The following is a 71,713-nucleotide window of genomic DNA, read 5'->3' as shown; positions in this document are numbered from 1 at the left end:
GTTTAGCACAAGAAAAGCAAAAGGAATTGAAGAGAGCGCTCACCAAAGCGTATGCGTATCTCAAGTGGATAACAAAAGCCATGGCCTAGCGGTGGGTTGCTTGCTTGTTTCAGAAGCACGTAACAGAGACTGGGGGTCACAGGGACGGCGCATCTCCTGCACTGCACCGGCCACCGGGTCACTGCTAGCTTGACGGGAGAGAGCGTTTAGGTTAGGGTTTGTTGTTGGGATCCTCCATCCGGTTACCTCAGCCCTAAAGCGTGGTTAATTAATTAATCAATCAAACGAGAGGTCGCTGGCAGGCATAGACGAGAGTTGGGAGGCAGTGACAGGAGGCTACTCCATGTTGCTTGAGGACGAAAAAGAGCAGTCTGAGTGGCCATCGGCATCAGACAGAGAGGGAGTGGGGCGGGCTGGGAAGAGAATGGGATCTGCTATCTAGCTAGTGGCTCGTCTCTTGTTCTTAGCTATATAGGTCCACCATCCATTATGCATGGTATTTCATTATCTCTTATATATGCCCAGAATTATATTATTATTGGCATACGTAGTACAACATCATGCACGGCCCAGCACAGCCAGCCACTAGCTCTTTCTCGTCGGGTTTCAGGACAAAAAACAGCTGTTGGAGAATGAACCAGAGTACTACTACTACGTACGTCCATCCTGAAAAAAAACCCAACGACAAGGACTAGCTAGCTAGCTAGGGTGCATTTGAACAGTAAATTAAGGCGCAAATGATCCATCTTCTTTAAGTTCTCCTAATTAATTAACCCTTCTCCGAAAGAATGACTGGATTTGACATGAACAGACAATGGGTTTAATTTGTGCTAAAGAAATTAACCTCGGAATAAGCTAGCTAGTAGGCGATGGACAACGTCCCTGCATTGCTCTCAGCAAATTGCAATTACCACTGTAATAAGACTTTCTGATTCGTTATTTGGATCGAGTGAGCTAACTGCTAACAGATCCCCGTCCTGATCTACTCTGTCGATCTGTGCGTAGCACCTTGGTGGCAGTGAGTGATGGGATGGGTTTGTTGTTGTTATCCTATGCGTAGCGCAGCTGCAATGATAGATGTCCATGCGCCGACGATGCCGTTTGCTAGACAGGCAGCATACTGCAATGATAGTATCCAGGGCTTATGGTTAGTAGCTAGAGGGAGGAGGATCGGACTTCAACCTCAAATTAACCATCAGAAAAATCAGTAGAGGTTGGAAGGAACGGTGGTTGTTGTTGTTTACTCAGGTTTCCGTCAAGGTGACTGATGCGTGTGCACTTCAAGCGCATGCAGATCTACTACTACCAGTACCAGCTCAACCAACGCGCCGGTCTAGTCTTTCCTCCTGCCCCGCCCATCGTATGTATGTCAATGGGGATCATCATGAGCTTGGACGGAGAGAGAGAGAGAGAGAGAGAGGATCCGAAGGCGAGCACGGACAGGGCACCGCATTAGCAGCTCGAAACCAAACCTTCAGGAGGGAGGAACACCGACAGCGGATTTTGGCACCACGAGGACAAGGAGAGTCCACCTAATGCTACATACGTCTAGGTGACATCCCGGCGCCCAGTAGTGTGTGTGTGTTCGTGAATCCTTTTATTTAAAAAATAAAAATAAAATTGGGTTAGCTAAAAGAGCGCCATCTTTCAGCGCTTGTGCTTCCTTCCCATCTGTGCCACCTAATTTCTTTGACGGACGACGCACAAGCACAGTCCCGTACGTCAACCCCCGGTGGTTGCCGGCCCGGCACTGCCCCGAGCTGCTCCTGCTCGTACGTGTACACAGGTTAGAAATTAACGTGTTACCTGCAGCCACGTGCAACAACGCACTGCACTGCACTGCATATTGTAATTTGTCCATGAACAATGATCGGTGTTCTTGTTCTTGGCTACACATCTAGAACGGGCGCAGCCGGCACCGCACATGCGACGTCGCGGCTGAGATGTGTCCTCGCCTCGTCCATGCCGTCTGGTCGCCGTCCTCACATGTCATATTGGATCCAATATCGTGGGCGGGTGGGATTGCTTGCTCCTGCTGCAGAGCGCGGCATGTGAGCAGCCCGTATGCCACGGAAGCTGCTGTGGGGTGCCTACAATGGCAGCAATCATACGAGCGGTTGGGCTGACTGGCTGGAGGAGCCGGTGAACGGCGGCGGTTGGGTCCATCCGGAAGAGAAGAAGCCCACGAGCGCGGAGGCCACACCACAATAGTATCCCCCTCTAGTACTAATTCGCCGATGGCTGAATTTTCCCTTATCGACGGACAAGCTCCATAAATCATGTACGATGCTTACAACATTTTAATGCAGAATTAATATAACAAAATTGTATAGATATATTTGTGTTACATGCAGAACTAAGGTTCTAGAAATGTCGCCACAATTCTTGGGAGTACTGGGATATCAGTGTCTAGAAAGAAAAGAAAAGAAAACAAGGACTTAGAACTGTGTCAGAAACACAGAAATACTTATGGCTGTACATTACAAGAAAAGAAATAGGAATATCTTTAGTTTAGCTTGGCCAAGTATATGAGCGAGGTAAAATTGGATGTTTTTTTCCATCGGTACCATACCTAGTCATAGACTCATAGTAAAGCAAACAGCCATAATAGATGCATAGAGCATGTATGTAAGTACCCATCAAGGACCATGTGATTGAACAGGATAAATAAATCACTCGAATCAAGGGTTCATTAATAGCCTAAAGCTGAAGAAAATCATCGTCAATGAAGAACACAGATGTGCATGTTAAGCATTTCTAGACTTACAATGGGATGGCAAACCCCATTTCGGAAATTGGGGGAGGGGGAAGAGACTAATAATGTCTTTGGATTGGATAGCTGCAACAATCAGAGTGAGAAAATGGGCAGAGTGCAACGGGCATTGCTACCAAAATGAATCCTCAATGTCAATGGGATCACATCAGGCGTTACTGATTTTCAACGCCGCATTACTGTAGGGCGGACCATCACTTGCGTGGCCGTCCTCTTTTTCCTCTGCCCGAGGTTCCTCCGGCTTTCTGAGCAGAACTCTCGGTTTTCTTGGGGCGGCCTCTGCCCCTTCCAGATGGCTTTGCCTCAGGGGTCGCCTTTTTGCCTCCCCTGCCTCTCCCTCTATTAGCGGGTTTACGGCCACGCCTGCCCTTTGACTCTTCTACACCACCATTTTCATCGTCTCCGCTTTCATCCTCATCATCATCATCATCCTCTTCGGATTCAGATTCAGAAACATCCTTCGTTTTCTTGCGCTTGTTGGCACGTGAGTTGGTGCTGGCAGATGCCTTCTTGGTTACTTGCACCTCCACTTTCTCTACTGCACTCAAGAATTCAAAAATCATCCATAAGATATGTGAATCAGCAAAATCTAGAGTCTAGTTATAGCTGCGGACCAAATTTTCTATATAAAACACATTTTCATTGTTTTTATGGTTAAGATCTCTAGTGCTTCTTATTATGCATCCGAAATCTGAGGACGCACAACACAGTTCAGCAAAAATAGATAACCAGCAAGACTTCATGTTCGTTTTTGTAGTCATTTTGGATCTGGGACAGGCCTTCATCATGAAAAGGTTCAACCAGCCCAGTACAAATGTACTTAGACGCAGGGTGCATGTTCAGTTCAGGCCTAATAAATCAAGCGATTTCATTTGCATGCAGGAAAAAAGCATGGAAGATTTAAGTGTCTGCTTGCAGAATCAAACCATGTCATTCGGAAACAAAAACACAAGGGAATACAAACCTTCAGCACCGGTGTCACCATCATAAATTTCCAGCTGAGCAACAAAAGAAAAGTGTTAGAATATAACGATTAACACATGTCCACCAAACTGTCAGAACGAAAGGCTAAAACAGCACACGATATTGCAAGGCAATAAATAAAACAGGTGGTAGATATTAACGTGTAAATATAAATCCAAGCAAACGAGCAAGTGTCTGGATAAGTTCTTTGTTCAATTGTGACCTAGTTGTATCCCCTTAATCCCTTATCTATCATTTCACCAGTTGCCTTTGTCTGGATGTATCACTAAACATCATTATTCAATTGCAGTGCAGAAAATAAATCTACTACAAGATTGAGATACATAGGGCCTGTTTGGAATAGCTCCAGCTCCAAGACCAATACAGGATTTGGAGTTTGTAGGATGAAATAAACGGGTATAAACATTTGTTTAATATACCCCAACCTCCAACCCCAAGAATTTATAGAGCTACAGAAAACCAGCTCAAAAAAATCAGGGAGAGCTGTGCCATGCCAACATCAGAAACAAAAAAAAACTGTAATGCGGACAGCTGGTAATTTATCAGACCCATTCCTTTCCTTTAACCGAACATTAAAAAATTTGAAGCATTCATGCATCAAAGTGCAATTAAGTTACCTGACCAAGTCGATCACCAACATTTGCTCTGTCCACAACAATCAGAGACAGTCCAAATCCACAGCCGACACTGGAGAAAGTGTTCTCAAGCTAATATAGACCGCAACCTTCAAAGGGAGAGAATGCAAACAGGCACGTATAGTTTAATGTAGTTACCTTGTAACATGCATGCCCTCAAGAATGTCCACCTTTTTGGGATTTGCTGATGATCTATATTACAAATATATGGTACAACAACAGTCAGCGAGAGTCTAATATGTACTGTCTGATGAACATATTCTAATATTTTTATATATACATACTTCTGCCCGTTAGGCCCATAACCAAGCTCTCCATTCTGGGCGACACCCCAGCTTATGCAAGAATCATCAGCACCAACAATGTGGTGCATGTTACCAGAAGCCATGCAGCGAATGTTCCAACCACTGAAGAAAAAAATTTGAGTTAAGCAGGAAAGCAAACATAACAATGCTACATCATGAAGTTAAACAAATAACTAAAAAACACATCATATTAACAAGAACAAACAATGACAATAAAGTATGGTAGATTGTAGTATTCTGCGTTATTGTGACAAGTGTGTGAGGAACCTTAAATCCATCACAGGTTTCGGGTACATCCAATCATCGCCTGTATTCTTCATCTTTCCCCACATGTACAACTGTCCACCACCTAGAAATCAAACCGTCAAGATATTAATACAATGATGTCAATTGTGGGTTTTGTGATACAATCAGGAGGTTCTTAGCAACTCAAACTATACCAATAATTCTTTTGTCAATGAATTGTGGGATTATGTGAAATGAAAATCGTTTGATTATAAACCAGGTTACTTGAAGGCCAATGTCAGATGCCTTGTAGTGAAATTGACGCCTAAAAACCAGACCAAAACAAAAACAACATAACTGAACAAACAAATACATGTATGCCTTGCATAGTTCAAAGAGTTATTCATTCTATGTAGTGATAAAGCTTAAAGTTATTTGACTAATTGACTGTCACCAAATTCAATAGATTGGCAATAAATAGCTTAGCTGACAAACAATCTGTTAAGAATTAACTTCTAAAGAAATGGAAGAGGGCTAACTTGCAGATGCTATAATGTGTTTGTGTTGAAGCTGTTTAAAAAAGAGCAAACAAAACATATTTGGTAAGATACTTTTTAGTAAGGTTCTATCTCCCTATTTTCTCGAGTATTTTTTAATACAACATCAATAACAACAAAGCTTTTCAGTCTAATAAAGCAGGTTCAGGTATACTAGAGTTGAAGCCCAACATGAGAAACCACACCACCGAAAAGGGAACACACACACAGAGAGAGAGAAAGAGAGAGAGAGAGACTGACATATATAGAAACCAGCCTCATATATACATACACACACATTTGGGGATCTACAGATTTTATCATGTACGTGGATAGCTACCTGTCAGCGCCCCTGGGTATGGGTACACCATGCCCTACAACATAACCAACCAGAGCAGAGTACGAGAACCCCACCATTACGGTGGGTCATATCAGGAAGACGCAACTACGACCAAAAGAACTTGTGGTTGAGACCACCGCAACGTGGCCGTGTGGGGGTCCCAACCATGTATGGCTCAACCAGTTGTGACACGTGTCGCTGGCGACCCTCGTCCCTGACGGGGTCCGGAAGCACCACATGCCCAAGGGCTCCCACCGGAGCCCACGACCCTCCGAGAGGCCTGCTGCCTCCACCCTCTCTGCCGACCACACTAGGGTCCAGGCGTGCAACGTGCCCCAGGGACCCCTAGCGGACTCCGGGCACGCCAAGTGACTGGGCCACCCACAACGCGATTGGTCAAGGAGTTGAAGTCAAAGGGCAGTTGTGTGGTGCCTGTTCAACAGGATAGGCATGGTCGTGCCCACATTATGTGCCACGCTAGTTGTCAGGCTGGAACATCCTAGGTGTGGCGGTAGTGCACCATTGTGGCACATGCATGGACGACGACCACCACGTCTGGTGACGACTTCATCCACGGAGTATGGGTGACTTTGAGTCTTTGACCACCCACGACGTGCAGACGACGGATGGACGGTTACACTTCCAATAGTAACAGCATGAGTGGTTTGGCTGCCAGGGCAACACCACGCAACTTGTAACCCCCTCCTGGGACCCCTTCTAAAGGGGCAACATACACACGTCCGGCCAAACAATGGACAAATAACACACAACACTTAGCCATTCCTGGGTTCCAAGCAATACAACCAGCAACCAAAGGGCATAGGGTATTAGTGTATTACACTCCAGCGGCTCCCAACCTCTCTAAATCCAGCGTCCCTCGTGCATCCTACACTCTCCCACGCCGTGTTCTCTCCGTTAACCCGGAGTATACCAAGCCCCTGTGGAGGTCCTGAACTCACGGTGATCGCCTAAACCCCTGTCGAACCTAGGGGGGTGCATCCTGTATCCTCACTGACGATTCATCGTCACTACCCAAAACCTTATTTTTGCTTATCTAGAAAGCAACATCTAAATGGGCTGCAACACAGTTTAAAAGCAGCAGAGCAAATAAAACCTAACTCTTCAGCCACATCTAGATCTCTTCGTCTGTAGCATTCAGTGTCAATTATCAAAGTAACTGTAAGGGGCTTACAGGTAGTATGCACAAAAAATGCTTCCATGCTTTGCCTTAAATGAAGTAATGTGATGTCTAATGCGATAGCAGCAGCATCAAGATTCATGAGGTAACCAAGTATTGAGAAAGTTCCACTAGTGATTTCTGTAAGATGAGCACTTACATTCATATAGGTAAAAACTCAGGTTTAAGAAAATGCATGCACCGTCTAAAATACAGGGAAGATACCAACAGATGATACCAAAAAAATGTTAAGGTTACCAGTTCATCCATGAAAACAAGCAAAATACCACAGAAACATATTATCCCCAGTCTAAGCATAAGCTTAAATTAAATGAATACAAGAATGGCATTTGCACTAGAGCTAGCTGTACCATACCAGCAGTGCATGCAGAACTCACAGAACCAGCTGAGACAATGGCATTAGGAGGCAGAACATTGTGCTTCTGGAAGACTTCTACAAGGCGAGGTTGCCATTCATCCTTCTGTTCTCTATGCCCCAACCTAAGTAACAAGCAAGCCTTGCCTTATGCACCTCCTTGGGTTTGGACTATAACATGGTTACAGTAGGACGCATGCCAATAATATCATACCTTCCATATCCACCGAAGCCCCAGCTGTCAAAAAATAAAACATCAGTAAGAGAAAATAGAAGACATTAAGCCTGAAAACACAGGTCCTGCACATATGCAGTCTTTGTAAACCATACATAGAGGCACTCACACCTATTAGCTATTAGTTTTGAAATTGTGTAAAACAAATAGAGAATTAAACACATACGTGTAAACAAAGCCATTGGAATCAACTGCAACTGCAACATACAAGTAAAGAAACAGGGTTCACATCAGCGTTAGTCATGATGGAAAACATAAAGAAGGCATGAGAAAAACCTGTATGGTTAGTTCCGCATGCAACTTTGACAACAGTTTTCCCAGAAAATGCAGCTATTGCTCTTGGACGGGGCTGGGGTTCATAGGTCAGTTTCACAGACGATTCTTTAGCATTGTACTGAAATAGCATAAATCAAATCAGTTGGATACATAAAAATAAGAGAAAAGCCAACATGTGTTTTAAGAATTAAGAGTAACAACCAACCTCATTATCAGTTCCATGCCCGAGTTGACCATATTGGGGAAGACCTGCTGTACTGAATAACAAAGAATAAAATACTGCCTCAAAAAAAACTGATGAACAACACATCCACTAACACAGCCGAAGCAGATACTAATAAAAACGGTTGAAGATTTGTAGTTTTAGATCTCCAGCAAAGACATACAGTATAGAAGAGCCTTCCACAGATGACAACCAGGCAGTAAAATCAGCCCCACATGCAACGTTGGTTGCTTCCGCAACGATACAGGACACTGGCGATGACTCAATCTCTGCAGCAATTGAAGAATCACAGTAAAATAGCAACATGTAAGATCGAAGAGGGGAAAGATCTCCACAAGATTCGACCAATTATTGATCCTGGAAAATGATAATACCACTATGCTGAAAGTTAAGTTTATCAATTGCCCCACAGACACTAGGGGCAAAAGGAGTGTACGAAATGCCATTCCCAACATGTAATCAAAGATAATTCAAGTTCACATCAGATGCTACATCAAAATACTAGCGGTTTCATCCAGCATAAGGGGAAAAAAGAAACTATTAAAATATCAAAATGTTTGCAGAGTGTATCATGATTGTTTAAACTTGAAAAACGTAACAATATGTTAGCACTTAGCACCAAAATGATGTGTGTTGGCACCTCTGTGACTACTCACAGGCAATAAGAAGTGAAAGGTACCAACCATTCCTTAAGGAACCCGTCCCTAACTGTCCATGCTTGTTATGACCGAAAGATAAGGATTTGCCATCATCAGTTACAACCACTGTATGGTTTCTTCCAACACATGCTTTGATGATTTTGTATCTGCAGGTTTAACAAGTGTATGTTAATATCTTTGAACACAAAGAATGTTCAACGGCTTCAAAACAATCATATTAGTAATACTATCTAATTAGCTCGCGAGTTTACCAATACTATAGCCAGCTATTAATAATAAAACTGCAGGTAAAGAGTTTTCTGTTGTAGGCAAATAAACTATCTTACTTTGATAGTTGAGAAACAACAGTCGGCAGGTTACGCAGAAGAGTATCTCCATGCCCTAGCTGTCCCTTCTGCTAGAAGGTTTCAGTGTTAAGCAATAAATACAATAAGTGTAACTGACTATACAGATTTATACCTCGTTGCGACCCCATGTATAACATTTGCCTCCAGCATCTAAAGCAACACAGTGGCAAGCAGCTGGGAAAAATGTTAAACCAAGTCATTAGCAAAGGCTGAGAAGTATATTGAACAACTGTTGAATTCAAATTCCGATAACTGAAAGCAAATACAGAACGTAGTAAAGCATGTAGCATTCAATATACGATTACAATAGTACCTCGATTTATTCACCAATCAAATCAAGCAAGAGGTGATTTTTAGAATAAAAGAACAGTGTATTGGATGGTTTCCATCTCAATCAATCTCCGTTCCACGCCTTTACAATTACAACCCCCAGCCCCCTATCACTCGCATGCTGCAATTAGTGAGGACTTTGTCGGAGTGTGTAAGCCATATCAGCCTCTCACGTCGGCATGTCACTGCCAAGCCATCATCTGCATGCCGCCAACGAGCACTCCTGACCTCCTCGATGCCTCTGCTCCACCCGTCCACGTGCACAGAGGGAGAGGGGCAAAGAGTGGCGGGTTGGCTGCATTGGAGGCAAAGCGACAAGAGGTAACGGCAATGTACTCCGACATTTAGGTCTCCCACCACTCCCCTTCGTTTCTTTTTGTCCAAGCCGACCGCCCCATTTGTATTCGTTCAATCACCCATCCCCCTCGCCCTGCAGGTGCCATTTTTTGGGGGCAAGTAACCCAGCCCAGCTCATTCCATCTGTATCTATTTAACACCCCAACCGCCAAAAAATGCAGCTATTTCAATTACATATTTTGGTGAAATTACATGATAAAGGGTAGGGGTGCTGAAGAAGTTACAATTATGTAGTCTTTGCATATTGTTTCGAACTAATCTTCTCAACATTGGTGCAACTAAGGCTGTACTGGATAGTTATACCCAAAATGGTACCACAAAGACCTATTTTTTATCCCCCAAAAAAATCCTTTACAGACTTGCAATCCAGACAGATCGAATGATCCAATCCCTAAACGAATCTAAAGTCCAGACAAGGACCACAGACCAACTGGACCTGCTTTCGTTTGATTGCATATATGATCATAAACTAATCTAAACCTTTGTAAGCATCAACGGGTTCCAGCACCTCCCGTGCTGCCAAAAAAAAATGACGCGCACATCATCTCAAATGCGGGCAAGGAAGACGGGACTCACTGCATCCAGAGGCAACGAAGCGGATATCAACGCCCACGAGCGGCCGCAGCCGAGTCGGCGACACCAGGTTGCCCTGCGCCCCGCCCACCACCTTCCGACCCATGGCGTCGAAGCTCGTCCCGCCGCAGTACAGCAGCTCCCAGCCGGAGCCGCTGTCCTTCGCCTCCGTCTTCTCGTCGCCCTCGGTGGCGGCAGCGGCAGCGGCGTCCTTCTCGGGCTCGGTGCTGGCCGACATTATCGCCAACGGCAGTGGCGGCGGCGGCGGCGCAGGATTTCGATCGGGAACCCTAGATTTGGTACGAGGAGGAGGAGCCGGGGGGAGCAAGCAAAGGTGGGATTTGAAACAAGCGACACTCAAGATTGAACTTTTCACAAGCAGGTGTGCGCTATGTGGATATATAGTACTGCACTGGGTTCGGCTAGTGGAGCCGGCTATTAAAAGACGACCTGGAGATATTTCAAAGGTGCCACGTCTACGAGAATGACTTGTGGGGCAGTGCTAGTAGGTGGACCGCTTGTCAACGACTGGTTCTCTACGACGGCGGGCGGCGGTAGTGCGGCTACCGTTAATTTCACATGGCCATGGCCCATGGTGGTACGGTTTTTTTTTTCCTTTTTCAGGGGTCTCTTACAATTTTGTTTCTATAGTTTTTTTTATTCGTCATCATGATATATGTGCTAGTCATTTTTTCTAAATTTAACTGTAATTATAAAAAATCAACGCGATCGACCATGTCTTTTTGTGTCCATCAACGAAATCAATCTGCAATTTGTCCGATCGACAATTTTAGGCCATGTTTGGTTTCAATTAGTCTTAGGACTAAATTTTAGTCCCTACTTGTTTGGTTATAAGGACTAAATAGATTCTAAAGTCATTAAATATATTGTCCAAAGACTCAAATGCTCTTGGAATACACTTATGTGGGCTTTTAGTCTCTTTTAGCACCTATGTGAAGGACTAAAAACTAAATCATTTTAGTCTATATTTTAGTCCTAGTGTTTGGCAAAAAAGGGACTAAATGGGACTAAAAACTAGAGACTAATATTTAGTCCCTCTAACCAAACACCCCCTTATTTTCAATCAGCTGGTGTATGACTTTTATGTTGATTTATTTAAAATCAATATAACTTTATTTTAGTTACAAAAACGCTAGTAACCCTTACCTTATGTGAAACTCTCATGTTTTAAATCCTAGTTCTGTGTTTTTCACGTCCACATGTTCATACAAATATATAGAATAGTTTTACAACCGTTGTAGCTTATGTTTATACCTTTTCTGTGCATATGTTGCACGGTTCAAATATTAAATTTGTGCTTCTTATGAGAATCATAGGCTTCGACTCCTTTTCACATCCGTTCAACGCATTGGCATGTTAAGCTACAGCCTTGGATGATACGGATCACATATGCGTCATAAAAAAAATAAAAACTCGTGATTTGTGCAAATAGAAATTGTCAAATCAGATGGTATAACAAACATTAGTCAACAAGAGTACGATGTGACATTCTCGTTCAAAGCTATGAAGACGTCTAACCCCAACCCGATGCAAACATTTGATCACACTCATTTGAAAGCTTCAGTGACTTCCTCTTCCCCTAGCCATCTATCTTTCGTTTCAATAATTGTTGGTGCCTTCGCCATGGCTTCAAGGAGGTTGTTTCCTCCTATTGGCGTAGCAGGTCCCCTCTCCACCGACCCTTTGTTGCGCCTCAAGAGGTTACGGAGGGCCGCTAGGTCCTAGAGCAGAACCCTGTGTACAATGGATTAGTGCGGGAATGATTGTTCGATTGTCATATGGTTCTGATAGTCGCCTAGAGGGGGGGTGAATAGGGCGAAACTGAAATTTACAAAAATAATCACAACTACAAGCCGGTGTTAGCGTTAGTAATAATAAATGAGTCCGCAAGAGAGGGCGCAAAACAAATCGCAAGCAAATAAAGAGAGTGACACGTGGATTTGTTTTACCGAGGTTCGGTTCTTGCAAACCTACTCCCCGTTGAGGAGGCCACAAAGGCCGGGTCTCTTTCAACCCTTCCCTCTCTCAAACGGTCCCTCGGACCGAGTGAGCTTTCCTTCTTCTCAATCAACCGGGAACAAAACTTCCCCGCAAGGGCCACCACACAATCGGTGCCTCTTGCCTCGGTTACAATTGAGTGTTGATCACAAGAGCAAAAGAGAAAGAAAGAATGCGATCCAAGCGCAAGAGCTCAAAAGAACACGACAAATCTCTCTCGCTAGTCACTAAAGGCTTGAGTGGAATTGGAGAGGATTTGATCTCTTTGTATGTGTCTAGAATTGAGTGCCTAGCTCTTGTAAGTGGTTAGAAGTTGGAAAACTTGGATGGCAATGAATGTGGGGTGGTTGGGGTATTTATAGCCCCAACCACCAAAAGTGACCGTTGGCTGGAGGCGTCTGCTCGATGGCGCACCGGACAGTCCGGTGCACACCGGACAGTCCGGTGCCCCTGCCACGTCATCACTGCCGTTGGATTCTAGCCGTTGGAGCTTCTGACTTGTGGGCCCGCCTGGGTGTCCGGTGCACACCGGACATGTACTGTTTGATGTCCGGTGCACCGGCATGGGCGATTCTGACTTCTGCGCGCGCTGCGCGCGCATTTAATGCACCGCAGGGAGCCGTTGGCGCCGCAGGGAGCCGTTGCTCCGCTGGCACACCGGACAGTCCGGTGTACACCGGACAGTCCGGTGAATTATAGCGGAGCGGCTGCCGCGCGAACCCGAGGCTGGCGAGATCAGGGGACCGAGCTTTTTTGGAGCACCGGACATGTCCGGTGCACACCGGACAGTCCGGTGAATTATAGCGCGCCGGCTCCGAGAATTCCCGAGGGTGAAGAGTTTGAGTCTGAGTCCCCTGGTGCACCGGACAGGTACTATTCACTGTCCGGTGGCACACCGGACAGTCCGGTGCGCCAGACCAGGGGTGCCCTCGGTTGCCCCTTTGCTCCTTTATTGAATCCAACACTTGGTCTTTTTATTGGCTGAGTGTGAACCTTTTACACCTGTATAATCTATACACTTGGGCAAACTAGTTAGTCCAAAGATTTGTGTTGGGCAATTCAACCACCAAAAATATATAGGAACTAGGTGTAAGCCTAATTCCCTTTCAATCTCCCCCTTTTTGGTGATTGATGCCAACACAAACCAAAGCAAATATAGAAGTGCATAATTGAACTAGTTTGCATAATGTAAGTGTAAAGGTTGCTTGGAATTGAGCCAATAAAACTACTTGCAAGATATGCATGGAATGTTTCTTTCTTATATAACATTTTGGACCACGTTTGCACCACATGTTTTGTTTCTGCAAATTCTTTTTGTAAATCCATTTCAAAGATCTTTTGCAAATAGTCAAAGGTACATGAATAAGAGTTTGCAAAGCATTTTCAAGATTTGAAATTGTCTCCCCCTATTTCAAATGCCTTTCCTTTGACTAAACAAAACTCCCCCTAAAAGAGATCCACCTCTTAGTGTTCAAGAGGGTTTTGATATACCATTTTTGAAATACTACTTTCTCCCCCTTTTGAACACAATAGAATACCAAATGATAAAGACTTTTGGAAAGCACTAAGTTTTTGAATTTGGTGGTGGTGGTGCGGTCCTTTTGCTTTGGGCTCATTTCTCCCCCTTTTTGGCATGAATCGCCAAAAACGGAATCATTAGAGCCCTTGAAGTGCAATCTTCCCCTTTGGTCATAAATAAGTGAGTTAAGATTATACCAAAGACGAAGTCCTTTTGCGTTTGAGCTTTTACTCTCTCCCCCAAGGATGAAGTCCTTTTCCTTGATGCTCATTTCTCCCCCAAAGAAGAGAGAGTTGCTCGGAGTGGTGGCGAAGTATGAGTTACGGAGTGGAAGCCTTTGTCTTCGCCGAAGACTCCAATTTCCTTTCAATATACCTATGACTTGGTTTGAAATCGACTTGAAAACACATTAGTCATAGCATATAAAGGAGATATGATCAAAGGTATTCAAAAGTGCTATGTGTGCAAGCTTAGCAAAAGAAATTTCTAGAATCAAGAATATTGAGCTCATGCCTAAGTCTGGTAAAAGATTGTTCATCAAGTGGCTTGGTAAAGATATCGGCTAATTGATCTTTAGTATTAATGTAAGAAATCTCGATATCCCCCTTTTGTTGGTGATCCCTAAGAAAATGATACCGAATGGCTATGTGCTTAGTGCGGCTATGCTCGACGGGATTGTCGGCCATTTTGATTGCACTCTCATTATCACATAGCAAAGGGACTTTGGTTAATTTGTAACCGTAGTCCCGCAGGGTTTGCCTCATCCAAAGCAATTGCGCGCAACAATGTCCTGCGGCAATGTACTCGGCTTCGGCGGTGGAAAGAGCGACCGAATTTTGCTTCTTTGAAGCCCAAGACACCAAGGATCTTCCCAAGAACTGGCAAGTCCCCGATGTGCTCTTCCTATTGATTTTGCACCCCGCCCAATCGGCATCCGAATAACCAATTAAATCAAATGTGGATCCCCTAGGGTACCAAAGCCCAAACTTAGGAGTATAAGCCAAATATCTCAAGATTCGTTTTACGGCCGTAAGGTGTGATTCCTTAGGGTCGGATTGGAATCTTGCACACATGCAAACGGAAAGCATAATGTCCGGTCGAGATGCACATAAATAAAGCAATGAACCAATCATTGACCGGTATACCTTTTGATCCACGGACTTACCTCCCGTGTCGAGGTCGAGATGTCCATTAGTTCCCATGGGTGTCTTGATGGGTTTGGCATCCTTCATCCCAAACTTAGCAAGAATGTCTTGAGTGTACTTCGTTTGGCTAATGAAGGTGCCCTCTCGGAGTTGCTTGACTTGGAATCCTAGAAAATACTTCAACTCCCCCATCATCGACATCTCGAATTTCTGTGTCATGATCCTACTAAACTCTTCACATGTAGACTCGTTAGTAGACCCAAAAATAATATCATCAACATAAATTTGGCATACAAACAAGTCATTTTCAAGAGTTTTAGTAAAGAGTGTAGGATCGGCCTTGCCAACTTTGAAGCCATTAGCAATAAGGAAATCTCTTAGGCATTCATACCATGCTCTTGGGGCTTGCTTGAGCCCATAAAGCGCCTTAGAGAGCCTATAGACATGGTTAGGGTACTCACTGTCTTCAAAGCCGGGAGGTTGCTCAACATAGACCTCTTCCTTGATTGGTCCGTTGAGGAAGGCACTTTTCACGTCCATTTGATAGAGCTTAAAGCCATGGTAAGTAGCATAGGCCAATAATATGCGAATTGACTCAAGCCTAGCTACGGGTGCATAGGTTTCACCAAAATCCAAACCTTCGACTTGTGAATACCCTTTGGCCACGAGTCGAGCTTTGTTCCTTGTCACCACACCATGCTCATCTTGCTTGTTGCGGAAGACCCATTTGGTTCCTACAACATTTTGGTTAGGACGTGGAACTAAATGCCATACCTCGTTCCTCGTGAAATTGTTGAGCTCCTCTTGCATCGCCACCACCCAATCCGAATCTTGGAGAGCTTCCTCTACCCTGTGTGGCTCAATGGAGGAAACAAAAGAGTAATGTTCACAAAAATGAGCAACCCGAGATCGAGTAGTTACCCCCTTATGAATGTCGCCGAGGATGGTGTCGACGGGGTGATCTCGTTGGATTGCTTGGTGGACTCTTGGGTGTGGCGGTCTTGGTTCTTCCTCATCCTCCTTTTCTTGATCATTTGTATCTCCCCCTTGATCATTGCTATCATCTTGAGGTGGCTCGTCTTCTTGATTTTGCTCTTCATCATTTTGAGCCTCATCCTCATTTTGAGTTGGTGGAGATGCTTGCATGGAGGAGGATGGTTGATCTTGTGTACTTGGAGGCTCTTCGGATTCCTTAGGACACACATCCCCGATGGACATGTTCCTTAGCGCGATACATGGAGCCTGTTCTTCACCTATCTCATCAAGATCAACTTGCTCCACTTGAGAGCCGTTAGTTTCATCAAACACAACGTCACAGGAGACTTCAACTAGTCCAGTGGACTTGTTAAAGACCCTATATGCCCTTGTGTTTGAGTCATAACCAAGTAAAAAGCCTTCTACAGTTTTAGGAGCAAATTTTGATTTTCTACCTCTTTTAATAAGAATGAAGCATTTGCTACCAAAAACTCTAAAATATGAAATATTGGGCTTTTTACCGGTTAGGAGTTCATATGATGTCTTCTTGAGGATTCGGTGAAGATATAACCGGTTGATGGCGTAGCAGGCGGTGTTGACCGCTTCGGCCCAAAACCGGTCCGGTGTCTTGTACTCATCAAGCATGGTTCTTGCCATGTCCAATAGAGTTCGATTCTTCCTCTCCACTACACCATTTTGTTGTGGCGTGTAGGGAGAAGAGAACTCATGCTTGATGCCCTCCTCCTCAAGAAAGCTTTCAATTTGAGAGTTCTTGAACTCCGTCCCATTGTCGCTTCTTATTTTCTTGATCCTTAAGCCGAACTCATTTTGAGCCCGTCTCAAGAATCCTTTTAAAGTCTCTTGGGTTTGAGATTTTTCCTGTAAAAAGAATACCCAAGTGAAGCGAGAATAATCATCCACAATTACAAGGCAATACTTACTACCGCCGATGCTTATGTAAGCGATCGGGCCGAATAAGTCCATGTGTAGTAGCTCCAGCGGCCTGTCGGTAGTCATGACATTTTTGTGTGGATGATGGGCTCCAACTTGCTTCCCAGCTTGGCATGTGCTACAAATCCTGTCTTTCTCAAAATGAATATTGGTTAGTCCCAAAATGTGTTCTCCCTTTAGAAGCTTGTGAAGATTCTTCATTCCAACATGGGCTAGTCGGCGGTGCCAAAGCCAACCCAAGTTAGTCTTAGCAACTAAGCAAGTGTCGAGTTCAGCTCTTTCAAAATCTACCAAGTATAGCTGACCCTCTAGCACTCCCTTAAAAGCTATTGAATCGTCACTTCTTCTAAAGACAGTAACACCAGTATCAGTAAAAAGACAGTTGTAGCCCATTTTACATAATTGGGATACGGAAAGCAAATTGTAATCTAAAGAATCTACAAGAAAAACATTGGAAATAGTATGGTCAGGTGATATAGCAATTTTACCCAAACCTTTGACCAAACCTTGATTTCCATCCCCGAATGTGATAGCTCGTTGGGGATCTTGGTTTTTCTCATATGAGGAGAACATCCTTTTCTCCCCTGTCATATGGTTTGTGCACCCACTGTCGAGTATCCAACTTGAGCCCCCGGATGCATAAACCTACAAAACAAATTTAGTTCTTGACTTTAGGTACCCAAACTGTTTTGGGTCCTTTGGCATTAGATACAAGAACTTTGGGTACCCAAACACAAGTCTTGGAACCCTTGTGCTTGCCCCCAACAAATTTGGCAACTACCTTGCCGGATTTGCTAGTAAGCACATAAGATGCATCAAAAGTTTTAAATGAAATGGCATGATCATTTGATGCATTAGGAGTTTTCTTTCTAGGCAACTTGGCACGGGTTGGTTGCCTAGAGCTAGATGTCTCACCCTTATACATAAAAGCATGGTTAGGGCCAGAGTGAGACTTCCTAGAATGAATCTTCCTAATTTTGCTCTCAGGATAGCCTGCAGGGTATAAAATGTAACCCTCGTTATCCTGAGGCATGGGAGCTTTGCCCTTAACAAAGTTAGACAAGTTCTTAGGAGGGGCATTAAGTTTGACATTGTCTCCCCTTTGGAAGCCAATGCCATCCTTGATGCCAGGGCGTCTCCCATTATAAAGCATGCTACGAGCAAATTTAAATTTCTCATTTTCTAAGTTGTGCTCGGCAATTTTAGCATCTAGTTTAGCTATATGATCATTTTGTTTTTTAATTAAGGCTAGGTGATCATGGATAGCATCAACATTAATATCTCTACATCTAGTGCAAATAGAAACATGCTCAACATTAGATGTAGAGGGTTTGCAAGATTTAAGTTCTACAACCTTAGCATGCAACATTTCATTCTTAGTTCTAAGGTCGGAAATAGTAGCATTGCAAACATTAAAATCTTTAGCCTTAGCAATTAAATTTTCATTCTCTAATCTAAGGCTAGCAAGAGATGCATTCAATTCATCAATCTTAGCAAGCAAGTCAACGTTATCATCTCTAAGATTGGTAATTGAACCATTACAAACATGTGAATCAACCTTAGCATTTAAAGTAGCATTTTCATTTCTAAGGTTGTCAATCATCTCACGACAAGTGCTTAGCTCACTAGACAGTTTTTCACATTTTTCAACTTGTAGAGCGTAAGCATTTTTAACCTTAACATGTTTCTTATTCTCCTTGATTAGGAAGTCCTCTTGGGAGTCCAAGAGATCATCCTTTTCATGGATGGCACTAATTAGTTCATTTAATTTTTCCTTTTGTTCCATGTTAAGGTTAGCAAAAAGAATGCGCAAGTTATCCTCCTCATTTTTATCATCATCCTCATCACTAGATGTTTCATATTTAGTGGAGGACCTTGATTTTACCTTCTTTTTGCCATCCTTGGCCATGAGACACTTGTGGCCGACGTTGGGGAAGAGAAGGCCTTTGGTGACGGCGATGTTGGCGGCGTCCTCGTCGTCGGAGGAGTCGCTTGAGCTTTCGTCGGAGTCCCACTCCCGACAAACATGGGCATCGCCGCCCTTCTTCTTGTAATACTTCTTCTTCTCCTTTCTTCTTCCCTTCTTGTCGTCGCCCCTGTCACTGTCACTAGACATAGGACATTTTGCAATAAAGTGACCGGGCTTACCACACTTGTAGCAAACCTTCTTGGAACGAGGTTTGTAGTCCTTCCCCTTCCGTTGCTTGAGGATTTGCCTAAAGCTTTTGATGATTAGGGCCATCTCCTCATTGTCGAGCTTGGAGGCGTCAATTGGTTGTCTACTTGGTGTAGACTCCTCCTTCTTCTCCTCCGTTGCCTTAAAGGCCACCGGTTGCGCCTCGGAGGTGGAAGGCTCGTCAAGCTCGTTGATCTTCTTGGAGCCCTTAATCATGCATTCAAAACTCACAAAATTCCCGATAACTTCCTCGGGGGTCATTAGTGGATATCTAGGATTCCCACGAATTAATTGTACTTGAGTGGGGTTAAGGAAAATAAGAGCTCTTAGAATAACCTTAACTACTTCGTGGTCATCCCATTTTGTGCTCCCGAGGTTGCGCACTTGGTTCACCAAGGTCTTGAGCCGGTTGTACATGTCTTGTGGCTCCTCCCCTTGGCGAAGACGGAAGCGACCGAGCTCCCCCTCGATCGTTTCCCGCTTGGTGATCTTGGTGAGTTCATCACCCTCGTGCGCCGTCTTGAGTAGGTCCCAAATCTCCTTGGCGTTCTTCAATCCTTGCACTTTGTTGTATTCCTCCTTGCTTAGGGAGGCAAGGAGGATGGTTGCGGCTTGGGAGTTGAAGTGCTCGATTTGGGCCACTTCATCCGTGTCATAGTCCTCATCCCCTATTGATGGTACCTGTACACCATACTCAACAACATCCCATATTCTTTTGTGGAGAGAGGTTAGATGAAATCGCATCAAATTACTCCACATAGCATAATCTTCACCATTAAAAGTTGGTGGTTTGCCTAATGGGACGGAAAGTAAAGGTGTATGTTTAGGAATGCGAGGGTAGCGTAGGGGGATCTTACTATACTTCTTGCGCTCTTGGCGCTTAGAAGTGACGGAGGGCGCATCGGAGTCGGAGGTAGAAGTTGATGAAGTGTCGGTCTCGTAGTAGACCACCTTCCTCATCCTCTTGTGCTTATTGCCTTTCCGATGCGGCTTGTGGGAAGAAGATTTTTCCTTCTTCTCTTTGTGGTGAGAAGAAGATTTCTTCTCCTTCCCTTTGTTGGAGGAGCTCTTCTTCTTCTCCCTCCTTTTGGTGCGGGACTCTTCCGATGAAGTGCTCCCGTAGCTTGTAGTGGGCTTTTCGCCGGTCTCCATCTCCTTCTTGGCGTGATCTCCCGACATCACTTCGAGCGGTTAGGCTCTAATGAAGCACCGGGCTCTGATACCAATTGATAGTCGCCTAGAGGGGGGTGAATAGGGCGAAACTGAAATTTACAAAAATAATCACAACTACAAGCCGGTGTTAGCGTTAGTAATAATAAATGAGTCCGCAAGAGAGGGCGCAAAACAAATCGCAAGCAAATAAAGAGAGTGACACGTGGATTTGTTTTACCGAGGTTCGGTTCTTGCAAACCTACTCCCCGTTGAGGAGGCCACAAAGGCCGGGTCTCTTTCAACCCTTCCCTCTCTCAAACGGTCCCTCGGACCGAGTGAGCTTTCCTTCTTCTCAATCAACCGGGAACAAAACTTCCCCGCAAGGGCCACCACACAATCGGTGCCTCTTGCCTCGGTTACAATTGAGTGTTGATCACAAGAGCAAAAGAGAAAGAAAGAATGCGATCCAAGCGCAAGAGCTCAAAAGAACACGGCAAATCTCTCTCGCTAGTCACTAAAGGCTTGAGTGGAATTGGAGAGGATTTGATCTCTTTGTATGTGTCTAGAATTGAGTGCCTAGCTCTTGTAAGTGGTTAGAAGTTGGAAAACTTGGATGGCAATGAATGTGGGGTGGTTGGGGTATTTATAGCCCCAACCACCAAAAGTGACCGTTGGCTGGAGGCGTCTGCTCGATGGCGCACCGGACAGTCCGGTGCACACCGGACAGTCCGGTGCCCCTGCCACGTCATCACTGCCGTTGGATTCTAGCCGTTGGAGCTTCTGACTTGTGGGCCCGCCTGGGTGTCCGGTGCACACCGGACATGTACTGTTTGATGTCCGGTGCACCGGCATGGGCGATTCTGACTTCTGCGCGCGCTGCGCGCGCATTTAATGCACCGCAGGGAGCCGTTGGCGCCGCAGGGAGCCGTTGCTCCGCTGGCACACCGGACAGTCCGGTGTACACCGGACAGTCCGGTGAATTATAGCGGAGCGGCTGCCGCGCGAACCCGAGGCTGGCGAGATCAGGGGACCGAGCTTTTTTGGAGCACCGGACATGTCCGGTGCACATCGGACAGTCCGGTGAATTATAGCGCGCCGGCTCCGAGAATTCCCGAGGGTGAAGAGTTTGAGTCTGAGTCCCCTGGTGCACCGGACAGGTACTGTTCACTGTCCGGTGGCACACCGGACAGTCCGGTGCGCCAGACCAGGGGTGCCCTCGGTTGCCCCTTTGCTCCTTTATTGAATCCAACACTTGGTCTTTTTATTGGCTGAGTGTGAACCTTTTACACCTGTATAATCTATACACTTGGGCAAACTAGTTAGTCCAAAGATTTGTGTTGGGCAATTCAACCACCAAAAATATATAGGAACTAGGTGTAAGCCTAATTCCCTTTCAGGTTCATTAATCAGGTTGAATAAACTAGGCCTCTTTTTGCCCCTGAGAGAGCCTCCGTCTTGTAGTTAAGTGCCTTCTCTCCTAGGTCGTCGTTGAGAGATCTCTTTATTGGCGTCAGCGTGCTAAGGTCACGATGGCTTTGGAAGGGGACGAGAAAAGTCTTTCTTTCACTCCCGGGCCTCTGTTTGAATGTGTGCGAACAATATTGAGGCTCTTCATGTCGACGATCAAGACGTGAGTGACCACACCTCCAAAGCTACTATCATCTATAATTGTACTCCTCAGTGTTCAGCATCTCCTCCCCCCGTCTGGAATTTTAACCTGTTAGAACTCTACCCGGACCCCCACTAGTCATCTTGCTAACCTCGATTCTCCCTTCACTCTGGATGAACTCACTGAAAGTCGCCTAGAGGGGGGTGAATAGGGCGAAACTGAAATTCTCAAAAATAATCACAACTACAAGCCGGGTTAGCGTTAGAAATATAATTGAGTCCGCGAGAGAGGGTGCAAAACAAATCGCAAGCGAATAAAGAGGTGAGACACGCGGATTTGTTTTACCGAGGTTCGGTTCTCTCAAACCTACTCCCCGTTGAGGAGGCCACAAAGGCCGGGTCTCTTTCAACCCTTCCCTCTCTCAAACGGTCCCTCGGACCGAGTGAGCTTCTCTTCTCAAATCACTTGGGAATCAAAACTTCCCGCAAGGACCACCACACAATTGGTGTCTCTTGCCTCAATTACAAGTGAGTGTTTTGATCACAAGAAAGAATGCGAAAGAAAAGAAGCGATCCAAGCGCAAGAGCTCAAATGAACACTACAAATCACTCTCTCTAGTCACTAGGGCTTTGAATGAAGTTGGGAGAGGATTTGATCTCTTTTGGTGTGCCTTGCAATGAAAGCTAGCTCTTGTAAGGTGGTTGGAAGGTGAAAACTTGGATGCAATGAATGGTGGGGTGGTTGGGGTATTTATAGCCCCAACCACCAAAAGTGGCCGTTGGGAGGCTATCTGTTCGATGGCGCACCGGACAGTCCGGTGCACACCGGACAGTCCGGTGCCCCCTGCCACGTCATCACTGCCGTTGGATTCTGACCGTTGGAGCTTCTGACTTGTGGGCCCACCTGGGTGTCCGGTGCACACCGGACATGCACTGTTCCTTGTCCGGTGTGCCAGTATGGGCGCGCCTGACTTCTGTGCGCGCAGAGCGCGCATTAAATGCGCGGCAGAGAGCCGTTGGCGCGGAGATAGTCGTTGCACTGGAGTCGCACCGGACAGTCCGGTGCACACCGGACAGTCCGGTGAATTTTAGCGGACTAGCCGTTGGAGTTTCCCGAAGCTGGCGAGTTCCTGAGGCCGCTTCTCCATGGCGCACCGGACACTGTCCGGTGTACACCGGACAGTCCGGTGAATTATAGCGCGAGTGCCTCTGGAAATTCCCGAAGGTGGCGAGTTTGAGTCTGAGTCCCCCTGGTGCACCGGACATGTCCGGTGGTACACCGGACAGTCCGGTGCGCCAGACCAGGGGTGCCTTCGGTTGCCCCTTTGCTCCTTTGTTGAATCCAAAACTTGGTCTTTTTATTGGCTGAGTGTGAACCTTTTACACCTGTATAATCTATACACTTGGGCAAACTAGTTAGTCCAATTATTTGTGTTGGGCAATTCAACCACCAAAATTATTTAGGAACTAGGTGTAAGCCTAATTCCCTTTCAATCTCCCCCTTTTTGGTGATTGATGCCAACACAAACCAAAGCAAGTATAGAGATGCATAATTGAACTAGTTTGTACAATGTAAGTGCAAAGGTCGCTTGGAATTGAGCCAATATAAATACTTACTAGATATGCATGGATTGTTTCTTTCTTATATAACATTTTGGACCACGCTTGCACCACATGTTTTGTTTTTGCAAATTCTTTTGTAAATCTTTTTCAAAGTTCTTTTGCAAATAGTCAAGGGTAAATGAGTAAGATTTTGCAAGGCATTTTCAAGATTTGAATTTTTCTCCCCCTGTTTCAAATGCTTTTCCTTTGACTAAACAAAACTCCCCTTAATGAGATCCTCCTCTTAGTGTTCAAGAGGGTTTTGATATATCATTTTTGAAATACTACTTTCTCCCCCTTTTGAACACAATAGGATACCAATTGATAAATACTCTTGGAAAACACTAAGTTTTTTTGAAATTGGTGGTGGTGCGGTCCTTTTGCTTTGGGCGTGCGGTCCTTTTGCTTTGGGCTCTTACTTTCTCCCCCTTTGGCATTAATCGCCAAAAACGGAATCATTAGAGCCCTCGAAGCAATGTCTTCCTCTTTGGTCATAAACAAATGAGTTAAGATTATACCAAAGATGAAGTCCTTTTGTTCTCTCCCCCAAAGATGGAGAGTGGCTTGGAGCGACGACGAAGGATGAGTTACGGAGTGGAAGCCTTTGTCTTCGCCGAAGACTCCAATTTCCTTTCAATATACCTATGACTTGGTTTGAAATAGACTTGAAAACACATTAGTCATAGCATATAAAAGAGATATGATCAAAAGTATATAAATGAGCTATGTGTGCAATCTAGCAAAAGAAGTTGCGTGAATCAAGAATATTGAGCTCATGCCTAAGTTTGGTAAAAGTTTGTTCATCAAGAGGCTTGGTAAAGATATTTGATCTTTAGTGTTGATGTAAGAAATCTCGATATCCCCCTTTTGTTGGTGATCCCTAAGAAAATGATACCGAATAGCTATGTGCTTAGTGCGGCTATGCTCGACGGGATTGTCGGCCATTTTGATTGCACTCTCATTATCACATAGCAAAGGAACTTTGGTTAATTTGTAACCGTAGTCCCGCAGGGTTTGCCTCATCCAAAGTAATTGCGCGCAACAATGGCCTACGGCAATATACTCGGCTTCGGCGGTTGAAAGAGCGACCGAATTTTGCTTCTTTGAAGCCCAAGACACCAAGGATCTTCCCAAGAACTGGCAAGTCCCCGATGTGCTCTTCCTATTAATCTTACACCCCGCCCAATCAGCATCCGAATAACCAATTAAATCAAAAGTGGATCCCCGAGGGTACCAAAGCCCAAACTTAGGAGTATAAGCCAAATATCTCAAGATTCGTTTTACGGCCGTAAGGTGGGATTCCTTAGGGTCGGATTGGAATCTTGCACACATGCAAACGGAAAGCATAATGTCCGGTCGAGACGCACATAAATAAAGCAATGAACCAATCATCGACCGGTATACCTTTTGATCCACGGACTTACCTCCCGTGTCGAGGTCGAGATGCCCATTGGTTCCCATGGGTGTCTTGATGGGCTTGGCATCCTTCATCCCAAACTTGCTTAGAATATCTTGAGTATACTTCGTTTGGCTAAGGAAGGTGCCCTCTTGAAGTTGCTTCACTTGAAATCCCAAGAAATACTTCAACTCCCCCATCATTGACATCTCGAATTTCTGTGTCATGATCCTACTAAATTCCTCACAAGTAGATTCGTTAGTAGACCCAAATATGATATCATCAACATAAATTTGGCATACAAACAAATCATTGTCAAGAGTTTTAGTGAATAGAGTAGGATCCGCCTTGCCGACTTTGAAGCCATTAGCGATAAGGAAATCTCTAAGGCATTCATACCATGCTCTTGGGGCTTGCTTGAGCCCATAAAGCGCCTTAGAGAGCTTATAGACATGGTTAGGGTACTTACTATCTTCAAAGCCGGGAGGTTGCTCAACATAGACCTCTTCCTTGATTGGTCCATTGAGGAAAGCACTTTTCACGTCCATTTGATAAAGCTTAAAGCCATGGTAAGTAGCATAGGCTAATAATATGCGAATTGACTCAAGCCTAGCTACGGGTGCATAGGTTTCACCGAAATCCAAACCTTCGACTTGGGAGTATCCTTTGGCCACAAGTCGAGCTTTGTTCCTTGTCACCACACCATGCTCGTCTTGCTTGTTGCGGAAGACCCATTTGGTTCCTACAACATTTTGGTTAGGACGTGGAACTAAATGCCATACCTCATTCCTAGTGAAGTTGTTGAGCTCCTCTTGCATCGCCACCACCCAATCCGAATCTTGAAGCGCTTCCTCCACCTTGTGTGGCTCAATAGAGGAAACAAAGGAGTAATGTTCACAAAAATGTGCAACACGAGATCGAGTGGTTACCCCCTTATGAATGTCGCCGAGAATGGTGTCGACGGGGTGATCTCGTTGGATTGCTTGGTGGACTCTCGGGTGTGGCGGCCTTTGCTCTTCATCCTCCTTGTCTTGATCATTTGCATCTCCCCCTTGATCATTGCCGTCATCCTGAGGTGGCTCATTTGCTTGATCTTCTACTTCATCAACTTGAGCTTCATCCTCATTTTGAGTTGGTGGAGATGCTTGAGTGGAGGATGATGGTTGATCCTGTGCATGTGGAGGCTCTTCGGATTCCTTAGGACACACATCTCCAATAGACATGTTCCTTAGAGCTATGCATGGAGCCTGTTCTTCACCTATCTCATCAAGATCAACTTGCTCTACTTGAGAGCCGTTAGTCTCATCAAACACAACGTCACATGAGACTTCAACTAGTCCAGTGGACTTGTTAAAGACTCTATATGCCCTTGTGTTTGAGTCATAACCAAGTAAAAAACCTTCTACAGTCTTAGGAGCAAATTTAGATTTTCTAACTCTTTTAACCAGAATAAAACATTTGCTACCAAAGACTCCAAAATAAGAAATATTGGGCTTTTTACCGGTTAGGAGTTCATAGGATGTCTTCTTGAGGATTCGGTGAAGATATAACCGGTTGATGGCGTAGCAAGCGGTGTTGACCGCCTCGGCCCAAAACCGATCCGAAGTCTTGTACTCATCAAGCATGGTCCTTGCCATGTCCAAAAGAGTTCGATTCTTCCTCTCCACTACACCATTTTGTTGAGGGGTGTAGGGAGAAGAGAACTCATGCTTGATTCCCTCCTCCTCAAGGAAGCCTTCAATTTGAGAGTTCTTGAACTCCGTCCCATTGTCGCTTCTAATTTTCTTGATTCTTAAGCCGAACTCATTTTGAGCCCGTCTCAAGAATCCCTTTAAGGTTTCTTGCGTATGAGATTTTTCCTGCAAAAAGAACACCCAAGTGAAGCGAGAATAATCATCCACAATAACTAGACAGTACTTACTCCCGCCGATGCTTATGTAAGCAATCGGGCCGAATAGGTCCATGTGTAGGAGCTCCAGTGGCCTGTCGGTCGTCATGATGTTTTTGTGTGGATGATGGGTACCAACTTGCTTCCCTGCCTGGCATGCGCTACAAATCCTGTCTTTCTCAAAATGAACATTTGTTAATCCTAAAATGTGTTCTCCCTTTAGAAGCTTATGAAGATTCTTCATTCCAACATGGGCTAGTCGGCGGTGCCAGAGCCAACCCATGTTAGTCTTAGCGATTAAGCAAGTGTCGAGTTCAGCTCTATCAAAATCTACCAAGTATAGCTGACCCTCCAACACACCCTTAAATGCTATTGAATCATCACTTCTTCTAAAGACAGTGACACCTACATCAGTAAATAGACAGTTGTAGCCCATTTGACATAATTGTGAAACGGAAAGCAAATTGTAATCTAAAGAATCTACAAGAAAAACATTGGAAATAGTATGGTCAGGTGATATAGCAATTTTACCCAATCCTTTGACCAAACCTTGTTTTCCATCCCCGAATGTGATAGCTCGTTGGGGATCTTGGTTTTTCTCGAAGGAGGAGAACATCTTCTTCTCCCCTGTCATGTGGTTTGTGCACCCGCTGTCGAGTATCCAACTTGAACCCCGGGATGCATAAACCTACAAAACAAGTTTAGTTCTTGACTTTAGGTACCCAAACGGTTTTGGGTCCTTTGGCATTAGAAACAAGAACTTTGGGTACCCAAACACAAGTCTTGGAGCCCTTGTGTTTGCCCCCAACAAACTTGGCAACGACCTTGCCGGATTTGTTAGTCAAAACATAGGATGCATCAAAAGTTTTAAATGAAATGTTATGATCATTTGATGCACTAGGAGTTTTCTTTCTAGGCAACTTAGCATGGGTTGGTTGCCTAGAGCTAGATGTCTCACCCTTATACATAAAAACATGATTAGGGCCAGAGTGAGACTTCCTAGAATGAATTCTCCTAATTTTGCTCTCGGGATAACCGGCAGGGTATAAAATGTAACCCTCGTTATCCTGAGGCATGGGAGCCTTGCCCTTAACAAAATTAGACAATCTTTTAGGAAGGGCATTAATTTTGACATTGTCTCCCCTTTGGAAGCCAATGCCATCCTTGATGCCCGGGCGTCTCCCATTATAAAGCATGCTACGAGCAAATTTAAATTTCTCATTTTCTAAGTTGTGCTCGGCAATTTTAGCATCTAGTTTTGCTATATGATCATTTTGTTGTTTAATTAAAGCCATATGATCATGAATAGCATTAATATCAACATCTCTACATCTAGTACAAATAGATACATGCTCAACAATAGATGTAGAGGGTTTGCAAGAATTAAGTTCAACAATCTTAGCATGAAGAATATCATTTTTATCTCTAAGATCGGAAACTGTAACTTTGCAAACATCATAATCTTTAGCCTTAGCATTTAAATTTTTATTTTCTACTCTAAGGCTAGCAAGAGAAATATTCAATTCTTCAATCCTAGCAAGCAAATCGTCATTATTATCTTTAGGATTGGAAGTTGAAACAATGCAAACATGAGAATCAACCTTAGCATTTAAACTAGCATTTTCATTCCTAAGGTTGTCAATCATCTCACGACAAGTGCTTAGCTCACTAGATAATTTTTCACATTTTTCTACTTCTAGAGCATAAGCCTTTTTAACCTTAACATGTCTCTTGTTTTCTTTAATTAGACAATCCTCTTGGGAGTCCAAAAGGTCATCCTTTTCATGAATAGCACTAATCAGTTCATTTAATTTTTCTTTTTGCTCCATGTTAAGATTGGCAAAGAGAGCACGCAAATTATCCTCCTCATCACTATTATTATCATCACTAGAAGACTCATATTTAGTGGAGGAGTTAGATTTGACCTTCTTCCGTTTGCCGTCCTTTGCCATGAGACACTTGTGGCCGACGTTGGGGAAGAGAAGTCCCTTGGTGACGGCGATGTTGGCGGCGTCCTCGTCGTCGGAGGAGTCGCTTGAGCTTTCGTCGGAATCCCACTCCCGACAAACATGGACATCGCCGCCCTTCTTCTTGTAGTACTTCTTTTTCTCCTTTCTTCTCCCCTTCTTGTCGTCGCCTCGGTCACTGTCACTTGATATAGGACATTTAGCAATAAAATGACCGGGCTTACCACATTTGTAGCAAACCTTCTTGGAGCGGGACTTGTAATCCTTCCCCCTCCTTTGCTTGAGGATTTGGCGGAAGCTCTTGATGACGAGCGCCATTTCCTCATTGTCGAGCTTGGAGGCGTCTATTGGTTGTCGACTTGGTGTAGACTCCTCCTTCTTCTCCTCCGTTGCCTTGAATGCAACGGGTTGAGCTTCGGATGTGGTGGCATCATCAAGCTCGTTGATCTTCCTCGAGCCTTCGATCATGCACTCAAAACTCACAAAATTCCCGATAACTTCCTCGGGGGTCATTTTAGTATATCTAGGATTACCACGGATCAATTGAACTTGAGTAGGATTAAGGAAAATAAGAGATCTTAGAATAACCTTAACCATCTCGTGGTCATCCCACTTTACGCTCCCGAGGTTGCGCACTTGATTCACCAAGGTCTTGAGCCGGTTGTACATGTGTTGTGGCTCCTCCCCTTTGCGAAGCCGGAACCAACCGAGCTCCCCATCGATCGTTTCCCGCTTGGTGATCTTAGTGAGCTCGTCTCCCTCGTGCGCGGTTTTGAGCACATCCCAAATCTCCTTGGCGCTCTTCAACCCTTGTACTTTGTTATACTCCTCTCTACTTAGAGAGGCGAGGAGTATTGTTGTTGCTTGAGAGTTGAAGTGCTCGATTTGGGCCACCTCATCCTCATCATAGTTCTCATCCCCTACCGACGGTACCTGTGCACCAAACTCAACAACATCCCATATACTTTTGTGGAGCGAGGTTAGATGAAATCGCATTAAATCGCTCCACCTAGCGTAATCTTCACCATCAAAAGTTGGTGGTTTGCCTAATGGGACGGAAAGTAAAGGTGTATGTTTGAAATGCGAGGGTAACGTAGGGGGATCTTACTATACTTCTTGCGCTCTTGGCGCTTAGAAGTGACGGAGGGCGCATCGGAGTCGGAGGTCGATGTTGATGAAGTGTCGGTCTCGTAGTAGACCACTTTCCTCATCCTCTTGTGCTTGTCGCTTTTCCGATGCGGCTTGTGGGAAGAAGATTTTTCTTTCTTATCTTTGTGGTGAGAAGAGGAAGACTTTTTCTCCTTCCGTTTGGAGGAGTCCTTCTTCTTCTCCTTCCTCTTGGTGCGGGACTCTTCCGATGATGTGCACCCGTGGCTTGTAGTGGGCTTTTCGCCGGTCTCCATCTCCTTCTTGGCGTGATCTCCCGACATCACTTCGAGCGGTTAGGCTCTAATGAAGCACCGGGCTTTGATACCAATTGAAAGTCGCCTAGAGGGGGGGTGAATAGGGCGAAACTGAAATTCTCAAAAATAATCACAACTACAAGCCGGGTTAGCGTTAGAAATATAATTGAGTCCGCGAGAGAGGGTGCAAAACAAATCGCAAGCGAATAAAGAGGTGAGACACGCGGATTTGTTTTACCGAGGTTCGGTTCTCTCAAACCTACTCCCCGTTGAGGAGGCCACAAAGGCCGGGTCTCTTTCAACCCTTCCCTCTCTCAAACGGTCCCTCGGACCGAGTGAGCTTCTCTTCTCAAATCACTTGGGAATCAAAACTTCCCGCAAGGACCACCACACAATTGGTGTCTCTTGCCTCAGTTACAAGTGAGTGTTTTGATCACAAGAAAGAATGCGAAAGAAAAGAAGCGATCCAAGCGCAAGAGCTCAAATGAACACTACAAATCACTCTCTCTAGTCACTAGGGCTTTGAATGAAGTTGGGAGAGGATTTGATCTCTTTTGGTGTGCCTTGCAATGAAAGCTAGCTCTTGTAAGGTGGTTGGAAGGTGAAAACTTGGATGCAATGAATGGTGGGGTGGTTGGGGTATTTATAGCCCCAACCACCAAAAGTGGCCGTTGGGAGGCTGTCTGTTCGATGGCGCACCGGACAGTCCGGTGCACACCGGACAGTCCGGTGCCCCCTGCCACGTCATCACTGCCGTTGGAGCTTCTGACTTGTGGGCCCACCTGGGTGTCCGGTGCACGCCGGACATGCACTGTTCCTTGTCCGGTGTGCCAGTATGGGCGCGCCTGACTTCTGTGCGCGCAGAGCGCGCATTAAATGCGCGGCAGAGAGCCGTTGGCGCGGAGATAGCCGTTGCACTGGAGTCGCACCGGACAGTCCGGTGCACACCGGACAGTCCGGTGAATTTTAGCGGACTAGCCGTTGGAGTTTCCCGAAGCTGGCGAGTTCCTGAGGCCGCTTCTCCATGGCGCACCGGACACTGTCCGGTGTACACCGGACAGTCCGGTGAATTATAGCGCGAGTGCCTCTGGAAATTCCCGAAGGTGGTGAGTTTGAGTCTGAGTCCCCCTGGTGCACCGGACATGTCCGGTGGTACACCGGACAGTCCGGTGCGCCAGACCAGGGGTGCCTTCGGTTGCCCCTTTGCTCCTTTGTTGAATCCAAAACTTGGTCTTTTTATTGGCTGAGTGTGAACCTTTTACACCTGTATAATCTATACACTTGGGCAAACTAGTTAGTCCAATTATTTGTGTTGGGCAATTCAACCACCAAAATTATTTAGGAACTAGGTGTAAGCCTAATTCCCTTTCACTCACTTTGGTCCTCAATAACATGAATTTAGATTCCAGCCCTGGTTCAGATGCTTCGGGCCCAGTTTCTACATGAAGATGCGGGATGTCACTCACTCTTCACAACCTTTCGCTTAGGCTCCCTAGACCTTGGAAGGATTAACCGCTCATATCTTATTCTCATGTCCAAGAAGGACTATACTGAACCCCCTCGGACTTTCGTCCCATTTGCATGCAAAACTGTCCACTCAAGTTCATCTCCAAAGTCCTCGCTTACAGACTCCAGCCCTTTGCTGATCTGGTTAGGGCCTGTTTGGTTACATCGGAACGAGACCAGGAACTATTCTAGATGATCAATTACTATATAAATTAAACTATCATACCAAGTGGGATTGTTCCGGAGGTTGAATCCGGGATAACCGAACAGACCCTTAGTGGAGATCAAACTGGGGTTGTTCTGAAGCGTGGAATTGCTGAGAATTATGCCTACGCCATGGACATCACCCGTTGTTGTTCCTCTCATAATATTTCGATGGTGGTGTTAAAATTTGACTTTCATAAGCCCCTTGATTCCGTGAAGTAGGACAATTAGGTGAATATTCTTCTCCACCATGGCTTCTCGACTAAATGGTGTGATTGGATGATGAAGATCCTTAGTTCGGGTAAAAGCGCGGTTCTGCTTAATGGGTCGCCTAGCTGTTGGATTCCCTGCAAGAAGGGGCGCCAGGGGGATCTAGTCTCCCCTTACATCTTCATCAATGTTACATATGTTCTTAGTCGGCTTATCAGCTCCAAGAGTTCCTCGGAAGACCTGTGGCACCATATGGTTGATGGTTCTCTGTGCCCCGCCCTTCAATATGTGGATGATAATATAATCTTCACTAGAGAGTCCACCTCTTCTATCTTGGCGGTCAAGGAAGCTCTCTCCGACTTCGCACTTGCCACTAGCCTCATCGTGAATTATCACAAGACTACTCTCCTCCCTAGCTGTGTTGACTCTTCAACAGCCTATAATCTCGCTAGTGTTATCGACACAATTGTTTCCTCTTTCCCAGAACATACCTTGGCCTCCCCTACCCCTCGGGAAGTTCCCCTCTTTGATTGCTCTCGCCTTATCTCCTCTTACGATAACTACCTTGCGGGCTTGCTAGTTGTGCTCGTGCAACATACGCATGCTAGATTGGTGCTTGCCGGCCTGCTAGTGCTAGCTAGTTGCTGACCTGCTTGCAGCTTGCTGGCTGTTGTTGTGCAACATGCGGCTGCTAGTGCTCGTGCAACATACGCATGCTAGTCTGCTACTTGTCGGCCTGCTAGTGCTAGCTATTGAGCAGGAGCTCTCCACTTTAGGCTTCAGCGATCAGCAGTTCAGCTCGTCGGCTCCATTGTCCCCACTGCGAATCTACGGACGGTTGAGTTATATAGAATACCCCCTCCTCAATTAAATAGAGTTGTTTTACTATAGTACCCCTAACAAATAGGTTTAGATAGCTTTCAAAACAAAAGATGATATTTGCTTAGTTGGATTCCAATGTAGGCTGCAAGCATTCAAATGCTAACTCGTGTGATCGAATCTCATGGTTCCCTTTTTCTACGTTTTTTTTCTTGATCAATGGTATACGTCGTGCGTGGGACCATCTAGATCAATGGTATACTAGCTCAAAATGAGCTCTAAATGCTTAGAGCTCATTTAACATAACCAAAATATTCGGTTAACCGACTAGTCGGTTTCCTCTTTTCTAAATACAATTTAGGTTTTCATTTTCTAAAAATGAACTTTTAAAAAACCGAACCATAACTATTCGATTAACCGATTGCTCTGGATTAGGAGTCGTAGGATGGTAACGGGGACTCGATCTCCGATTCTCCACGGGGTATTTCTCCACTAGAGGATGAAGATGTGGAAGTTTTTTTACTATTGAGATGTAGACGAGGAAAATTTCTTTCCGGACGAGTAAACAGAGATGGGACACAGAAGCATTCTCCATCCCCGTTTCCTATGGGGACCCGTTAAACCTACACGTGATGATGTTTTTTTGTAATACTTAATGATAAAAACAATAATTATCCAGACAAGAGATCACTTATTATACAAATGTGATTATTTTGATGTGTATATAATGATTTTTGACATTTGACAATATGTATAAGTGATAACATTTTACATTAATAATGAAAGACATACGTCATAAAACTAATTATAATTTAAGTGAGACGACGACGATTTATCCCGTGGGAAGGAATGGAAAGCTATTTATCGACGTAAAATTCCTCCCATTGCCCGTGGGCGTGTGGCGGCGGCGACGACGAATCAAACGATCCTGATCTACCTCACACATCTCGAGGAGGCCGTCCAGCGTCCACCAACTCCCGCATCTCACCCCATCGCTTCGTCGCTAGTACGCAGTTCGGTCCACCTATCTATCGCCTCCTTGTCGGCCGTCGTTATATTTCGCGGCCGATCCTTGTTCAGTTGTTCCTTTTTCCCCATTTGCGCCCCTTCGTCGCTGCTATATTCCGCGACCGCCTCGCCTAATAATAGTCGCCGCGGGCAGTGGATACCGCGACCGCCACCGTCATGGGAGCGCTCGAGGGGGCCCACCTCGCGGCCGTCGCTTGCGCGTGTGACGATGACGAGGAGCAAAGCGACTGCATCCCCCTGCTCGCAGGGGACGCCGCGACGGCGGCCGACGCCATGGAGCCGGCGGTGCGCGCGCTCCTGCTGGGGCTCGGCGAGGACGACCGCCGCGAGGGACTGCGCCGGACGCCCAAGCGCGTCTCCAAGGCCTTCCGCGACGGCACCCGAGGTACGGCGGACCCACCGCTTCCAACTCTCCGTTTTCCCGCTCCCCTCAGGCCCTGACTTCGTGGATCCGCCGGGTAACCACCGTCCCCGTGCTCTGTCTTTGTGTGGAAAATGGCGTCTTCCCTGATTGACCTGCCGCCGTGGAGCGGTGCTCTTCAGCATACAACAGCTCCGTTGGTAGAGAAGGGAATAACAACGCCGTGTGTGGCATTTGGACACGTTTGGTTTTGTTCGGATCTCACGACGAGGGGTGCTTGGTGCTTGCGATGAACCATGGGATAATTCCCATCATGGGAGATAGAAAACTGAGTGCAGTAACACTGCAGTTTAGTGCGGGTGGTCGTTGGCATCTGTCGTAATCGGCCGTGCCGACTACTACTAGATTGCTCACGTCACGACGCGTTCGGTTCCGGTATTTGACAAATGACAAGCCACGGTTTGAAAATAGCTGTCGACCACCTAACGCGATTTGAGGCAAGTACATAGAGGACCTGGGCTGCTTGCTAGCTGCTTCACTGTTATTACTACGACGAGCTTGCGTGTACTGTCCAGTCCAGTGTGAGAGTGCCATTCTTACTGCGAATCTTATTCTGGTTTCTAGTCCAGCTTACTGCAAGCTATATCACTAGCGAATTTCATAGATAACCGTTATGGCTCTGATGTATTTGCGCTTTTTGTCAGATGCTACAGCACAGTCGAGGGCTTTTCTAATGAAGACTTAGGATACTGATGTGTGGGAATTATTTGTGGGGACTTCACTTGTATAGTCGTTGACTATTTATTGTGTACTTCACTTATGAGTAACGACTTCATACATGCTAACATACACTAGCTCGTCCACCTGATGGCCATTTAGCCTCGACTGCTCAGAACACAGCGCTTCTGAGTTCTGACACAAATTACTAATGTGTTTTTTTAAATTTCAAGTTTTACCATCCCTAGCTACTGTCCCTTTCTCGCTCTTCAGTTTCACTACCTTAACCAGCTACTGATCATTAGAGATTTTTGTTAGTTGATTCTCCCCTTCCCCTTGTTAAGGTAGTAGGCGACTATAACTCCTTCAGGCATTTCTTTATCAATCTTCATTACACTAACTTTTTTTTATTGTATAAGAGCATTCTTGATTTAAAATGAACCTAGACATCTTGTTGTTTCTGGTACTACATATTTCTTTGTTCATGAACTTTGAAGGGTTTTGCTGTTTTGGAATTAATGACTACCTGAGAATGGGATAGAACATCGATAAATTCACTGGTGTGTTTAAAATTGATCTTCTATTTTGATCAGTCTTTTAAGTATTTGAAAATCATTTTTTGCTACAAGTGAATATTTGAGAGTTATCTGTAGTCTGTGGAAGTATTTGAAAGAAACTCATTTTACTTTTTTTTTTCTTCGATGTCTTCTACTAGACAGCGGTTTTTTTATCCATTACCATATGTGCTCATCTGAAACATGAGACTTTTTACTTGTGTTCTTTTCTAGTCCTATATAATGGCCATTGGCAGCTATATTACACTTGGCTTTGGTATTTTGATTGCTGTTTGTTTCTTTCAAAATAAGTACCGCTTTTGTATTCAACTATAAAAATGTTGACCTGCTAAGAGCTTAACTCCTCTCAGTAGAAATTGTAACTTTGAGCAAACAAGCCAAGGCTAGGATTAGTGAGCCGCTGCTTCTTTTTCAAAGTTGTACATGACTGGAAATTAACATATCCAGGCTTTTCAATTACATTTCTGTTGCAAGTTTTAGCTGCTAAGAAGGTGTGTCTATCCGATACTATGAAACTTATAGATTGAGTGGAATTGAACAATTTGATCAACCAGAAAATATTCTCCAATGTTTAAACTCACTTTGGAGCTGATAGATCCTGCATTTGTTGGGGCAATAAATCTTTCTTCTGTTCTTTAGCATTATTCACATGGTACTATGGGAGTAATATGCATGTCAGTCCTCTATTCAACAACTTGTGCTAATTTCGTCTGAAATGTTCAAGTTTATTCTGTGGTGAATTGCTGACATGGGACCACATCATTCTTGTTCTACTAAAAAAAGTCACGTGAAATCTGGATAATCTCTTCCCATGCAAGTCATGTGCGGTAGAGTTTGTCATGGTGTTCTTATTGAAGGAGACATAACTATTTATACAACAAATAGTGACATGTGAAGATGTGTTTCCTGTATTATATTCTTTTTTGCATAACCTTTTGTTTTAATGAAGATATTTCCTTTAATTGCTTCATGGTATGTATTTAACATATATCTAAATCTACAGGTTACAGGCAAAAAGTGAAGGACATAGTGCGGGGTGCTCTGTTTCCAGAGGTTGGTGTGGACAAAAGGACTGGGTCTGCTGGTGGAACTGGCGGGCAAGTAGTTGTCCGAGACATTGAACTTTTCTCATACTGCGAGTCATGCTTGCTTCCATTCAGCATACAGTGCCATGTTGGGTATGTTCCCTCGGGTGGAAGGGTGGTTGGGTTAAGCAAGCTTTCTAGAGTGTCTGATGTCTTTGCCAAGAGATTGCAAAACCCTCAAAGACTAGCCAATGAAGTCTGTGGTGCACTGCATGCTAGCATTCAGCCAGCCGGTGTGGCTGTTGCTCTGCAGTGCTGGCACATTCCTTTGCCAGAAAACCTGGAATGCAAGACCTTGCAAGGTTGGATAAGAACTTCACGTTCATGTCGGTCTGGACTATTTGAGGGTGAAAGCAGCACTTTATGGAGTGACTTCTTGGCTCTTGTTAAGCTTAGGGGCATAGACATGGAGGCTGGGACTGGGGACCGTTGTGTCTCTGTTCCTTGGTGCCCCTTAAGGTCTCGTGAGGTTCCACTCTCCAATGGGCTCTGCAAGAAAAGCTCAACCAATGGCATGGTTTCCGCAGTTGCCTCAATGCTCTTATCACTCGGAGAGGACCCCCTCAGGAAAGAGCTTCTAGGCACACCTCAGCGTTATGTGCAGTGGCTGATGAAGTTCAGAGCACGCAATCTACTAGACGTGAAGCTGAATGGCTTTACACTTGGTAACGCTAGCCTACATGAGAGGCCAGGCGGAGGCACAGCTGACCATGGACATGGATCAATCCGAACCGAGCTGCACTTGCCATTTTGTGCGCAGTGTGAGCACCATCTTCTGCCCTTCTACGGAGTAGTTCACATTGGGTACTTGGACAAAGGAAGTGGAGAAGGCATCATCGACCGGTCGCATTTTCAGGCACTGGTTCGTTTCTATGGCTGCAAGCTTCAGGTGCAAGAAAGGATGACGAGGCAGATAGCCGAAGCAGTTCATTCGGTTTCACGCAACGGGGCCATGGTCGTTGTCGAGGCCAGCCACATGTGCATGATCTCAAGGGGGGTAGAGAAAATAAGGAGCAACACGGCGACAGTTGCGGTCTTGGGCCACTTTTTGACCGACCCTTCTGCCAAGGCACGCTTCCTGCAGAATGTTCTGCGTACAGCTGGTTCTGCGGTTTGAATCGTATGACTTAGCAAAGGAAGGGAAAAAAATGTGTACGATTACTCTCCAGCAATGGCATTTTTTTTGCGGATCTTCTGGTCTAATACGATTACCACTGAAAATGTCCGTAGCTCATCGCCTCTTCTTCTTGACTGCAAATCTGTCACCTGGGTGACTGTACCGAGGATGTCACAAGAAAACACCGAAAGTTTTTTTTGGTTCTCTTGTGTTGTACCATGTCACTTGTACACCGTTTCAAATAAAAAAAAAGAAAAAAAAAGAATAGTACGTAATAGTTACAGCCGTGCCAAGAAGGAAATAGTTATTCGTACGTTAGATTTCTTGTCAGATTGTCAGTTGTTCTCGAGATTTGTAGTGGAGGTTACTCTGGATTTTGTTGTAAGTTTGAGTTTTGATGATGCACCGATAGAGATCAGTGAAGGAAACTACGCAGATATATGTGTTCCATTGACAATTGAAACTGCAATGTGATGGACGGGACTAGGCTACGCAGTACGCACTGGCATCGGCATAGCACACACGCCAAACTCGCCTTCACTACCTGTGTGGCAAATGGAAAACGTTGGAGCTCCCATCCCACTTGACTTGAGGCGGTCGTCACAGGAACCACGTGCAGCTGCAGGCACACACCACTCTGCGACTGCGAGCCTCGCTCAGCAAGGCACGGGAGGAAACGGGAAAGGTAAAGAGCCCAGCCCCCGTGCACACCACACGCAGCTATAGCGAAACCGGGCGGCCGCGGCCCACAGGTTTCCGCTTCCGCCCGGCCGGGAGGACAAGCCATCGAAACCGGCTCGGATCGGAAGTTGGCCGTTGGCGTTGCATCGCATCCGCCCGCGATGGCCGCCGTGGCACTGGCACTGGCACGGCCGCACCGCACGGGTGGGTCGCTGTTCCATTTCGTTCCATCCATGGCGCCCGCGCCACAGCGCACAGCAACTCCTGTCCTGTGTGCGCGCCGAAACTGGCCAACGCTTTCCGGAGTCCGGACCGCTCAGATCACGCGCGCGCGCAGTCATTAATAAGCTGCTTGAAATGACTTCGTATCCATCTCATGCTTCTACAACACCATGAAAAAAATATATATATACTCTGGATGAAAGTGGTAATCCGAACTGTTAGAACAAATTTAATATTTTAAAATAGATATGTATAAAATTTGATGTTGATCTTTTCTTATGTTATCAAGCACATTAGTACAAATATGAATAAAATATTATATAAGTTGTTTTATGTATTATTTGCTCCCTACAACACAAAAAGTTGAAAAAATTACCGAATTTGTTTCCGAATCCATACCGAAGTTTACATCTATTATTTGAGAAAATGTAGGATGAATTTGAGGTTTACCTTTTATGAATCTTAACAAGCTGGATGTTAAAAACAAGAATACAAATTTGTATTGTATATTCTATATCCTATTTGTTCACAATCAAAGGAAAAACTGATTACCGAATAAATACCGTTTCCGACCGTTTTCATCCCTACTCTCTGCACGTCTAGTCGTCAGTGACAACTTTTGAGATAATAATAAAACTCACAACACACAGGCCAAATAGTAGCAACCTTCACATCATGACTTAAAAAATATCTTTGCTTGAGCATGTTGGCCACTAGTCGAGCTCTTTGTATCGATCGATCAATATATTCACACATATGTTTTCCTTTTAAGTTTGTACACCCAATTAGCTTTAATCAATTATATGGTTTATGTCACTCTTTGGAGGTGCCAAATATTTGGCCATGTTATCTTTCAACGCTTGAAATTGTTCAACATTCATAGACGATTGTAGCTACGTTTTGTTTTATTTATCTTCAAGTGGTTCCTACATATGCTAAGTTTTTTTTTTTTAGCCGAAGTGTGCACGGGGAACGCGCCACGTACGACAGCGTCGTTTACGGCTTGGGGGTTCCGCAAAACCGCGAGCGGAACGGCCCGGTTTTCCCCGCAATCCGGCCGTGGAGCACTGGAGCTGACGGGCCGACGACGGCGGGATCGGAATTGGGCATGTGTACTTGGATCCATCGACCTGGAGCTCTCAAATCTCAGCCGAGACACGTGTTGCCGATGGCGAGGCCCCAACGGTCTGAGCTGAGATAGATCTCGAAATGAAAGCCGTCGTATACGATCACATCGCAGGCCGCTGTGCCTGCATAGCTAGGTATATAGAACATGGCTAGGGCTAGGGCTAGGATCACATGCACCCTGGCTACCTGAGGCAGACTGGCCGCTAGCTAGTGGGCGGGCCTAGCATCACCATGCATGGCGAGCGCGCCCCACTGCATGCTGCGTGCGCTCGAGCTGGAGCTCTGGTCTGGACCAGGCAAATACTCCACAACCTCAGACGTGCGATTATTTTGGATGGCTGGGCTGGATCACTAGCCCCCCGTCGTACGTAGAGTACAGTACATGATTCACGACGCACCTATAGCTAGCTAGTACAGGCTACAGCAGCCTAGAGCCACGATTTTCTCCTGGTGAATTGGCCTTGCTTCCTGGCTCCTGCGGATGGATGAAACGAACCGGACGCGGCAGCCTTATAGCTTGGGGGCCTGGTCCTGGGCGGCGGCTAGCCTTGGGGCCGGGGCACTGGCAGTAGAGTGCCCCCACCTCACCACTACCGCCGGGCACCGCACAGCGTGGCATCGGCGTCCGGTGCGGTGCGGACGCGCTGGTGCATGAACACACAGTACAGGCGGCCGCACGATGCCGTGCCCAGTTGGAATGGAACCTGACCACCATTGATACAAATTAAAGGTCTCTAGATCTGGCGCAGAGAAAGAGAGAGACGCCCCCACGTACGTACGTAATGCTGTGTTCATGCATATATGCACGTACCCGCTTTGACAAAGTAAACCGTTTTGAAATTCCGTATGCACTTTTCATGGTATGTAAATATGTTTTTTTTGCCGACATCTTGACGATGGAATGCCGCCAGAAGGCCCGCGACGATCTAGCGAGACATGCAGCACGTACTGCACTGGTGGCGCTGGCACACGCGGCCGCACCAACCAGCACCGGTTGTGTCCCGGTCCGGTGCACATACACGTACACGCGGTACGCACGACACGCCTGCCCCTGCACGCGAGCGCACACACCAAAAACGACGCCCAAATCTAGTGGCCGATGCCCAGCGAGACGCGGCTATATATATGGCCACCCCCCCGTCCCAGCCAGAGACAGACAGATCGACAGACGTGATAGAGTCGCGGCCGCTGCTGCAGGCCGGAAGAATAGTGGCCGTGGACGAGAAGCTCGTCTGGTGAATCGTGATGGATTCACTCGTCCGGTCCGTCCGTCAGCATCCGCTGGCTCCTTCGGCCGGCCGGGTTTCTGCAAGCACGAACTCGCGTGCAAGTTCCGCTGCTGCGGCCAGTGGCCAGCGCGAGGGGAAAGGGCAAAGGCGTCTCGCCCCCTGGAAGACCGTGCACGCTGGCACAGGCATGCCGCATGCATGCGGCAAAGCAAGCGCCAAACTCGCCGCCGCGCGCGCGCGCGCATCCCGTGCGCCAAGGAGGAAGCAGCACTACCGGCTACCGCGATGGGCCCATGCATGTCTTGCGTAGGCATTGTTTGCCTTGTTAGCAGCAGCTAGCTGTGGATATACTTATTAACTGCACTGCTTGTAAATTGTGTAACCTGTAGTAAGACATAAGTTCAAGACCGACAGATGAACTGTGCACTGCAAACGTACGGGCTCATGTCGTAGGCCTCGTTTCAGTGTGGCTTGGTTCTGCAGGAACGCACCTCCCTCATGTCGCGCGCGTGCAGATAAATGGCAGAAAAATCACATAAACGTACAAGCTGAGCTCATACTGTGTAGGTAACCGATCATGGACTCAAGTACGATCAACGCATATGCTGGGCCTGGGCGAGCGGAGTAACCATATCAGCTTGATTGTTCCTCGTCGCAGATTAGGAGACAGATGCTAGCTTCAGCAGCAGTACACATTGCGGTATAAAGAAGTACGGGTCGCAAAAGTATCAACGCATCACATGCATACCTTAGGGCTTAGGCCCTTCTCTCAAATGGCTTATTACAATAAAAAGGCTCTGATTATTCAAACATAAAATATATGGCTTATTACATTAAAAGGCTCTGATTATTCAAACATAAAATATTCGAGAACGAATGTAGTATGACACAATAGTAGACAATTAGAGGGATGAATTGTTGCAGAAATTTAAAAATAACTATCCCACCTCCTCCAAATCACAAAATCAATTTGAACAACTTTTATAAATCTGGATATATTATCACCGTTTCGTTAGTTTAAACGATTCTGACAAAAACTCCGTAACTCCGATCAACCTTAAATTGTAGCAGCATAAACTGGATAAAAGTTACCCAAGTAATCATCCATCTCTAACTACGTGGATAAGACTTTTGGATCCAAATTTATTAACGAAATAAAACTTCTGTTTTAGAGACTATGACAGGAATTAATCAATCTTTAATTTCGTAGTTGAACCAGAACCACATAAGTTTAATAATCTAGACTTTACAAGTTATTAATTTGATGCATTAGTAATAATCTAGATGCGCCACCACCACGTTTGCTTGCTGACGACAACGCGGTTAGACCTGAAAGTTTGTGTGAGGTAATTTAAGGCCGACATGGAATGACCGAAAATAAGAGTCCAAAGTCTAGTCCGACATGAAGGAAAATAGACCCGACTGACACGACCTGAATTAGGCACCATGGGGACAACATGACACGACATGACTAGATGGGTCGTGTTTGGACCAGCACAACACGAATTAAAAAAACCAGGGTTAAAATGGTTGTTTGATGGTTCAGCATTTTATCTATGCACAAAAGTTATAGAAAACATTGATTTATCTTTGTCATATGATTTTTTTATTATATAGTTATGAATACAAATGTTTTTTGTCCGTACCGTACTTAGGTCGACACAATATGATCATCTGCTGACTGGCCATCGTGCTTCAAGAAAGGGCTGAAAGGCCACAGTGCTTCAAGAAGGACCGGATCCAGCTTTTAGTATCTGCCCATGATATGACATAAACTAAAATTATTTAGTGTCGTGCTGATCAAAAAAGGTTTAGGACAAAACAATGTAAGTCCAGGCCATCATGTCGGCCCGCAATGGCCCAACGTTTAGCTCTAGCCCCGGTGACGTACGAAGCGCGTGCAGGGTCTGGGTTTTCGTACGTGCAGGTCTACTCTTGACGACGACGACGACCGTCTCGTTTCGGAGTGTTTTAGCATGGTCTGAACAATGAAGCGTAGTTAGTAGTACTATTCACTAGGTGGTGATCACGATCGCGGCCGTCGCTCATCTGGCGGCGGCGGCGGCCCCGCGCCGCGGACGCCGCCTCGTCCTCGTCCTGGCCTGTTGGCGGTGCATATATATCGCCGTGTCCGTGACGGCGCAAGGCACGAGGCTAACATAAGGGAATTAGCTAGGGATCTATTAGAGACCACCAGATTGTTGAGGCTAGGAGGCAGACATGTTTTCTTTTTTCTGAACGAAACTACATGTGGGGCCGACAATTAATCTCGGCTTTTGCTTCTTCAGGTCGTAGTACCAAATTTTGTAGGGACTTCGGCTCAAAAATGCACGTGTAGCGATGTGAGTTCAGAATCAGCTATTAGCTGTGGACATTAAATCTTGAGTTGCTTTGGATTGACTAGCTAGCTACTAGCAGCTTGGAACATTAATTTTGAGTTGTGGCCACGTACGTCAGGCTGGGAATTCGATTACAGACTGTGCCCTTTCCTATCCGATGAACAACAGGCCAGATGTTTATTTGTCGTCTCTAACAACTAGCTTGACGTCGTCATCAGACGATATAATAGTAGACAGGAGCACAGGCAGCACGTCATGTGCGCCAAATCCGGCATCCTCCTCCTCCCAAAGCACACCGGTACGAGTATGATCGTGTGTATCCTCTTGCGCCGATTCGCCGAACGCGCCGGCGCCGATCCGCCCGTCGCCACGTAGCCGCCGCCGCCGCTCCCATCCGGAGTGTTACAAAATGTTTCACATGTGATCAATCCCAACTGGTGGCAGTTATTGCCTAAGGGTCACACCCCTTGGGGACCCTGTGTACTACACTATATATACATCTATCTCTGCAATAAAGAATCAATCCTCTGTCATTTGTCTCTGTTGTTTTCCATTTGCCACTGAGCACTGCAATAGAACACAACACGTTATCAGCACTGTCTCAAGGGAGAAATCAGAGAAGGGGAAGAGGAAGAACACGCTGTTCTTGACAAGAACAGCAAGATCGATCTGCACATCAACAGCAAGGTATGGAACATACCGTTTCCATGCGCATACGCCGTATGCGCGAAGTTCTTCATATTGTTGATGATGCGATGCTGGAGGCGTTCACCGCTGGTCAAGCCGCAGCGCTTCCACCGGTGCATGCGATCCCTGAACGCCGTGTGCAAGTGCAAAATGTGCACTACTGCGTTCTCCATGGATGGACAGCGGTGGTTCCGCTGCCGGTGGTGGAGTGTGGACTCCCCACTACATCCCCGTCGCCACCGGCGCCGGTGTTTGACGCGGGATCGTCTGCATCGGCCCCGATGGACGTCGACTTGGCGGCACCACCACCGCCTCCGTCCACTGCAGCGGCAGTTGCTCGTCGTTCGCCATCTCCACCAGTGCCTGTGGTCGTCGGTACCATCGCTGCACGTCGTGGACAACCCCCTCGTGCCGTCGATGCTCCACGCGGACGTGTCATCCTCACTGGCCACCGCCCAAATAGGGTGGCCCTATCTTCCTCCTCCGATGGGAGGGCCTAACAGCCCTCTGTCCGGCCGGTGGCGGTTGCCGCCACGACGGCCGATTGGGGGGAGGGGTGGGGGAGTGGCTTGGATACGGACCGCGGTGACCGTCTGGCGGATCTTGCGCTTGGTGGCGCGAACCGGCGTGACCGGACTTGGATCTGCGAGGCACGCCCCGGCGCGGGCACACTGGGCGCAGTCCTGGCCAGGGCGCAGCCCCTGCTTGGATGGGAGGAGCGCCGCTTCGTGGGCGGCCCGGCTCCTTGCAAGAAGCCGTGGCGTCTTCGGCCGAACACTGGCGACGACACCAGCCGGTGGTGCGTGGCCACGGTGGCCTGGTCGCGGTCGATCCGGCCACCCGGGCGCGGCCCCCGAGCGAGTCGCGAGGAGCGCCTGCGCGCTCGACCGGCTCCTGATGGCCGGACCCGGCATGAGCGCGGCCGGATCCACCTGCGCGCTCGACGTGGCCTCCTTGGCTGCGCGTTCGGCGATGGCGCGGACGCAGGAGGGCCCCAGGCGCTGGCGCGACGGCCAGGGAAGCCAGGCGTGCGAGCCATCCCGGCCTCGAAGCGGGCGCGGGGAAGGCCTTGATGTGGCCGCGCGCTCGGTGCTGGCGAGTGCCGCCACGGCAAGCCCACTGGCCACTCCTCCTGTTGGCGCGGCGGCTCCCTGCAGGAGCCCGATGTGGGCTGGGAGCTACATGCTCCCTGGCGGCGGCTGGAAAACGCCCTGTTGGCGACGGCGGCTATGTGGCTGGGCGGTTAGGGTTTGCCAAACCCTAACCGCCCACTATTTATAATGGGCTTTTAGCCTCTGTTGGGCCGCCTGGGCTGGCCAGCTAGGCTGGGCCGGCGTGCAGGCCTTTCTGGCCGCTGCCTGGCTCGCCTGGCAGGCCGCCTGGGCCACTTTCAGAGGTCTAATATAGCCTATTTTACCATTTTAATTTCTGAATTTCTGTATAAGACTCTGTTTTATATGCATTTTCAGTTCAAAGTTATCTTAGGCGTCTAAATTAGTGATTTAGACTGCATATATTGTAAAGACATATCTGTTTTATTGTAAATATAGCAGATTTTAGTTCGTGAATTATTGTTTGTTTTACATTAATAATTCACATATCTCTACTTGCTATGACTTACGCATTCATTTATGTTTGCATATAAATATAGCATTTATTAAGTTCAGACTTAATAAAACTTATGCAAAAATGAAATTACATTATTTTGAATTAAGAGCATAGGGAGATAGAGTCCTAAGCATTGGCTGCACTAAATTCTTTATAAAATTTAGTAGCCCAGAGACCGTGCTTGTGGCAGCATTTGGAATGCCTATCTCTATGAGGTCTACATCCCTCGGGATGATTACCTATACGTGCTATCCAAAATAACAGGATATGGAGTTATTGAATTTTACTTTGATAATTAGTAGAGCATGGGTAGTGGAGACCTAAGCATTGGCTGCGATTTGTTCATTCATGAACTTATCTGCCTAGAGACCATGCTTTTAGGCAGCAAGTTTCTTGCCCACTACTAGATCTACCTCATTAATTTGAGGATTATCTATACTATGCTTACTAAAATTCAAAATATTTATTCAATTGGAAGGTTTGGAACCTTCAGGCAACTCATATCACATGTAAGAGTTATTGAATTTTACTTTGATAATTAGTAGAGCATGTGTAGTGGAGACCTAAGCATTGGCTGCGGTTTGTTCATCCGTGAACTTATCAGCGCAGAGACCGTGCTTTTAGGCAGCAAGTTTCTTGCCCACTACCAGATCTACCTCATTAATTTGAGGATTATCTATACTATGCTTACTAAAATTCAAAGTATTTATTCAATGGGAAGGTTTGGAACCTTCAAGAAACTCGTTACATATGTAATTTTGCATATTGAGCTTACAACATCACCATTGTGACTATTAATTTATGCGTAAATTAATGGATGTCCATGGTAATGACTGTAGGAACATGTCAACCAAAGAGTTCGAGGAACTCGCCCTTGATGGGCATAACTACCCAACTTGGGCTTCAGATATTGAAATAACTTTTGCTTCTCGTGGGATCATTGATGCAATTGCAGCACCCATCACTGGTAATGATCCAGTGAATGAGGTTAAAAAGAACACAGCACTTTTCCTTTTGAGGCTTTACATCCATAAGGACCTTAAACAAGAGTACCTTATGGAGAGATGCCCTCATAACTTGTGGAAATCTCTCAAAGAGCGCTATGAACAGCAAAAGGAGCTCATATGGCCGTCAGCCAACCATGAGTGGAACCACCTTCGTCTGCAAGATTTTAAATCTGTTGCAGAATATAACCATGCTCTTCATAGCATTTGTTCTAAATTGAAATTTTGTGAGAAAGAGCCCACTGAAGCAGACAAGATAGAGAAGACTCTATCTACCATGCTTCCAGAGGATAGGATATTGCATCAGCAGTATCGCTCTAGTAATTTCCAGAGATATTCTCAACTCATGCACACATTGACCCAAGCAGAAAAGCATCATGAGCTTCTTCTAAAGAATGCTCAGCAGCGCCCTCCTGGGTCTGCTCCTCTGCCTGAGGTACATTTCAATGTGCATAAGACTGAGAATAAGAAAGGATTCAAGAAAAACTTCAAGAATCCCCCTGGACCTCACAAATTCAAGAAGAACAAATTCCACAAGAAAGGTAAAGGAAAAGGAAAAGGAAATGGCAAGCCTCTACCATCTAAGGGCAACAGAGCTTGCCTTAAATGTGGTACTGAGGGCCATTTTGCTAGGGACTGCACTTGCCCTAAGCACCTTGTTCTTTTGTATCAACAATCCCTAAAGAAGCCAAAGTCTGATAAGCCTGGTTTTGAGGCTCATTTCAATTCTACTGAAGCACCAATTGAGGTTGGAAGTTCTTCACTGGCTTCTGGTGACCTGAAGAACACTCTTGCTAAAGAGCACCTCAATGGGGTTGACAACAAGCCTCCACTTCTGCAAGAAGATGAATCTGATGATATGATCATTGAGTATATGTCAAAGGATCCATTTGGAGATTTGGCATAAATCTCTCATGCTTGGAGATTTGATCATGATCTCTGTGGCTTGTGTGGTTGTTCTATACTGTCTTTATAATGTTGTTGTAATAAGTAGAGGTATACAATCTCATGTGTTGAGATGTAACACACTCTACAAGACCAGTGTTGGGTCCTGTGTGTAGTGCGAACTCATTGGATGAGTCGCCATACCATTATTATAATATTGTTTCGACATTGTGATATTTAAATATCATGTTATGTATAGTACTAAGTTGCATCACACAAATTCTTATTCAGAATTTTTATTTATGTATAGATGCATAATGATGACAACTCGACGGAAGAGGAATTATGCCTTGTGGACAGTTGTACCACAAACTCTATACTTAGGGAGATCAAATACTTTCAGACTCTTAAGAAAAGAGATGGGAAAGTTTTGACCATCGCCGGACGCGATGCTGTGATAGTTGGCTCTGGTCGAGCAACTATTACACTTCCCATGGGTACTGAAATTGTGATCGAGGATGCATTATTGTATCCTGATTCTACACGTACCCTCCTAAGTTTTAGAGATATCCGGCAAAATGTATTTCATATTGAAACCCATGATGAAAATCAAGAAGAGTTTCTCTTCTTGACCAAGCCGAATAAATATGGCAAGCGCATATTGAAAGGGAAATAGGCTTTAAACCTTTTCCTAAATGATTTTGGTGATTGAATGTCCAACACAAACAATTGGACTAATTAGTTTGCTCTAGATTATATGTTCTACAGGTGCCAAAGATTCAACATAAAACCAATAAAAAGAACAAGACAAAAGTCAAAAGAAAGGAGCAAAGGGGCAACCGAAGGCACCCCTGGTCTGGCGCACCGGACTGTCCGGTGTGCCACCGGACAGTGAACAGTACCTGTCCGGTGCACCAGGAAACGCAGACTCAAACTCGCCACTTTCGGGAAAGTCTAGGGCCGGCGCGCTATAATTCACCGGACTGTCCGGTGTACACCGGACAGTGTCCGGTGCTCCAACGGAACGCGGCCTCAGGAACTCGGCAGCCTCGGGATCTCACGAAGACTGCTCCGTTAAAATTCACCGGACTGTCCGGTGTGCACCGGACTGTCCGGTGTGCCAGCGGAGCAACGGTCATCTGCGCCCAACGGTCGACTCTGACAGGAAACAGTGCAGAACAGTACACGCGGCAGAAGTCAGAGCAGAGGATCAGAGAGGCACCGGACTGTCCGGTGTGCACCGGACTGTCCGGTGCCACATGAGGACAAAGCCTCCAACGGTCGACCAGCTCCAATCTCAACGGATAGGATGACGTGGCTTGGGCACCGGACTGTCCGGTGCGCCCATCGCCAGCAGCTTCTCCAACGGCTACAAAATTGGATGGTGGCTATAAATACCACCCCAACCGGCCACTTCAAGGTGTGGGAGTCCAAGCAACATTCCAAGTCATCTAGTTGACATACTCAAGCCCTCCCAACCACCTATATTCATTGATCCATCCTATACACAAGATTTAGTCCACTACAACCAACACAAGTGCCACAAAAGAGAGAGCAAGCAATTGAGAGCTACTCAATTGAGTTTAGCCCTAGCGCCTTGTGAGATTCATTGAGAGATAGTGTGAGCTACATCTTTGTGTTCATTTGCGCGTGGAGTTTTTGACTCCCATTCGAACTTCCTCCAAAGTGTTGGAGGCTTGTAAAAGCTAGCAAGAGACACCAAAGATTGTGGTGGTCCTTGTGGGATCGAGAGTGATCCTTGAGAAGAAGAAGAGCTCGCCGATCCTTGTGTGATCGGGAGAGAGGGAAAGGGTTGAAAAAGACCCGTCCTTAAGTGGACTCCTCAACGGGGACTAGGCCTTCGAGGGCCGAACCTCGGTAAAACAAATCACCCGTGTTCATTGTGCTTTTGCTTGTGATTTGTTTGCTTTCCCTTACTCTAAGTTCTCTTGCACTATTCTTTGCTCATATCATTTGGTGTTGCTTCAAGTCAAAATCTCATTTAAGTGAAGCAACACCCCGCAAGAAAAGAACTTGAGTTAGTGCTCTTTTTCATCTAAGCTTTCTTGCTTTGTTATCATAGAATTATTAGTTGTATTGATTTATCACTTCCGCATTATTTGAAATCTATACTCTTTACTAGCAAGAACTTAGTTTTTATACTCCGATAATTGTTCATCTTGTTCTAACCACTAATCAAAGAATCTAGTTGGGGGATAAAGTTTTAATTTTCAGGTTTCGCCTATCCACCCCCCCCCTCTAGGCGACTTTCAATTGGTATCAGAGCTAGACACTTCATCTTGAGTCTAACAACTCGAAGTGATGGCTCGTAGAAGATCCCAAAAGAACAAGAAGACTCAGGAGAACAAGGAGGTAACTCTTGAGATATTACTTTCCGATTGTTCTAATTATGTTTCTTGGTCTACTAGAGTGATAAATGCCTTTAGAGCGGTAGACCCACAATTAGAACAAATTTTAGACAAGAGTATTATTCCTCCTAACTATGCTAGGGAAAATGCCTCCGAAAAAGATTTAAGATGTATACGCTTAAACTATCTAGCTTATGACATCTTAAGTAAATCCCTTAGCAAAGAAGATTATCATGCCTTCATAATAAAATATGACAAACCCATTTGTGATGTGCATGATATTTGGATTAGAATTAAAAGCAAATTTAATAAGTCCAAACATGATAGTTCATTTTGTGCTTCTACTTCCCTTGGTATTTGTGATACTAACCCTTGCAAGGAAGAAGAAGAAAATGAACGATGGAGACCAAACGATGAATCCACCTCTCCAAAAGGTTTGTCTTCCCATTTTGATTCCCACATATGTTGTGTGGCTAATGAAAATGATAGCGGAAGCACAAATGAGGATGAGGAGGAAGAAAGAAGCTTTGTGCATCTCTACGCTCGCCTAAGCCAAGAAGATAAGGCGGTCATGCTCAAACTTCTAGAGAGAGCGAGAGAGCAAAGCGAAGCTCGTTAAAGGCTAGAAGATATTCTCTCCATAAAGATGCAACACTTTGACGAGTTGACTAAAGAACATGAGGAGCTAAAGTGCTCTCATGTTGATTTGGTCCAAAGGTATGAAACTATTTCAATTGAGCAAAATAACGCGTTACATTATATCGCTCAATTAGTAAATAAGAATACCTTGCTAAAGGACCAAGTAGAAAAGCTAAAAATTGAAAATCTAGCTTTTCAAGAAAAATATGATATGCTTCTATGTTCTCATGAAAATCTTATGAATGATCATATCATATTAAACATTGCTCATGAGGTTGTGATAGAGAACTTTAAATCCCAACAACCTCACTCGTGCACATGTATTCAAATTAATACTATATTACCATGTGCTAATGCTTGTTGTCCGTCGACAAGCAAATCTTCCTTTGAGCTAGAATTTGCAGGAACAAATGATGATTCATATCAAAAGCTCAAAGAAGAAAATGGGAGGCTAAAGAAGAGCTTGACACAACTAAAAGGGAAATGCATTGCCCAACCTTCTCAAGATAACTGTGATCACATGGTGAAGAAGCTTGAGACGGGAACAACCGTGGCATGCACTACATCCCTTGAAGAAAATGTCAAGGATTTGAGGATTGCAATGAGGAGGGAACAAAATATGAAATTCAACACCTCCTCCAAAAGCCTCAACCACGCCTCCACAAAAGGTAACATCCAAGGTAATGATCAAGTCACACTTCACATTAAGAGGTGTAGTGAATGCTTTGAAGAGGGGCACTTGATTAGGTCGTGTCCCTACATTAAAAATGGCTTGATTATTAACAAGGATGATAGACTTTGTTTTAAATGCTCCAAGAAGGGACACTTGCTTAGATCTTGTCCCCATTTAAAACAAAGAGGCATAGGGTTAGAAAAGAAAATTTTTACTAACCATGTAGCAAGCAATAAACAAGGAAAGAAGAAATCTTCAAAATTTGGAAAACGCCTATGCTACACTTGCCGAAAGAAGGGACATCAATGCAAAGATTGTCCCATTGGTAAAAATCCCACTCCTAACTTGTCATTTGATTCATATATAACTAGGCAACCCAAGATTGCAACTTGTGCTAGAAAGGTAACAAGTTTACCAAGCGCTAGCACAAAGGACACTTGGGTTCCTAGATCCTTGTTTACTAACCTTAACGGACCCATCAAGCGATGGGTACCAAAATGTGCGTGACAAGATTTGTAGGAGAAGGAGATGGTATGAACCTTTGGGGTGCTTGAGGGAGTTAATTCTTATCAACTCAAGCTGTCAATCTTCAAATGATCTACATATTCAAGATTGACCCAAGGTTATTTCAATATGTTATTCAAAACCCATATCATCTCGGGGAAGATATTGATGTTGTAGGAATTAAAGAATTATCATGTGCGAAATTTCAAAGCCTACAACATGGAGGAAAGTCAAGGGATGGTAACATTTATATTCTTAAGTGCAATTATCTTAATTTGTCATGTGTCTTGTGTAGTCACATAGAAATAGAGAGCACTTAAAGATGTTTTAAAATTATGTCATCATTCTTTGAAGAAATTCCTTTCATATGGTAGATTGTGTATTTATCAAATCTATATTATGACAATCTACATGTTTAAATTGTTGCAAGTTCACATGGCATGTCTTTACATTGATTATTCTATTATTGCCATGTTCTAGATATAGAGAGATATTTCATGTTCTTAAAAGAATAAGGTGTCATGTAAGAAATTCAAATACTTAGGACACTTATGAATGGAAAAATTCTCTCTATAGCTAGAAAAGTGAGACTAATGTTTTTTCAAGTAGTCTCACTTGTAGAGAATAAGTTTCTCTATGGAAATGCGTGTCTCATCATGTCTAGGAAATTCTATCCAATAATTCATGTTGTATCTCTTATTGCTCAATTGGATATGATTCTTTCACATTTATCGCTTTCCAAATAATGAATTAGATTTATTCTCTTAAAGTCTCAAGAATTTAACCATGCTTGTTTTATGAGTTTAAAACTAGGCATACTTCATGGAATAATCTAGTTCATATTATAAAGTTTCCATGCCAATAGTAATTCACTCTTCATTCTTTATCAAAATGATTACTAAATGGAAACTAGTGCTTGTGTTGCTAACGTATCTCTTGAGCTTACTTATAAATATGCATAGAAGGGAAAGTACACAAGCCTCATGGGTTGATCTTCACCCAAAAGAAGAAAGGTAAAAGCAAAGGTATGGGAACTCATCTTCTTAAGTTAAGTTTAGTTCCCATCTCAATGAGTATTTAATCTAAATTATCATACTCTACTCTTGAGAGGAATAGATTCTTTATTGGACCGAAATTAACTAAGTGTGCATTCAAATATCATTTTCTTATTGCTTATGTCCATTAGAATCTATTTAATGCCTTTGCGATATTTATATACATGTTATCATATTGATTTGCTTCCAAGTGATGATTAACTAACTTCAATATGATAAAGTAAAATCTCCAATGATTATTAAAATGCTTAAAAGGTGCTCACTCATTTTTCTCAAATGAAATGCACTAATGTTAAGGATTTTACTTCATGTCTGTGTGACTTGTGGATGATGAATCTTGTATGCTAATTATCTAAAGTAATCATCTTTCACCATAGACTCCCTTGCGCTATTAACATGTCTCTTGAGTATTTTCAATAAGTTTGGAAGGTAAAAAAAAAAGACAAATATAAAGGGAGGACACTCAAATGAAAAAGAAAGAACATCAAGGACAACAACATCTACCTGGACAATAAGGTCTTCTCAACAATCATGATGTGGTTGTAAGCATTCTAAATCCTTTTTTCATTATGAGATTAAGAGGCTCAAGTTGTTTATTGCTAAATTTATGAGCCTTGATCAAAATGTATAATGCTTCTTCCTTTATGTTCTTAAAAGTGAATGCATCGAAATCAATTCTTTAATTTACTTGATGCATATCTGTAGGGGGAGTCCATTATTATATTTTGATTATGTTGAGACTATTGCTTTATCTTAGTAATTTCATATAGTCTCTTGCATGAGAATAATGTTTCTCATATAGTATGCTACTACACATCAATCCAACCTGTTAAAATAATGTCGCTTTTATCAAAGATTGTTGCTTTCATTTCTAAAGTAGCATGCTTATTGGATTCTCCTATTTTTAAGCTTGATTGAAAATTTAATGCCTTTGTTGTTTTCTTGATCTCATATTGGTTGATCATTGAACAACTTCAATTATCACTTATGCTCCTTAGTGCCTTATGTAATTTGAATTTGATTTCAATTGTAATTTTAACTGACATCTATCTTGATATACACTAAGGAAAAAGGAGAATTCATGATTCATTTATGCAACTTGTGATCCATTTGATATATGCTGACAATGACTTGAAAAAGATCACTAGTTGTAGAACTCTCTCTCGTGCAAAGTATTTCCATAAATTGTCATTAAGTATAGGTCTTAAGCAACTAAGACTAAGGACAAAGCAATGAAGAGAGCGTCTCTATGAGATGGTACAAAAGGGTAAAATCACTTCCTTTCATTTAAACTTGTACCTCAATCTTCCTCTTATAAGCATTCTTTGCATATCTTATACATAAGGAAGAGAAAGCATGTCCTTTGCATTTATCCCTGCTTCATACCTAGTTTAACCTCTTAAAATTTCACTCATGCATTATTGCATCTTTGCTAAAACTAGTTGAAGTGATTCTATTGTCAAAGAGCTTAAAGCTTAACCTTGTAACGAGGATAAGCTACCTTTGTTCCAAAGGTGGATGGTCCTTAAGTCTCTTTGAAATCCTTAAAGGAAAATGCTTAAAATGTTTGCAACATGCTTTCATAAGTGCATAAACTGTCTTGAGCATCACTCATATACTATGACACATTGCACTTCACATTCTGTATAATATAGATATGTTCTCATTAACCTAATTATGTGCAATTGGCATTTAAGGCCATAATATGTGTTCCCCTCCATGCACATACTTAGGGGGAGAAATCTATGTTATATAGAACTATGATCATGCTTAATTGACATATCTCTTGATCATATCTCTTTCATGTTGGTACAAATATCCTATTATTCCCGTACCATGACTACGACTAATATGTTTCCAAGTATATTACTATGCTAAGTCGTAGATTGAAAGGGAAATGGAGTCTTCGGCGAAGACAAAGGCTTCCACTCCGTAACTCATGCTTCGCCATCACTCCGAGCAACTCTCTCGTCTTTGGGGGAGAAATAAGCATCAAAGGAAAGGACTTCGTCTCAGGAAGAGAGTAAGAGCCCAAAGCTAAAAGACCGGACTTCGCTTTTGGTATAATCTTAACTCATTTATTTATGCCCAAAGGGGAAGATAGCACTTTGAGGGCTCTAATGATTCCGTTTTTGGCGATTCATGCCAAAAAGGGGGAGAAATGAGCCCAAAGCAAAAGGACCGCACCACCACCACCAAATTCAAAAACTTAGTGCTTTCCAAAAGTATTTATCATTTGGTATCCTATTGTGTTCAAAAGGGGGAGAAAGTAGTATTTCAAAAATGGTATGTTCAAAAGGGGGAGAAAGTAGTATTTCAAAAATGGTATATCAAAACCCTCTTGAACACTAAGAGGTGGATCTCTTTTAGGGGGAGTTTTGTTTAGTCAAAGGAAAAGCATTTGAAACAGGGGGAGGAAATTTCAAATCTTGAAAATGCTCTACAAACTCTTATTCATTCACCTTTGACTATTTGCAAAAGATCCTTGAAAGGAATTTACAAAAAGAATTTGCAAAAACAACATATGGTGCAATCATGGTCCAAAATACTAAATAAGAAAGAACCACTCATGCATATCTTATGAAATTAATATTGGTTTAAATTCCAAGCAATCTTTGCACTTACCGTAGGCAAACTAGTTCAATTATGCTCTTATATTTTTGCTTTGGTTTGTGTTGGCATCAATCACCAAAAAGGGGGAGATTGAAAGGGAAATAGGCTTTAAACCTTTTCCTAAATGATTTTGGTGATTGAATGTCCAACACAAACAATTGGACTAATTAGTTTGCTCTAGATTATATGTTCTACAGGTGCCAAAGATTCAACATAAAACCAATAAAAAGAACAAGACAAAAGTCAAAAGAAAGGAGCAAAGGGGCAACCGAAGGCACCCCTGGTCTGGCGCACCGGACTGTCCGGTGTGCCACCGGACAGTGAACAGTACCTGTCCGGTGCACCAGGAAACGCAGACTCAAACTCGCCACTTTCGGGAAAGTCTAGGGCCGGCGCGCTATAATTCACCGGACTGTCCGGTGTACACCGGACAGTGTCCGGTGCTCCAACGGAACGCGGCCTCAGGAACTCGGCAGCCTCGGGATCTCACGAAGACTGCTCCGTTAAAATTCACCGGACTGTCCGGTGTGCACCGGACTGTCCGGTGTGCCAGCGGAGCAACGGTCATCTGCGCCCAACGGTCGACTCTGACAGGAAACAGTGCAGAACAGTACACGCGGCAGAAGTCAGAGCAGAGGATCAGAGAGGCACCGGACTGTCCGGTGTGCACCGGACTGTCCGGTGCCACATGAGGACAAAGCCTCCAACGGTCGACCAGCTCCAATCTCAACGGATAGGATGACGTGGCTTGGGCACCGGACATGTCCGGTGTGCACCGGACTGTCCGGTGCGCCCATCGCCAGCAGCTTCTCCAACGGCTACAAAATTGGATGGTGGCTATAAATACCACCCCAACCGGCCACTTCAAGGTGTGGGAGTCCAAGCAACATTCCAAGTCATCTAGTTGACATACTCAAGCCCTCCCAACCACCTATATTCATTGATCCATCCTATACACAAGATTTAGTCCACTACAACCAACACAAGTGCCACAAAAGAGAGAGCAAGCAATTGAGAGCTACTCAATTGAGTTTAGCCCTAGCGCCTTGTGAGATTCATTGAGAGATAGTGTGAGCTACATCTTTGTGTTCATTTGCGCGTGGAGTTTTTGACTCCCATTCGAACTTCCTCCAAAGTGTTGGAGGCTTGTAAAAGCTAGCAAGAGACACCAAAGATTGTGGTGGTCCTTGTGGGATCGAGAGTGATCCTTGAGAAGAAGAAGAGCTCGCCGATCCTTGTGTGATCGGGAGAGAGGGAAAGGGTTGAAAAAGACCCGTCCTTAAGTGGACTCCTCAACGGGGACTAGGCCTTCGAGGGCCGAACCTCGGTAAAACAAATCACCCGTGTTCATTGTGCTTTTGCTTGTGATTTGTTTGCTTTCCCTTACTCTAAGTTCTCTTGCACTATTCTTTGCTCATATCATTTGGTGTTGCTTCAAGTCAAAATCTCATTTAAGTGAAGCAACACCCCGCAAGAAAAGAACTTGAGTTAGTGCTCTTTTTCATCTAAGCTTTCTTGCTTTGTTATCATAGAATTATTAGTTGTATTGATTTATCACTTCCGCATTATTTGAAATCTATACTCTTTACTAGCAAGAACTTAGTTTTTATACTCCGATAATTGTTCATCTTGTTCTAACCACTAATCAAAGAATCTAGTTGGGGGATAAAGTTTTAATTTTCAGGTTTCGCCTATCCACCCCCCCTCTAGGCGACTTTCACATATGCGAGAAAATTCCATCACTCACGTCAGGGTTGTACTATACATATATTAAAAGCAATGCACATGTTGCATACAAGGTAATTTTCCAAAATGTTGATGCATTCCAAATTTGGCATGATCGACTTGGTCATCCTGGCGTAGGGATGATGAGGAAAATTACAGGCAATTCAATTGGCCATAATCTGCCCACAATAAGTTTTCCTAAATCTCAGGATTTTGTTTGCACCGCATGTGCAACTGGGAAACTTATTTTGAGACCATCATATCTCAAAATTAAAGCTGAACCGCTTAAATTCCTTGAAAGGATTCAAGGAGATATTTGTGGGCCAATTATGCCAACTTCTGGGCCGTTCAGGTATTTCATGGTACTGATTGACGCATCTACTAGATGGTCACATGTGTGTTTACTATCAACACGCAACCATGCATTTGCCAAGATAATGTCTCAAATTATCAAGTTAAAGGCAAATTTTCCTGAACATCGGATTAGTTCAATCCGCATGGACAATGCTGCTGAATTCAAATCTCAGGCATTCAATGATTATTGTATGGCGCTGGGGATTCAAGTACAGCACTCGGTACCGTATGTCCACACCCAGAATGGTCTGGCTGAGTCACTAATCAAGAGGATTAAACTCATAGCAAGGCCATTATTGATGAATTGCAAATTGCCTTCGTCGTGTTGGGGTCATGCAGTTCTGCACGCTGCTGACCTTATACAATTACGACCAACTGCATACCATTCAACATCCCCAATACAAATGGTACGTGGAAATCCTCCAAGTATTTCCCATTTGCGTAAATTTGGATGTTGTGTATACATTCCAATCTCACCACCTCAGAGAACAGCTATGGGCCCACACAGGAAAGTGGGGATCTATGTGGGATTTCAATCTCCGTCGATCATTAAGTATTTAGAACCCTTAACAGGGGATCTATTTACAGCCCGTTTTGCTGACTCTATCTTTGATGAGGAACATTTCCTGGCATTAGGGGGAGAATTTATGTACCAAAAAGAATGCCAGGAAATAAATTGGAATACTCAAAGTGTTCCAGGTTCTGATCCACGTACTTCAGAAACTGAACTGCAAGTTCAGAAAATTATACATTTGCAAAGACTTGCAAATGAACTGCCAGATGCATTCACTAATTACAAAGGTGTCACTAAATCATTCATTCCTGCTAGGAATGCACCAGAAAGAGTGGAAGTACCGAATAAGGCCACTCAACTCCTAGAGAGGAGAAGTATGGTGAATAAGCGCTGTTCTGTTGCTAAGAAGCAAAGAACAATAGTGAATGCAAAAGGACACCAAAATGATACAATGTATCATGTGGATTGTGATGATCCACAACCCAGCTCGGATGTGCACATAACCGAGGCTGGGACATCGGAAAATCCTGGACACATCAATTTGGGAAATTCTGATGAGTCTCTAAGGAATGATGAAATTGCCATCAACTATGTTGAGACTGGTGAAACATATGATAGAAAAGCTACCAATGTCGACATATATTTCTCCGAGCAGATTGCTGAGGACCTTCAAAATGATCTAGATCCAAAGACCATGGCAGAGTGCAGTAAGCGCTCGGATTGGATCAAATGGAAGGCAGCAATCGAAGCGGAGTTAGCCTCGCTTTACAAAAGAGAAGTTTTCTCTGCTGTAATACCTACACCACGTGATATCTTCCCTGTGGGATATAAGTGGGTTTTCATTCGGAAACGAAATGAAAATGGTGAGGTAGTGAGATACAAAACAAGGCTAGTAGCACAAGGGTTTACGCAAAGACCCGGCGTTGATTTCAACGAAACTTATTCACCAGTCATGAGTGCAATAACATTCCGATATTTAATATCTTTGGCAGTGCAAAATCGTCTATCTTTGCAGTTGATGGACGTAGTGACCGCATATCTTTATGGGTCACTGGATTCTGATATATACATGAAAGTTCCTGATGGAATAGATGTACCGAATCCAAAGGCAAAGCGCAACATGTATTGCGTAAAGTTGCAGAAGTCATTATATGGCTTAAAACAATCGGGCAGAATGTGGTACAACCGATTGAGTGAATTCCTTTTACGTAAGGGATACACGAAAAATGATGATTGCCCGTGCGTCTTCATCAAAAGATCCAAAGTGGGATTCTGTATCATATCAGTTTATGTTGATGACCTTAACATCATAGGAAATAAACTTGATATTGATGAAGCACGTCATCATTTAACGACGGAATTTGAGATGAAGGATTTGGGTAAAACCAAATTTTGCTTAGGTCTACAACTTGAGCATTTACCTTCTGGAATCCTTGTACATCAAAGTACATATACCCAAAAGGTATTGAAAAAATTCAATATGCACATGTCTTATCCTTCAAAGACTCCTATGGTGGTCAGATCTTTGGATTTAAAGAAAGATCCATTCAGACCACGGGACGATGAGGAACAGACATTGGGGCCGGAGTTCCCATATCTCAGTGCTATTGGTGCATTGATGTATCTTGCTAATAATACCCGGCCGGATATTGCTTTTGCAGTAAACTTGTTAGCAAGGCACAGTTCTGCCCCAACGAAAAGACACTGGGTTGGCATTAAGAATATTTTCAGATACCTAAATGGCACAAAGGATCTAGGACTCTTTTACAAGAGAAGTAATGATCCTAGTTTAATTGGGTATACAGATGCTGGCTATTTATCTGATCCCCACAATGGCCGATCGCAAACAGGATTCGTATTCTTACAAGGTGGAACTGCCATCTCGTGGAAATCGTCTAAGCAGACTTTGGTGACCACGTCCACCAACCATTCTGAAATAATTGCATTATTTGAAGCATCACGTGAATGTGTATGGCTTCGTAGAATGGTGAATCATATACTCACAACTTGTGGTATTGGTTCTCTTGACTCACCAACAATTATCTATGAAGATAATTCAGCTTGTGTTGTTCAGATGGATACGGGTTATATCAAGAGCAATATCAATAAGCATATTTCTCCTAAACTGTTTTATCCCCATGAACTTCAGGAAAAAGGGGATATAAACATCTTGCAAACTAAGTCTTGTGATAATCTTGCAGATCTATTCACAAAATCTCTACCATACTCTACATTTCAGAAATGTGTTGAGGGGATTGGTATGAGGAGACTTAAGTGCTTGCAAGGTTCAGGGGGAGTAATTCCCCATGATATATGACCTGTATTGAACCATCATATTACACTCTTTTCTTTGTATGAGTTTTGCCTTTGCTAAGGTTTTCTCATCCAAAGTTTTTAACGAGGTAATATCAACAAAGCTATATGCTTCATCATTGATTTTTCCCACAGGGGTTTTTATACATGATGATTACAAGCATATTTTTCTTTTGGAGACAATGTGAGATTATTCTCATTATCCAAAAGATATTGTGTACTCCTTATTTTTCCCGCAGGGTTTTTGAGGAGATCAAATATTGGATGACAACTTGCAGATGATCAAATGTATTTGGGTTGATCAAGGGGGAGTGTTACAAAATGTTTCACATGTGATCAATCCCAACTGGTGGCAGTTATTGCCTAAGGGTCGCACCCCTTGGGGACCCTGTGTACTACACTATATATACATCTATCTCTGCAATAAAGAATCAATCCTCTGTCATTTGTCTCTGTTGTTTTCCATTTGCCACTGAGCACTGCAATAGAACACAACACGGAGTTCCGGACGGATGCACTGCACCCACGGGTTCGGTTCGGTTCGGTCCGGTCCGTTCGTTTAGATTCGGCGGCGCACGGTTACACCTGGATAACCGCGGCATCTCCGCTCGCGCGCGTACGTGTCAGAATCTTTGTGGACGAGAGGCAATGTTTTTTTTTTGGTCCAAATCCAACGGAATCCGCGGTCCCCTCCCACGACAGCACATGCGTTACCATCCGATCCGAGTCATCATTGCAGGAGGCTCCAGGGCATCTGCATGCACCGCCACCATGGGAGTACAAGTGTCGAGTCAGATGGGAGGAGAGAACGTGTGTTCATGTTCGGTGGAGCATTTCAGGACGGGGCGAAGACTATATATAGGGCGTATAAATTTTTTTTTATCAGTTCGTTACGTTAGGTTTGCTCCATCATTTTGATATATATACACTACGTGACACTGTGTGCTGATCACATAATAAAGCGAGACGTACGTGGATTATCGCGGCCAGTAGTGCTACGAAGAAATCGATGTACGGTGCACTTAAACTGAAGACTGACGACGTACGGGTGCAATAATGGTATGCCATACTAGCTACTTGTTTTTGTTTCTCTCTTCTGTCTCCTGTACCTGCTTCGCTGGCATTAACCTTGTACCAGTAATAACGCCGTAAAACCACGTATATACATGAAGTCGTTATTATTATTTGATATACGGGTGAGTACACGACGATCCCGTGCAGCTGGCACTGTCTGCTCCGCTGTGCTGTGCATACGTTAACAGGTTTGGTGCTTTCTGTCTTGGCCTACCTTCCATTTCATTGTTCTCAGGAATAGGATGGATGGTTACTGTCGAAAGGCCAGACCCGAGACCAAACAGGGACGCCGGCCGTTTTATTAATGGTGATGAAAGCACAAGCTCCTGAACCGTGGTCCCTTGCTCCGTCCGTCTGCCGTGCGTGTGCACACACACGCTCGATCTGATGCTGATATTACACACGTACGATCGCCGGCGGCGAATGAGTGTACTTTGTTGCTCAGGAGACGTAAATAAGCAGGCCAGGATCAGGATGGATATCATCATCGTTTTTGGACGGCAAGGCAACAACCGGTGCGGACAGCGACAGCAGCGGACGCCTAAACTTCGAGAGGAACTCATCATTTACTCATCCGGACCCAATTTCTTGATAACATATCTGTATATGTCAAGCACTATGTGAAGGTATAATTTGGTGAGAATGGAAGAAAAGGAGGGATTCGCTGAGTTCAAAAGGCAATAGTATGTACCTTAGTGTAAAAGCGATAAATCAGTTTCCAGTGTAAAGTGATACACAAAGAGTTGGTTGCTAATATATTTAAAAAAGGGGGAAAGAATGCTTGTTAAGTCAGTGTCCGGTTTAAAAAACCACTTCATCCAAAATAAAGTGGTGCATCATGAATTCATTACTCAAATTATGTGGTATAACATAATTTCTAATATTAATACTAACTAACTATGAGAAATAATGTAATGATGGATTAACTCGTTCCATTCTACAAACTAAACAAAAAAAAAAGAACGGCCACACTGGCTGAGCCTGAGGACGTCCCCCAGCCACGCGTTCCAGGTTCCACGCTCTTCCCACGGCATGTGTCCGATCGTTCTGATCTCTGATGGATGCGTTGTGTTTCCTCTTCTGGTGAGAAAGAACGGGACGGGACGGCGCGTTTTCGGTCGTAGCAGTGTCTGGTCGTAACGGGAGGTAGATACCTGAAATGACGCAACCTAAACAAACCTCCCGGCGTTTCGTCGCATCTTCGGAGCCGCTCGCGGCGTTTGGCCCAGCATCCAGCGGCACGGCGACGGCTCAACCGCGCCCCCGCTCCCGCTCGCCGTCGCCGCCGCGAGATTCGCTCGACGCAAAAACTGGTTTCCGCAAGGGGCTGGGCGTGAGTGAGCCCGCCCAGCAGCAATCGCCAGCACCCAGCAGAGCAGGCGTGCCGCGAGATCTTCCCGGCGATCCTTGAAAGCTACGAGTCCGGCAAAGGACTACAAGGCGCGGGCGCGCAAAATCCAGGGGTGGATCACTGCCCCCGCCCCTGGCCCTGCCACATGCACCAGCAGGCAGCAGCCCACTGCCACTCGGGTCGCCGCTCGCCACAGCCACCTGATCGCTCGCCGTCGCCGACCAGAATCCAGAGAGATCAGAGAGCCTCGCCTGGCCTCTCGACACCGCCGCGCCGATGATGTGACGTGACCGCCGGCCCCGGACGCACACTGTACCCAACAGCGACGCATGGTGCCGTGAATGCGGCGGTGGGTCTACGGGCTGCTGCTCTGCTCACTGCCTCCTGCCCTGCTCACTCCCGACCCCGACATGACACGAAGAACACAACTGCTGCAACAGTGAGGAGCTTGGTTGGTTCGTTTGCTTCTTTCCATCCACGGTACCGGCTGTGCACGTCTGCGACGGTGCCAAATAAAAACTGGTCAAATTCTCTCGCAATAATAATAATATATATGGCATTATCATTTCCGACTACAAATATAAAGTGGCCATGTTTTACGCACAAAGTTTTCACATGATTGATTAAACTATTTGCTAGTCAAAGGCAAGAAGACTTATTTTTTTCCAAAAAAATATATATCTTGTAGTATTTTTTTTTGTGACAGGGAGAGGGAGTACTAGTACTCTAGTAGAAGAATAACAATCCATTGTTTTCAGAGCGGGCCAACCAACTGGAAGATCCGAAAGGCAAAGGGACCCTCCATTTCGCCAAGGGGCCACTCCTCCCTATAAAGCCTAGCAAGCCACCTCCCCCAGCCATCCGCCTGCAAAAGCCAGCCACCAGCCCACCACCGTGCCCATTTCACCTCACCACTACCAGGAACCCCCGCCATTGATTGGCCCATTCCCAACCCAACCGCGCGGCTAGAGGCACAGGCACCTCGACCGGCGACCGGGAGTGCGTGCGCTCGCTCGCTCACTCGTGCGGTGGGCATGGAGAAATGCAGCAGCAAGATCCGGTCCATCGTGTGGCTGCGGCAGACGCTGCGGCGGTGGCGGTCCCGAGCGGCGTCGCGCGCGGCGGCGGCGGCGGCGGCTGATGCGGCGGTCCCGTCGGGCCACGTGGCGGTGTGCGTGGGCGGCGCGTCGCGGCGGTTCGTGGTGCGGGCGGCGCACCTGAACCACCCCGTGTTCCGGGAGCTGCTCCGGCAGGCGGAGGAGGAGTACGGGTTCCCGCGCGCGGGCCCCATCGCGCTCCCCTGCGACGAGGCCCTCTTCGAGCACGTCCTCCGCCACCTCTCCGCCCCGTCCAAGTCCTCCTCCCGCTTCGTCACCCTCGACGACCTCCAGAGCGCCGGCGCCACGCACTGCTGCTGCGTCGCCGCCGCCGGCGACTCGCTCCCGCTCCTCCGCGGCTTCTCCGCCGACAAGGCCGTCTGGTGAGCGCGCCGCCCTGCTCGCCGGAGCCAGCCACCACCCGTGTGCCTGCCTAGTGCCTATTCGCGCGCGCGCGCCGGCCATCTCGCCGTCGTCCCCCCCGTTTTTTGTGGGGTGTTATTTTCCCCACTTCTTCGCGCTCGCTCCCTCCGTTTCCAGCTGAACGCGGCGGAGACAGACAGCTCGACGAGCAAGACGAGAGCGGCCCGGATGGACGCCGGAGGCGGTGAAGTGAGATGGCTGAGAAAGAAGTCCTAGGATTTTTTTAGAACGACTGTCAAGTCTAGCCATCCATTCATTCCCCTGTCGAATCAATCCGGGGGCTAAGGTTTACGTAATTCTTTTTCTTCTTCTTCTTTGCTTTTCTCCCCACCCCCAATAATCCTCCAGTGTAAATACATGTACTACTGCGGTTTGGCCACGCCAGCCAGCATTGTTGCAACTTGGAAGTGAAAGGAAAAACATTCGTTTTTTTACTTCTGCTACCACGGAGTAAAACCATATTTTTTGTTGACTGTTGACTGCTTGGGCAACGGCTATTTGTGTCATATATTTTCAGACGAATCATGGTACACTATTCTCCAAAATGTTCCCAGGTGCTTTAGGAAAGAAAGCAGAGGAATCAATTCCTCCTGGATCGCGCAAAAAACTATTCTGAGTGTCACTGCACTGCAGGTTAGGTCTCTCACTGAACTGACTGCACATCTACCAGCGACAAGTTAGGGTGACTCCCGTGAATCATCCTATCCTATAGTTTATTATCCTCCCAGTGTTCTTTGTCTTGGTCTCTTGGAGAAGAATGTATGTGATGTATGGTGGAGGGAGAAGAGAGAGAGAAGGGGCTTACAGTCGGCTTCGACACAAAAACGAAGAAGCTATGTGAGAAAGACAAGTGAGGTCTTACACTAATACTGATGAGTTAACCACTATATATGAATAAGCTAAATGTCAGACTACAAGGATCCTTACCGTCCGCCCACGATTGACGCTGTTATTAAACTTGCTCTTAGCAGAAAGTTCACAACTGCTCCTGCTCCTTTGAATAGAATTTAGCAGAAAGTTCACTCCTGCTCGTTTGAATAGAATGTATGTTGAAGCTGTCGCTAGGCTGGTCGCAATGATTACGCCATTACCAGCCACCACCAACCGAATCATGGGTTGATGCTCCTACTAATCGATCTCGCAACACGAAAGTATTGCTCAACCAATCCCTCTGTTTTTGTAAAGATTGGTCGACTAGGGGGGCGGCGACTTGTGGTCAGCCTATATACATAGGCATTTTCCTTTCATATTCTACTCGTAGGGGAAAAAGCAGCAGGTACCTTTCATACTCTACTCGTAAAGAACTCGACAATCTGCCGCGTTCTTTAACTCTGTCTCCCCCTCGTTATTTTTTCCCTAGAATCTTGTTCATTTCCTAGCACATAACGGTACGGGACTCCACTTGCAAGTTGCACCAGCTGTAGAAGAAGCCTTGGATGGAGCAAGGCGAGTGAACCACGAAGACGAGATGAGGTTTTGTATCATCAGCCACCAAAAAAAGCAACACACGCACAAAAACATGCGCGACCAGAGTCCATGCCAGTTAAAGAATATTATTAGATACTAAGCAAGTAGTAGGAGTATCCAGGAAGACAAACCTATGGCAAATTGGCGACATGGACAAGCACCCCTCCCAGTCCCAGTCCGGCTCCGCCGGCGGCGATGGGACGGGCGACCCGTGAACATCCCGGTCGTCTCTCTGGTTGGTGCGGCGGGCCCGGCTGCGGCGCGCTGCCCAATGTGCCGCAGCGGAGGCGCGTGCATGTGGGCTGTGGGGACTGGGGGGGTGGGAGACGACCCATGGTCCCCGCTCCGGCTGCATGTGTGCTGATAGCTGATACCGGCAGCGGGGGCCAGGCGCATGGCGCCCGTAGTCCTTCCCAGCTTTATCCGTAGTCCTTTCCCGGTTTTGCCTTTTCCAGTGGGCCGGGTGGGTTCGCACACCACAGCCACACGCACTCTCTCACTCTCACCTCACGACGCCCCAGTCCCACCACACCCCAGAGAAAAAAGACGAGAGCTGCTCCTGCTCGCAGTGGACTAGTGGTGCGCTGCAGACCCGATAAAAAAAAAAGGATCGCGTTCGAATCGAGATTTTCTTCCGGCTGCTCGAGCGCGACGGTCTCGTGTTGCCTGGGACCGCCGCATTGGCCGTACTGTACGCCTTTTCGATGCCCGCAGCGTCGCATCTTGTTTCCGGCGCCGCGCGGCCGTCGCGTCGCGTCCCGTGCCGCCTGCATCGCTGCTATAGGGGCCTGCTTGCACTTGCCTGCAGCACGGTGGGTGTTCCCTGACCCCGACCCTGCGCGCGCGGGTGGGCCCACCCAACACGATGCTCGGCCGGCTTACCAGCACCAGCAGGCCCACAGGGTTCGAGCCCACCGGGCCTGGCCCACTCGTTGTCGTTCGGCGGTGGTAGTTACGAGCCGCGCCCCGCAGGCCGCAGCATCCGACCCCACGCCTAGCCGCCGCAGCCGACGCAGGCCATCCCGACTCCGCCCGCCGGCTGGTCGGAAGTTCTCCCTCCCGGTCCGGAACTCCTCGCCGCTGGCTCCTCCGTCGACTCCAGGGGGCGAACGATGAGGAGGCCCGCGTTCCCCGAGCGTAAGCTGGGCCAACTTGCTGGACCACGACCGGATGGATGGGTTATCAGGCATATGGATAGACCCGTTCAGGATCGACATGACAGATGCCGCTCGGTAAGCTGGAAGCTAATTTAATTGCTCCTGTGAATTTCGAGTTGGAGGATTAAGATGAGTCACTGCATACGAAGACTAGTAACAACTATGACGAAGATGGCAGAGCACCTCAAAGAGAGGCTGTGGCATACGTTGAACAGGGCCATGTTCGTGCTGGTCCTGAGGTCGTCACCGATCCAGCCTTTCTTGTGACCAGCAACATGGAGGACTGATCAAGAGAAGGAATAAACAAAAAAAGAGAGTCATGGAGTACATTGATGCATTGGATGATCATGATGCCATGCTTTGAGGGTACTGTTGAGAGAAAATTCTGTGTCCAGCAATGTAGGATGGTGTGATATTTTTTGGGCCTATCATCTGAGGTGCTTGTTGCATAGATATTAGTTTTGTGCATTTGGCTATTTTGGGATGCAGATACGATTTTACACTACTAGTTGATTAAATTAATAATAATAATGATATAGCAGCACAGAGAAACTGTGATATATAGCAGCACAGAGAAACCGTGATATTGGGCGTGGTAACCACATTATGATGGTGCCTTTTATCTTGGTGACTAAGTTTAGTCTGCCTCGATGATTGCAGTGCCTGCTCTGTGCTGATCCAGTGATTCTTAATTCTGTGCGGTTTTGCTCGCATGCATTGTGCCTGCTCTGTGCTGATCCAGTAATTCTTTAATTCTGTGCTGTTGTGCTCGCATGCATTTTCCTGGAATTGGTTTCTAAATCGTTTAGAATGTGATCCTTTTTATGTCATCAGGGAACGGAATATAGCATTTAACCGCATAGTTCGTTTCACAGAATTCCTTCAGCGACGCAATCACACAAAATCGTATAACAAAAAAGAAAGAAAGAAAAGCAAGACGGAGGTGGTGGGCTGGTGGTTAACAGAAATGTGTCCAACACAAGCACAACAGAATCGAAGTTGACATAATCCATAGCTACAAGAAACGCAGTCGTTTTTGTTCACGCGCAAGATACCCTAGATTTACATGTCGGTGGATCAGAGCACAGCCAACAAGCATATGCTGCGTAATGCAGGAAAGAACCTACTTGGTTTCAGTACACAAAAGCACACAGCGGACTGGTAGTCTAGCGAGAGTCGATCCAAGATCTGAAGAACTTGTGGAGCTTCGACATAAAAACGAAGAAGCTTTGCTTTGTGAGAAAGACAAGTGAGGTCTTACACTAATACTGATGAGTTAACCACTATATATGAATAAGCTAAATGTCAGACTACAAGAATCCTTACGGTCCGTCCGCGGCTGACGCTATTATTAAACTTGCTCTCAGCAGAAAGTTCACAACTGCTGCTCCTGCTCCTTTGAATAGAATGTATGTTGAAGCTGTCGCTAGGCTGGTCTCAATGATTACGCCATTACCAGCCACCACCAACCGAATCATGGGTTGATGCTCCTACTAAATCGATCTCGCAACATGAAAGTATTGCTCAACCAATCCCTCTGTTTTTTGTAAAGATTGGTCGACTAGGGGTGGCGACTTGTGGTCAGCCTATTTATATAGGCATTTTGCTTTTCATACTCTACTCAGCCTAGGGGAAAAAGCAGCAGGTACATGTGCTGATGTACAAAGTTTGCCGCGTTCTTTAACTCTGTCTGCCGCCCGCCCCCTTTTTTTTTCTATCCTAGAATCTTGTTCATTTCCTAGCACATAACGGTATGGGAGTCCACTTGAATTTACTCAGCGACAAGCGGCAGCGCAGTGCTTTCCCCAAACACCGGGATCTCGGTCATCTCGCTAAGGCTAGGGGTGTAAACGAATACTTATTCGGATATCAGTTTTTTTTGTCTTTTTCCTTTAATTGTGAATTAATAGAATATAGAATATGCTATGCAAATTTATATTCTTGTTTTTAGTATTGATCTTGTAAATATTCATGAAAGGCCTTTTTTGTTTCTGTCGGATTGGTAGGTCGGAACGATTTCTAGCCGGATTGTTTTTCTAATTTATATAAACTTTAATTAGCTGGAACGATTCCGTGTGTAATCCGACGTAAACGAACAAGCCTTAAGAGGAATTTGTCAAAACAGATCACTCTATCTTGCCGCTCTGCTAAATAGACCGTTTTAAGCTTCAGTCGTAAAAAAGGGTCGCTTAAGCCTGCTCGCTCGTTAAAATAGGTCAGAGATACTTTTGGCGGACCTGGCAGGTGGGCCCATGAAACGTTGTGTCGTTTATGCCCTTACGGTCTCACGTACGCCGTCTCAGCAGGTAGTAGTGAAAGTCGCCTAGAGGGGGGTGAATAGGGCGAAACTGAAATTCTCAAAATAATCACAACTACAAGCCGGGTTAGCGTTAGAAATATAATCGAGTCCGCGAGAGAGGGTGCAAAACAAATCGCAAGCGAATAAGGAGTGAGACACGTGGATTTGTTTTACCGAGGTTCAGTTCTCGCAAACCTACTCCCCGTTGAGGTGGTCACAAAGACCGGGTCTCTTTCAACCCTTTCCCTCTCTCAAACGGCCCCTCGGACCGAGTGAGCTTTCTCTTCTCAATCACTTGGAACACAAAGTTCCTACAAGGACCACCACAAGATTGGTGTCTCTTGCCTCAATTATAAGTGAGTTGATCGCAATAAAGAATCAAAGAAAGAAGAAAGCAATCCAAGCGCAAGAGCTCGAAAGAACACAAGCAAATCTCTCTCTCTAAGCACTAGGGCTTTGTGTGGAATTTAGGAGAGGATTTGATCTCTTGAGTGTGTCTAGAATTGAACGCCTAGCTCTTGTAAGTGGTTGGAAGTGTGAAAACTTGAATGCAATGAATGGTGGATGGTTGGGGGTATTTATAGCCCTATCGGGGACCATAATTAGGGGTACCCTCAAGACTCCTAATTCTCAGCTGACAACCCCCATCAGCATAAAGCTACAAAAGGCCTGATGGGTGCGATTAAGTCAGGGATCGGTCCATTCGAGGGACTCGATCACGCCTCGCCCGAGCCTAGCCTCGGACAAGGGCAGCCGACACCGGAGGATCTCCGTTTCGCCCGAGGCCCCCCTCCAGCGGCGAACATACTTCCGGCGACAGCGACAATGGCGGCCGACAACCCGCCCACCGGCGGCGGAATCGACGACGTCTTCCCCGCGTGGTGGAAGAACAACCTTCGAGCTCACCCCGTCCTCTCCCCCGCCGACGGAGGAGGAGGCGGGGCAACCATGGCCAAGCAGGAGGCAGCGCCTCGTCGGCTGTCGAGCGAGTCGACGGCTCCAGCACCCCAACGGGGGGCGCGTCGGGCATCGACCTCGCGTTCAAGACGAAGACGAGCGCTGTCTCCCCGCAACACGCCAATCTCGAGCAAACGGACGACGCCAGCACGCTCGCGAAAGGCTTGCTGGACGTCACCCTCGTACCTGAGACGACGGTGCAGTCAGTCCCCGACGTGACTTCATCACCGCCCGTCGACCAAGAGGTACCGACCGATTCCCATCTCACGCCTTTCGGATTCAGCCTCGACTCACCTAGCGGCTTCGCTTTGGCGGACGCTCTCGTAGAGGCGAGTCCGAACCCTCTGGGGTTTCGTATGCGGTCACCTTGGGACCGGCTGACGGACGTCTCGACCTACGGGCCCTCTGGGTCCGAGGAAGACTACGAGCCCGACTTCTGTTGGGATTTCTCTGGACTTGGCGACCCCAGTGCCATGCGGGACTTCATGACCGCATGCGACTACTGCCTTTCCGACTGTTCCGATGGTAGCCGCAGCCTCGGCGACGAGGACTGCGGCCCAAGCCGCGAATGTTTCCACGTCGATCTAGGGGGTCCCTCCAAAGGCAACCATCTCGGCATGTCGGGGGATGGTGATCTCCCTAGGCCGGTGCCTCGCGTTGACATCCCACGGGAGCTAGCTGTGGTCCCCGTTCAGGCGGGGGGCCATGACCCACAGCTCGAGCAAATCCGCGGGGTGCAGGCCGGGCTTGACGAGGGAGCAGGAGCGCTTGAGCCAATCCGCCGGGACGTCGGGCAGGCATGGGCGGGCCAACCTCCGGCCGGAGAAATGTGTCATCTACCCCAGGGCTTCCAGCACCGCATCACCGACGATGTCAGGGTCAGGCCGCCACCCGCATCTAGTGGGGTCGGCCAGAACTTGGCTGCAGCAGCAATGCTCCTCCGCGCGACGCCGGAGCCATCAACCACCGAGGGACGGCGAATCCAGGGAGAGCTCAAGAATCTCCTGGAGGACGCCGCGGTCCGACGGGCCGAGAGCTCCGCCTCCCGAAGGCAGGGGTACCCCTTGGAACATCACGTCGCGACTTCCCGATTCATGCGGGAAGCCTCGGTCCACACCAGGCGCACGCGCAACACAGCGCCTGCGGCCCCGGGTCGCCTCGACAACGAGCACCATCACCGCGACCGTAGGGCCCACCTCGACGAGAGGGTGCACCGAGGCTACCACCCCAGGCGTGGGGGACGCTACGACAGCGGGGAGGATCGGAGTCCCTCGCCCGAACCACCCGGTCCGCAGCCTTTCAGCCGGGCCATACGACGAGCGCCGTTCCCGACCCGATTCCGACCCCCGACTACCATCACAAAGTACTCGGGGGAGACGAGACCGGAGCTGTGGCTCGCGGACTACCGGCTGGCCTGCCAACTGGGTGGAACGGACGATGACAACCTCATCATCCGCAATCTCCCCATGTTCCTCTCCGACACCGCTCGCGCCTGGTTGGAGCACCTGCCTCCGGGGCAGATCTCCAACTGGGACGACCTGGTCCAAGCCTTCGCCGGCAATTTCCAGGGC

At 45.9% G+C, this 71,713-nt stretch overlaps 3 protein-coding genes and 1 long non-coding RNA gene across 4 annotated transcripts; 2 read left to right on the top strand and 2 right to left on the bottom strand.

Annotated features, from left to right (window-relative positions):
- Positions 1 to 2,625: 2,625 nt before the first annotated feature.
- On the bottom strand, positions 2,626 to 10,754 carry LOC100193728 (uncharacterized). The gene is made up of 16 exons (NM_001138816.2): positions 10,355 to 10,754; positions 9,204 to 9,265; positions 9,071 to 9,138; positions 8,769 to 8,890; positions 8,249 to 8,354; positions 8,068 to 8,119; positions 7,863 to 7,980; positions 7,753 to 7,783; positions 7,566 to 7,589; positions 7,352 to 7,476; positions 4,965 to 5,046; positions 4,677 to 4,799; positions 4,531 to 4,584; positions 4,375 to 4,444; positions 3,738 to 3,771; positions 2,626 to 3,311 (listed from the first exon to the last, which is right to left on the bottom strand). The coding sequence occupies exons 1-16, from the start codon at positions 10,587 to 10,589 to the stop codon at positions 2,968 to 2,970; spliced, it is 1,650 nt and encodes a 549-aa protein (NP_001132288.1). The 5' UTR covers positions 10,590 to 10,754; the 3' UTR covers positions 2,626 to 2,967.
- Positions 10,755 to 34,029: 23,275 nt separating this feature from the next.
- On the top strand, positions 34,030 to 38,018 carry LOC100193984 (GTP cyclohydrolase 1). Its single transcript, NM_001139050.1, has 2 exons — positions 34,030 to 34,305; positions 36,577 to 38,018. The coding sequence occupies exons 1-2, from the start codon at positions 34,077 to 34,079 to the stop codon at positions 37,773 to 37,775; spliced, it is 1,428 nt and encodes a 475-aa protein (NP_001132522.1). The 5' UTR covers positions 34,030 to 34,076; the 3' UTR covers positions 37,776 to 38,018.
- Positions 38,019 to 62,191: 24,173 nt separating this feature from the next.
- Positions 62,192 to 66,268, bottom strand: LOC103642163 (uncharacterized). Its single transcript, XR_560687.2, has 2 exons — positions 65,861 to 66,268; positions 62,192 to 63,239 (listed from the first exon to the last, which is right to left on the bottom strand). It is a non-coding gene; the product is annotated as an uncharacterized lncRNA (long non-coding RNA).
- Positions 63,508 to 64,721, top strand: LOC103642161 (indole-3-acetic acid-induced protein ARG7). Its single transcript, XM_008665477.3, has one exon. The coding sequence runs from the start codon at positions 63,777 to 63,779 to the stop codon at positions 64,224 to 64,226; it is 450 nt and encodes a 149-aa protein (XP_008663699.1). The 5' UTR covers positions 63,508 to 63,776; the 3' UTR covers positions 64,227 to 64,721.
- Positions 66,269 to 71,713: the final 5,445 nt, after the last annotated feature.

This window comes from Zea mays, chromosome 10 (genome assembly GCF_902167145.1).
Source record: "Zea mays cultivar B73 chromosome 10, Zm-B73-REFERENCE-NAM-5.0, whole genome shotgun sequence".
Taxonomy (NCBI): Eukaryota; Viridiplantae; Streptophyta; class Magnoliopsida; order Poales; family Poaceae; genus Zea; species Zea mays.
This window is presented reverse-complemented; position numbering and strand designations above follow the sequence as displayed.

Bases quoted from the DNA above. Each gene is read 5' to 3' on its own strand.
- LOC100193728 (NM_001138816.2), bottom strand. From the start codon at position 10,589: ATGTCGGCCAGCACCGAGCCCGAGAAGGACGCCGCTGCCGCTGCCGCC. The intron at 8,891-9,070 runs GTAAGATAGTTT...TTAAACCTGCAG, and splicing joins GTTGTTTCTCAACTATCAAA to ATACAAAATCATCAAAGCAT. The intron at 4,800-4,964 runs GTTCCTCACACA...TTTTTTCTTCAG, and splicing joins AAACCTGTGATGGATTTAAG to TGGTTGGAACATTCGCTGCA.
- LOC100193984 (NM_001139050.1), top strand. From the start codon at position 34,077: ATGGGAGCGCTCGAGGGGGCCCACCTCGCGGCCGTCGCTTGCGCGTGT. The intron at 34,306-36,576 runs GTACGGCGGACC...CTAAATCTACAG, and splicing joins CTTCCGCGACGGCACCCGAG to GTTACAGGCAAAAAGTGAAG.
- LOC103642161 (XM_008665477.3), top strand. From the start codon at position 63,777: ATGGAGAAATGCAGCAGCAAGATCCGGTCCATCGTGTGGCTGCGGCAG.